Source organism: Pinus tabuliformis, chromosome X (assembly GCF_031772625.1).
Source record: "Pinus tabuliformis cultivar Carrire ecotype Pingquan chromosome X, CPIR1, whole genome shotgun sequence".
NCBI lineage: Eukaryota > Viridiplantae > Streptophyta > Pinopsida > Pinales > Pinaceae > Pinus > Pinus tabuliformis.
This window is the reverse complement of record NC_142308.1, coordinates 1,752,070,490-1,752,142,578: the sequence shown is the minus strand read 5'-3', so window position 1 is coordinate 1,752,142,578 and position 72,089 is coordinate 1,752,070,490. Positions and strand designations below refer to the sequence as shown.

At 40.5% G+C, this 72,089-nt stretch overlaps 1 protein-coding gene across 1 annotated transcript; it reads right to left on the bottom strand.

The window, feature by feature from the left end:
* Window positions 1-41,198: 41,198 nt before the first annotated feature.
* LOC149146802 (GDSL esterase/lipase At3g50400-like) lies at window positions 41,199-43,344 on the bottom strand. Its single transcript, XM_089452863.1, has 5 exons — window positions 43,077-43,344; window positions 42,849-42,979; window positions 41,889-42,128; window positions 41,511-41,766; window positions 41,199-41,425 (listed from the first exon to the last, which is right to left on the bottom strand). Exons 1-5 carry the CDS (start codon window positions 43,342-43,344, stop codon window positions 41,199-41,201), a joined length of 1,122 nt encoding a protein of 373 aa, XP_089308989.1.
* Window positions 43,345-72,089: the final 28,745 nt, after the last annotated feature.

The window sequence follows — 72,089 nt, the reverse complement described above, 5'->3', positions numbered from 1 at the left end:
CTCTAGATCAGCTTCCTGGATAATGAGCTGAAGTCGACAGGAAGTGACCTTGATCGAAGGTGGGCCATAATGTTTCCCACATCATCGACACGAGATAGTGAGATAATGTTGTGAATCAAAATCATGTGAACTATCAGATGGAGGTTGTTTCTTTTCAGAGGTCAACTTCTCTTGAACATATCGGCGGCACGATAGTGGAATTGGCAGTATTTGACATCGATGGATCAAAGGTCATGATGACGAGGCAATGAGTAGATGAGAGGTAAAATAGGGTACCCAAGTCCATGGAAGCAAGTGAAAAATATGAGATGAGATATCCCCACCCTGGACATGAAAGTAGAGAAGTTCCATGTTCAAGAGCGACATACTGTCGACACGACGGTAATTATGGTTCCTTTTTTCCCCCGCCATTTCTGGCGAGTACCCCAATTATTTTTAACAAGCTTGATGGGGATAGCATATGCTTGTGGTACGTCATTTCGACAAAATCCGATGTCATCAAGTTTTAACGAGTCTGACAAAGGAAGAACTCGACGTCTTTTCATGTTTAGAGAGTTTGAAAAGACAGCAGAAAAGGAAACTCCAGGGGTGTCCTTTTTCGTAAAGTTGTGTCTCTCGGGCCTGAAAAAGCATAAAATAATGCCCGAAAGAACCGCCCGACCATTACGATCGAGGAGTACTTTTCATAAATAGTGATTTCGACCTGAAAAAGTAAAAAAGTGATCAAAATCACGTCGTTTCATGACCATTAACGAGTTTGAAACGACAAAACCCGGTAATCTTTTTATGTTTTAACGGTAGACAAAAAGAACTTAAAACGACCGCCCCTTATTAACGTTTAACGAGTCAAGAGGAGCGACTCGGCAATCTTTTCTTCTTTAAATGGTCAGAAGAAGAGATAAAAGCGGACCTCCATTTTTATTCTCTTTAACGAGTCAAAAAGGAAAAAATACTCGGCAATCTTTTCATATTTTACGAGTCAGAAAAGAGCGTAAAGGCGACTCGTCCTGTGGGAACGAGTGGTATAAAAGGTAGCAACTGGTTCCGATAATGGTGGAACTACTCAAAACATGTAATGGTCAAGAGGTTGGCTAATAAAACCACTCATCGTTGCGGTTCCTCAGGAAAGGAAAAACAACCAAGTGAAAGCGTATGATCGGCCAAAGAGATGGTGGCGATGGAATGAAAACAACCAAGGCTCATCTAACAAAATTTAGCGGATAGGCGGCAATCACAAGATGTGAATCAGGTATGGGTTCATTTTTACACAAGCTTGAACCATGGAGAACTTTGCTTGGATTCGGTTTCATGTTTACACAAGCTTGAAACGAAAAACTATGCTTGCTATAAATTTGCATGCCCCCAGCATGATAATGCAAATCGAGGTACATGCCCCCCAAGCTTCATGGCATTCACGGGGTGGATGGAATGAAGGTTCACTCTCGAGATCTAGGAAAGACTCGACTTGTATTTTACGAGATCTTAATCAAAAGACTCGATTTGGAAAGGGAGTTGTTTCATTTTTTAATGAGGTTGACCTAGTAAAAGAACTATCCTCATAACCCTTGTTTCATTTTTTAACGAGCTTGACACAAGACAAGGAACTATGCTCCGTCGAGACTTCATCATAATGAATGGGAAGTGGAGGCTTCCAAGAGGGCCGCTCCAGAGGAAAGGCCAACCTCTTGGAAATCAGGGCCCAATTCCCCCAGGACACTATGCACGACGGCGACATCGCTGGTTACAGGCACGGGATAGGTGCCCACATAGTTGACCTGCGGTGAAGCAGATGCAACTGGTGGATGTAAACCAAGGGAGGATGACAATTGCACCGGGGGGACTCGTGGACGAACGAACAATAATTTATCGATAGTCACAATTCTTCCATCGTGTGGAAAGCAAACCACATGGGAAAGTGAAGAGACAAGGGCCCCCATGGCATAAACACAGTCGCGGCCAAGGAGGAAACTGAAATCTAAAGCACCTTGGGTAACCGATACATCTATATAACGGTTTTGCCTCCCAAAGTAATAGGGAACTTTGGAAGGATCCCTAATGGTTGACTAGTTCCTCCGTCAAAAGCCGTCAGATTCGATGCTACTGGCACAAGCTGTGGGGAACCCAAAGCTTGCCAAGTAGTGGCAGACATAAGACTAACAGATGCACCCTCATCTAAAACAGTGCCAGGTATTGCCTTATCATAGGCATGTACCGTGATCCAGAAAGGCACATGGGATGGGAGGCGGAAGGTAGTCAAACGTCTCCAGTCGAAGGAAATGACTGAACTACTTGGTGGGGGAATCGTATGATTTCCCCCCTGCTCTGAAGGAAACGAAGCACGACTCTCGGGAGCAGCTAGAATAGGAGAGTCATTTCCGGACTCAGGAGAATCTGAGGAGACGAGAAGAACATGATGCTCTTCTGAAACAGAGTGATCGGGTGGTGAACTCGAGTCGACACTCTTTACGACCAATGGTTGGTCTAGAACAGGCTTAGCAGAGCCAGGTTTCGGAAGAGGAGGCTAGACAAGAGAGGAATCTTGGTTGATTTCTTTGTCAGCAGGGGAACGTTCTGCAGTTGCAGAAAGACATTGATAACCAACGGGAAGTTGGGGTGAGGGAGCTGTAAGACTTTCCAAGACAACAGAGGCTTTATCCATGAGTGGACAAAGGTGAAGGGGATGATTGCCTTCACAAAGTCTACAGGGAATTCGAATCTTCCCTTTTCCCTTAACATTTCCAGCTGATAAGGTAACATCGCCATGATCTCTAGAGGACGATGAGGGGCGGGCCAGATCACGAGACCATACTTCTAAGACCTTGGGAATGCCAGGACAATCACGAAGAAGATGGTCCTCCTTGCACAACTTACAAGGAAATTTGACCTTCCGCGGAGGAGCACAAGGTGGCTCGACTTGAGTTGTACTTTTAACCTCTCGTTTAGGAGTCTTCTTCTTCTTCGTCTTCTTCTTCTTCTTCTTAGCCACCTGGTTACTTGAATCCAGACTTTCGCCAGGCGAAGTAGAAGATGAGGACGCAGAAATAGGTGAAGAAGAGGAGAGGTCCACCTTGGAATCAACATGATGTTGTTCGGGTGGAGGAGACGGTGGAACAGGAGTCATCACACTCGGACCACCGAGGTTGAAAACAACCATACGGGCAAACCGATGGTTAACCCAGGCAAAGACAAAGTTGCCATATATGGAGCACCGGCATTTCCAAAAGAAGGAAATGGACTAGGGTTTCCATCCGGGGGAACACCTTGGCCGGTAGACTCAGGGAAGGATGCCATTGAGCGAGAAAGAATCCTACTCAAGCTAACGCAAACAAAATCTAATTGGGTAAATGTTATCGTGGCCAATAAATTTTAAGACACTGAACTTGACCTTTTCATATTTTAAGAGTCGAGAAAAGGACAAAAGATGACTCTAGTCTCCTTTGAATGTTTAATGAGCACGAAGTGACAAGAAGCTCACAGGCACCTTTTCTTTTAAGGAGTCCGAAAAGGATCAAAAGTGACTACTCTGGAAAACTAGGCAAGAGGTTTACCAAACAATCCGTAAAACTGCTTATACACCTTGGCAATCAGATGAAAACCAAGGACTTCCCGTACTGCAGTCAATCTTCCCGAATGCTGTGTTCAGTGCATTACGGCTTGTAAGGCGGCAGACTCAGCTTCCTATGGATAAAAGGTTTTAATCCTATAGGGGTCCCCTTATATATACGCGACGGTACGTGGGAGCACAGTCCGTATTGGCACCTATCGTTTCACCGTGGAGGAATCACCCAACCACTCGACGATAATCTACCAGGTTTAAAGATGCCGGAACACGTCTCTAACCTAGACCTCTAGAATGTTTGCGTTAGATTCCAATGCGTTGTTATGTTCATTGAGTTTATTTTAAAGTTTATCTTCAATTATGTTTCAGTTTTTTGGTCCTACCGTATGTGATATCTCAAAAACTTCTTAAATGCGAAATACATTCCAAAACTATATCATTTCATTCAATGAATTCTATCTACAGGAAGGTTGAGATCTTTACACAAATGAAATGATCACTCAGCAAACAGCAAAGATCCTAATGCAGCTAATAACAAGAAATGAATTTTTTTTTCTTTTTCTTTTTAATAGCAACAAATAACAATAAACGCTAACTAATATGATGCAAAAGATCTTTGGTTTTTCTTTCCTTTAAGATGGCATGATGCATTTAAACAAATCTTAAGAGATATTCACAAGTATAAACAAACCAAGTTCACTCGATGAAATGGAACCAATTCTGAAACACCAAGATGAACTATCCAAGCAAGGAGAAACACAAAGACTTTCAATGAACCATGTAATCTAAGTTCAAATGAAGTCGAGCAAAATCCAGAGAAGCTAGAAGTGAATCACCCAAAGCATAGAAGACCAGGCTTTAACAAACCACTAGATAGGTGCGGAACACAACCAACAAGTTGACTGGAAAATCAAAAGACCGAAACTTCCCACAGAAGGCTAGACACGCGAAGCCACTAGATGTTCTAGGGCTAGGACGAAAATCGATAGAAATAAGCAAACAACTGAAGGATAAAGGCAAAACCAGTCAAACAGAGGTTCAACACACTTCCAGAGGCTGTAAAAGATATAAAAAGATAAAAATTTGAGTTGAAAGAGCTTCCAACCAACACACAGGCAAAACTCACAGGGTTGGCGCGACTGTCAGCCTGCAACTTGCGCTACCAAAAGATTGGCACGGGTTGCTGTTGGGCAACATGCGCCAACTAGCGCGACTGTCAGAATAAAAACCGCGCCAACAAAGCTTTCCGGCTTAAAAAATAAATAACACGACCCCAGGTCGGGCTGACAGTGTTCAGATGGATCAAACAGTAAAGAACAATCTCAAAACTGACCCAGAAAGCTCACTCACTCAAGCAAGCAAGAGAAAATGAACATGCAAGACAAGTTCCAAATAGCTTGTCCCTAGTGGAGTCGCCAAATTGTTGGATAGGTAAATCCCCTCTGCGGATAGAGGCGATCCCACTAGCCTAAAACAGAACTAGCCACAATCAATTCACGTTGCCACGCAAGTTCCTAGTTGTACATTAAAGGTGAATTAAGAAGACCAACCTGGAATCCAACGCTATAGTCGAGGCAGAGTTGGTATTCCCGCTCCCTCGCTCCGGCAGGTCACAATCCTTGCGATCCTTGCAAACGGACACCTGCACATGCAAAGGAAGAAACAAATACAAGCATAAAATCCACCAAGGCACAACTATATTTCAGTCAGAAAGGAAATAAATCAAACATCACCATAATAGACAATGAGATTGGAACTATAATAACAGTCGTTCATTAATGAATAATAGACAGGAAAAGTTACAACCAAGGTTCTGACGTTGAACCTCTCCTCTGGCTGGGCGAGCAACTATATGTGTCTTGCAATGTACCTCCTCTCCGGCAGCATAACCTCTCTATGCTTCACTATCACTCACGACAAGCGTAATCACAACTAGCATTCCTCCAAAAAAACTTTCCTTGTCTAATGCATGAGGACAGATATTTATAGATGGAGAAGGGAGAAAGATTCGATGAACCAGGACACCCATTGTGGATTGGCATTATCTCTGAAAGGATAGATGATGACTCTCGACCTCTATCCGATGGCTTTTACCCTCAAAAGACTTCGTGATCTGAAGGGAAAAAACAGACGGGCGTGCGTTTGTCAAAAATCATTACCAAACTGGGCTGGCGCGGGTGTTGTTCTGTGACAGAGCGCCAATGGTCGCGCCCTCTTTTGAGGATCTCAATGATTGGCGCGGGTAAGATACTGTGGACCTGCGCCAATGGAAAAAGAGTACTTTTCAGGGAGAATTTGCAGAAGGTGTCTTCAGGGAACATGAAGTACATACTCAGGGGAACATAATGCAAGTGTTTTTGGGTTATGTCACTGCTCACAGGTCCCGGAATGCGTCCTCCAATGTATGGAAACAGGGCGATAGGGACGGTGACCAATGGTGACAAATTACTGTGTAACAGTCATCAAAGGAGCCATGGTAATAGCAAAAGGCGAAAAGGTTGGTACATTGTATTTATGCAATGGTATTTCTAGCTCTGTTAATGCTTTAACTTCCAAAGGAGCAGATGAAACATTATGGCATCATAGGCTCGGACACAAGTGAAAAGGGGATGAAGATTCTTCACTCAAGGAATTTGTTGTCGGGTTTGAAGAATGTTGATTTGGACTTCTGTGAGAATTGCATTTATGGAAAACAGAAGAGAGTCAGATTTCTCAGAGTTGGCAAAGAAAAAAAGAATGAAAAATTAGAGCTTGTGCATACAGATGTATGGGGACCTGCTCAGGTATCATCTCTTGGTGGCTCTCGTTATTATGTTACTTTTATTGATGATGCAACTAGAAAAACTTGGATTTATTGTATTAAGAATAAATCTGATGTATTTGATACTTTCAAGAAATGGAAAGCTTTGGTTGAGATTGAGATAGGAAAGGAATTGAAGTGTCTTAGATCAGACAATGGAGGTGAATATTGCAGCAAAGAGTTTGATAGGTATTGTTCAGAACATGGAATTTGCAGAGAGAAGACAGTTCCAAGAACACCACAAGAAAATGGTGTGTCAGAAAGGATGAACAGAACAATCATGGAGCGTGCAAGATGCATGAGATTGCATGCAGGATTGCCTTTACAGTTTTGGGCAGATGCTGTAGATACTGCTGTTTATCTAATAAACAGAGGGCCTTCAAGTTCCTTGGATGGTGGTGTTCCGGAAGAAGCATGGACAGGTAAAAAGGTAAACTGCTCTTTTTTAAAGCCTTTTGGTTGCGAGGCCTTTGTCCATATTGATAAAGAAAATAGAACAAAGCTTGAGGCAAAGTCAAAGAAATGTACCTTTATTGGATATGGTGTTAATGATTTTGGTTATCGCTTATATGATTACGAAAATCACAAAATCATTAGGAGCAGAGATGTAATATTCAATGAAAAGGTCTTGTATAAGAATCAGTTGCAGGAAAAGAAACAGGAAAAAGAAAACAAGTGATACGCAGTTCTTGATGAAATCAATAAAAAGGTAAAGGTGCCTGAAAATAATAATAATCAACAAAAACAACCACCACAACAGCAACAGGCACCCCAAACACCTGAAAGTGGTGTTAGAAGATCTACCAGGATAAGTAGACCCCCTGAACGATACTCTCCTTCATTATATTATTTATTGTTGACTGATTCTGGTGAACCCGAATGTTATGAAGAAGCAATGCAGGTTGAAAGCAGGAAGAAGTGGGAGGTAGCCATGGAAGAAGAGATGGACTCCTTAATGCATAACCAGATTTGGGATTTAGTCAGGTTGCCTGCAGGAAAAACTACATTGAAGAATAAATGGGTTTACAGGCTGAAGGAAGAAGATGGAGGAAAACAGAGGTACAAAGCTAGACTTGTGGTGAAGGGGTTTGCACAGAAGAAAGGTATTGATTTTGATGAAATATTTTCTCCTGTTGTTAAAATGACTTCAATCAGAACTATTTTAAGTCTTGTAGCAGCTGAAGATTTGCATCTTGAGCAGTTAGATGTAAAGACAACATTTCTCCATGGGGATTTGGAGGAAGAGATATATATGCAGCAGCCACAAGGATATGAGGTGAAAGGGAAGGAGAAACTAGTGTGCAGGTTGAAAAAGAGCTTGTATGGCTTAAAACAGGCTCCAAGGCAGTGGTATCTAAAATTTGACAAGTTTATGTCTGAACAAGGTTATACTAGATGTCACTCTGATCATTGTGTTTATCTGAAAAAGAAAAATGATGGCAGCTATATTATATTTTTATTGTATGTGGATGACATTCTTGTTGCAGGATCTAACATGCAGGAAATAAATGTACTCAAAAGAAAATTGGCAAATTCATTTGCAATGAAAGATTTGGGAGCTGCAAAACAAATCCTTGGTATGAGAATCACTAGAGACAGGACAAATCGCAAATTAACATTGTCTCAGAATGAGTACATACAAAAGGTGTTGAAAATATTTAATATGCACAATGCAAAACCAGTTAGTACACCTTTTGCTAGCCATTTCAAACTTAGTAAGGAAATGTGCCCAAAGACCCAAGAAGACATGGATTATATGTCTAAAGTTCCATATGCATCAGCAGTTGGAAGATTAATGTATGCAATAGTCTGCACAAGGCCTGATATTGCACATGCAGTGGGAGTTGTAAGCAGGTACATGAACAATCCAGGAAAGGAACATTGGATGGCATTGAAATGGATTCTCAGATATTTGAAAGGTACCACAAATCAAGCATTATGCTTTGGTGGTGCAAACATTTCTCTACAGGGATATGTTGATGCAGATATGGTAGGTGACAGGGATAACAGGAGGAGCACTACAGGATATGTATTTACTGTTGGTGGAATAGCTGTCAGTTGGATTTCAAACATCCAAAGTGTTGTTGCACTTTCAACAACAGAAGCAGAGTATGTTGCTGCTACAGAGGCTAGTAAAGAAATGATTTGGTTACAAAGGTTTATGGGTGAATTGGGTAAGGAGCATGATATGGGCACGTTATATAGTGATAGCCAAAGTGCCATTCATCTTGCAAAGAACTCAGCATTTCATTCTAGGACTAAACACATACAGCTCAAGTACCATTTCATACGATCAGTGTTGGAAGATGGAGAGTTGAAGCTGGAAAAGATACACACTAGCCAGAATCCTGCAGATATGCTAACAAAAGTTGTAACCAGGGAGAAATTGAGAATATGCTCAGTTTCAATTGGTCTTCAGGGATGACGATGATGATGAGAAATAGCCAGTTCCAAAGAGGAGTCATTGTCCAGCAAATGAAGCAGCAGCAGTGGAGTTGCTACAATCATTCTCCAAGTGGGAGATTGTTGTGTGTGGAGCATGATTGTTCAAAGGTCTTTGTTTCAGCCGGATGTATACCCCAGGAAGTCTTGTACACCCCTCCACGCGGGGGGGACTTGTCCCCCCCGCGGGGGTTCGGGGGCCAGCGGTCCCTCGGCGGGGCTCGGGGGCAGCGCCCCCGAAGCTAAAAACAAATGTAAAATTGCCTTGTAAAAGTATAATAATTTCTAGTCAATCTGGGCCGTTCATTAGGCAGATGATCTGACGGTAGAACTTATGTTTAGTTTAGGGTTTTTTTCCCTAGAAGGCAACCCCTCTCTTTGTATGAGGGTATTGTATTTGAGGCTGTGAAGAAAATGTGTATTCAGTGAACGAGAAACAGAGAGGTGAGACTTTGAGAGAAAATAGAGGATATTACAGCGGATTTGTTGTAGGTTGTGTCTCTTCATTTTGCTGGATAATAGAAAGGAAGGACTGGCTGTTCGGGGTGGACGTAGCCCAAATTGGGTGAACCACATATATCTGTGTCTCTCTTGTTTTGTGCGTTTTTTGTGTTTATATTTCTGCAATATTTTATGTGTTCCATTGCTCCGTAATATATAATTTTCTAACATCAGCCTCAAGGAAAGACAGGCGCAAGGTATATTATCATTGCGATGAAATATTTGACTCGTTGGGCAAAAGCCAACCGGTGAAGGATTGCATGAGCGTGATTGCCGTGACGTTTCTATTTGAACCTATACTAACATGATTTGGATGTCTGAAGATCTTGATGAGCGATCATGGTACGCACTTCCTAAATGAGACGATCAATGCACTAACGCAGGAATTTTAGGTGTATCATCGAAAGAGCACACCTTATCACCCACAGGCTAACAGGATAATGGAGGTGTTCAACAAAGTTCTTGAAAACATGCTAACCAAGGTATGAAATGATTAGCGAAGTGATTGGGACTTACGCATACCTGCAGTGTTATGGGCTTATCGGACAACATGCAAGAAGCTGACGGGATAGACACCTTTTAGGCTTGTCTATGGAGTGGAAGCCGTAATGTCTATGGAATACATCATGCTTAGTCTACGCATAGCACTGCTCATAAGTATGAAGGATCGTGGAGCCCTAGAAGAGAGGCTCACGTAGCTGGATGAGCTCAAAGAAGAACGATTTTTGGTTGGATTTCATCAGTAGATCCAAAATCAGCATGAAAAGCATGGCACGACCGACACATCAAGTTGTGCACATTCAAGGTAAATGATCTGGTTCTGTTGTATGATAGTAATTTTGATAAATTCCCTCGAAAGTTCAGGATGCACTGGTTAGGGTCGTATGTTATTAAGGAGATTATCGACGGAGGCACGGTATAGCTAGTCAAGTTAAATGGAGAACCTTTCCTAGCAAAGGTGAATGGCAGTCGCTTGAAGCCATACACCGGCGATCCAACGATGTGACTGTATGAAAGTGGCACAGTCTTAGCGCTCTAGGCAGCTGAAAGGAGGTGTGGGACTATAAACTACATTATCCGGGAGCTTCGCGATGTCAAGACTACGTGCAGTAGCGAAGTATCACAAGGTCTGCGACAACACGAAGACAGTTGCGCTGGTGCGCAGGTCTATCAGAAAGTGACCGTTAAAGTCACTATTCACGATTTGATGGTTGGTTTGAGGCAAAATGGAGTGGGCGATGGGAAATTAAGGTGAAATTTATGGGTTAGATTCTTGGAAATCTGTTGCCAATCTAGCATTAATGGACCGAATGTGGGGGGAACGGTCGAATTCAAATTTAGAAGGCCCTATAAATTACAAGTGGCTATCCAACGAACAACACTTGGAATTTTGAGAACTGAGTTGTTGCGCACTCAAGTATACATGAATCAAGACTTCTTCGAGACTCTGAAAGCGAATTCGTTGTTTGAGCAACTACCAGACACACTGAAAGAATTATGGAATAACGTTATGTCGACACCCATGGAAGCTGCGTAGGAAATTACGGAAGTAGAAGCCCCAGAGAGCACCGAAGCAATAGTTCAGGTTCCTAAATCACCCCATACACCGCGACCTAAGAAGGATAAGCAGGTTATGATCCCGGTGCGCGTCTCACCCAGAAATCCATAGAGGACCAAGCTCACCATGCAGGAAAAGGGGAAGGCCATTAATCTGGATGCAGAAGAGGAAGAATTTGAAGAAATCCTCGTCGAAGAGTAGGACTTAGAGATGGAAGTTGAAATCCAAGGTGTAGATCCTATGACCCAGTTACTTGAATATGTTCCTCCACAAAAGAGAAAAACTAAAGTGCCAAAGGACATAGATGAGAGCAAGAGCTCTCTACAAACTCCACTGCTCCCAGACAATATTATTTTTGAGGGACCACACTTGGGACGGGTTCCTGTGTTGAAATTTGAAGATTGGGACCTCACAGACCACGAGAAGTTCCCACATTTAGTGAGTAAGAAGCTAATGCACCAAAGGATGGACGCGACAACTGGAATGATTGAATTGGAGCCGCACAAATGGCTCAAAGGTGTAGAGAAGGTTGGGTTGTTAAACCCACTCTGGGTGCAGCATTACCACCACGCCCCAGTGACTGTCTTCGTTATCAAGCAACTACTCTGCTTGGTTCATGATGGGTGTTTGTGGCTGGAGGAACCCATCCCCATCACAGACCATTTGATTCACTGGATTACATGGTTGCCTTACTTAGGAAAAAGGTGGCGAATTGGCCCTCGTGGAAGCAATGAAGAAAGCGTTTAAGTTGGAGAAGAAGAAGTGAGGGTATGCCATCTCCAGCATCAACAATCCTGCAGTCAAGGTTGCGACACAAATAATGGTAGGGAAGGTGATGCGTAAGTGCTGCGCCGATGAGGTGCCTATGCCAGTGGTTGCACTAGCGGCCCTATGTGCAGAAGGAGTCCAGTTCAACTAGGCGAACTATATATGATATGAGTTCCTTGCGAACTGTCACGAGGCACACAAGTAGGGCAAAACATTTCATTACACGTGGCTCCTGTTGTCGATAGTACTGGTGGCATGGGAGTTGCTCGAATATATCCAATTCCCTTTGGTCGCATTGGATATTCTAGAGGCAGCGAAGTACACTTCACTGTGGGAGACCAAGCACGCACAACGTATCAGAGAAAGCAAGATCTTTTGGGTCCTAATGGAGATGAATATCCAGATGGAGATCAATCGCAAGCCGCGGTTGTCGCCCACAGTCTAAAACAGTTTGCAAAGCTTTGCAAAGTTCAAAGCGGATTTCCACCATGTCTTCATTAGGGTGTGGAAGGACCCTACGAAGATGTGGCATGCTTTACCATACCTGGCGACCGACGATGTGATATTTGCAGTCCTTGAGTCTTGGCCACTGGAGTGGCGTGCTCTAGCTGGCTTCGCGGTGGATGGTGGGCTCCAGTATTGCAGCAATGATGCTGTAACTCCTGGGACTCCCTTCTTTGATTTTATCAACCCGGTAGTTCGTAACAAACTTGGAAGTGACGGTGCTGTATGCACAAGTATTAGCTCTTACTTCAGGCTGTCACTTGATCAGCTGGCACAAGTTCGCTAGGAGCTCAAGCCAACTTCTATGAGTTCTTAGAAGAAGATTTCAATTGTGATGGAAGAAAGCTAATCTCAAAAGGGCTATTCTACTTGCAGAAAGAAGATGAAAGCTGAAAGGAAACGCAAACCCTAGCAAATCCTAGTGTTACCCATTAACCCTACTGGTGCAAGAAAAGAGATGAAAGTTGTTGAAATGGATTCCATTGACTCTTGGAAAGGTAAAATTCATGTGACTAAGCTACTTCTGAAGGAAAATATGGAAAAAGAATCTTTTTGTATTTTTGAGTAATTTTGCAGAATTATTATGCATGTGCTTTAACTGTTTGTTTTACTGTGCAGAGGTTGATTGGAGAAAGGAAATGGAATGGGCACTTGCAGGAGGTTGGGAACATGAGAAGAGGGCCTAAGGGTCCCTAGCACCCTTCCAGAGAGTTTCACAGTGATCGGATCTCGAGAAAATGCTCACGTGATCTTCTACAGGAAGTCTGCAGGGGTTCTACAGAATGTTCTACAGGAAGATCCGAAAGAGGATTTTGGAGGGTTGATGGAGGAAAAACAGTGGGAAAGTGGAAATGGAGGTTGGATAATGATTTCAAGGGGTCTAGGACCTGGTAAATGAGGCTAGGGAGTGATGAAGATGGTTGGATTTGTTCAAGGATGGAGGGACCAATGTTGCACAAAAACGGAGAAATTAGGTCAAACTGGCAGAGTGTGGTGAATGAAGGGAAGGAATCTAGAATCTGGGGTTGGAGTAGGCAGTGTGAGGAAGGAAGGATAGGCAAGGATAGATTACAGGTGATCTGCACACTATTTCTCCAAACTAATCAAAGAAAGACTCAAAACATCAGAGACCTATCTACTTTGACCTATTCTGACCTAAAAACTAGAAATCATGGTGGACAGAAGTTTATTGGCAGAAAATCATGTAAGAAAACTATGAAAACCGAGCAAGAACAGATCTAAGCATGTCATCACAACTGGTATCAACTTTCCTAACTAAAAATCTAACACTAGCAATTGCATGAAGAGGCAAAAACAATGTTTTTGTGGCAGCAAGTATGCCTTGGTCTCAGCTCATGGTCCCAAGGAGGGAGAGATGAGATCAAGGATTGCTTGATGGCCTTTTTGCAGATCTTTTCCTTTACCAAACTTTCAAATCAACCTGAAGTATGAAAAGCTATTTTAATCATCAAAAACAACCTAAGTAACAAAACAAGATTTTAACCTAAATAGCATAAATTATTCTATGATTGCAGCAAAGACACATCAAAGTACACAAAGGAGGTACTGGAACTTGGGTGGCCCAACCCCAAGAGCTACAACCTCCTAAGAAATATTAGAGCTAGTGCAAAGCTGGATTCATCTTTATTGATAAGAAAAATAATAGTTACATCCCAAAAACTGTCTACAAGAAAAAGCTCGAAAATGTGTTGAAATGCAGAGCTAACCTACTGACTAAAATCTAACTAACATCTGACCAACTCCTGACTAAAAAATGACTAACTGAAATGAGGCCATAAGCCTTCTTTTTTGTACAAATTGAGGACCTCAACAGCCCTCCTAAACTTTAGGAACTCGGCTGCCAAAACTTGCAGTTAATAGCAGTCCTACTTGACTTGCTTGGCTGCCCCTTGTGCTCCAAGTTTTTGATGGAGAATTCGAGGTAAGGGCTCATAAATGAAGGGGAAACCTTCCTACAGGTCCTCTCCCTTGTTCTTCCACGAATTTGGCTGCCAAGTGCTCATTAAACCTTTGATTTTGTCTCAAAGTTGACCAAAAATCTGCATAAAGCACACATTAGACTTTTTTACATAATGACTAACCCAATTCACTCTATTAGCATAAATATAATAAAAAGCATACAATAAACTAATGAGAATGGTGGATTAAGTCAAATTAAGAGGCTAAATGAGCCCATATAATTACCCATTTCTAGGGCTCATCATCACCCCCTACTGAAAGTGTTGCTCATCCTCTGAGCAACTAATCTATCTCTCTATCTGTGATGGCCCTGGTGGCCTCCTTATCATCTCAAGCTTCTGATGTGGTCTACTCATGTGTGCCATAATATTCTGCCCTCTTGTCCATGTCCTTCTACGGTTCCTCCTATTCTGCTTGTTTGAATTCTTGCTTTCCCTGGCTTTGAAATACATGGAGGTTTGCCTTTTTCTTTTTCCTTTTTGTTTTGTAGGTGTGCTTAATGCAAAAAGCACAACCACTGACTCCCTTGCCAATGTCTCAGGTGATTTCTCCTATTGCTATTCTTTTTCCTTGCTTCCTATAGAAATCCCTGTGTCAAATGTTTCTGTGTGTGTTGCTGAGATCTCAGGGTGTGTCTTTTCCTTTTGTTTTTGTGTGCCTGCTTTGGCTGTGGCAGCCTTCACTTGGGATTTTTTGGCCTTCTCTGTCCTACTCTGCATCCTCTTTTCCCTTGGTGTTTTTGCTGCTGTTTCTTCCTCTGTTTTAGACTCAGCAATCTGGCCCATTTCCCCTTTTTCTTTTTGTTCTTTCTGTGCTTGAATTTCCTGTGTTCGTTCACTATTGGTTTTCTCACCTTCTTCAGTGTGTTCTCCCCTTATGAATCCTCCTGCCATGGTGAGAGTGCTATTTTTATGTTTTAACCAGAGAAGGAAATGCTCAGGCAACCAAACAGTCAATCTGAAACAGAGGATAGCTGAATTTGGTGTCCGCTCAACCCAAGAAGGAATTTCTCATGTGTCCAATATCAACTAGCAACAATTCCCTTGTTTTAAGACTGCTGTCACCCAAAACTCAACTGTTTGCTTATGAAAGGAATAATTTTGTTTTTATAGGCAGAGCACAAGGATCAGGTTCTCTTCTGAGCACACAGACAGATATGCAAATCCAAAAAAAAAAATTACACATGCACAGGCTGGCCTCCATGGCTGCATATATCTTCCCTATAGGAGAATTTAAAAAGAAAACGTGGAGGAGATTTTTGATGCAGGAAAACTGGGGAAACTCAGTGCAATATGCAGGAAAATGTTTTACTTCCACTACACAGGCAGACTTTTCCTCTGATTTTCCAATCTGATGCCGTTCAATTCACCACCTTGCATAAACATACCATGCATAGAGGAGTTTTTTAGAGCCTACCTCGTTTTGAGCTTGAAATTCGCTGAAAATCCTTGGTTTTCTTTCTGCATGGTTGTTTTCTGCCTTTCATGTAGAAGCCTTCTTGTAGAAGGCTCCCGTTTCCTGTAGAATGAAAATGTGCTTCCTGTAGAGCCCGATAGGCGGGAGATTTAAAAAAACAGGCGGAAATCTCAAAAAACAGGCAGAAATCTTGCGGAGGACCACTGGTTAGCTGCTTTGGAAGTGGTGGATGCGTACTCCAGTTGGGAACGTCGTGAAGGAACAGTGAACAAAGAGTGGTGAATGCGTTAACTGAGTTGTCTTTTAACTGCTGGCGTGATTCGTGGTGAGGAGATGAGGTGGCTGGGTGTACATTGGCCCCATGCAGACTGCAGTGCTGTCACGAAACTTCATGTTTTCTACCTGTTAATCACTTGACATCATGTGCACTGGAGTTCAGAACATCTGCCACTACCTGTTTTTTTAAATTTCTCGTGAGTTGACTAGACACGTGCACTGGGTGATCTCCAGATGAGTGCAATCGAACCAGTTGAGGGTGTCGGGTTAACTGGCCAGCTTTCTGGCTTAATCCAACCATTTCATTCGTTCATGAAGTTCTTAAATTACATTCATGCAACAGAGGAACAGGTTTAGTCACTTACCTGGAAGTCGAATGCGTTTGCTGTGAGGTGTTGTGGCCTTTCCTTCTGCTGCATGCCTTTGTTTCTGTGGATGAACGCTGGTCTGGTTGCTGATACATGCCTATTTTTCTTATGCAAGTATCCTTTGGCTGAATCTAAGTTGCAGGAGTCTGTTTCAATGTTCAGATTTGCACCCTCATGCTGCTGATGCTAGATTTTTGCAGGACAACGACTTGTTTTCTCCATAGCTCCCAAACGATAGATCGGATTGACTTGAAAATTTCTAAGCATGTTTCTATCATCATTATGCATCACCCATAGAAAAATTTTGGTCAATGGATGCATAGATTTCGAGAAAATCTGAAAATGGCTGAAGGTGACATAGGTCAATTTCTCGGAAACCGTTCACTGGAATTGGCTGAAATTGCTTGGGCAGGTTACTATCACATATATGCATCTCCCCATGAAATAGGTTTTGAAATGGATGCACGGATATGGAGAAAATGCAAAAATGGCTGAAGGTGATGGAGGATGATTTCTTGGAAACCATGCATTGGAATTGGCTGAAATTGCTTGGGCATGTTGCCATCATCCCTATACAACTCCCCATAAAACAATTTTTTAAATGGATGCACGGTTTTCAAGTTAGGGGAAAAAAATTTCTGCTCTATGTATTTTTGTATGAGAGCATTCTGCAGTTTTTGCACAGTAAGGAAAAAATGAGCTTAGGCTGCAATGCAGACTTGGGTCTTGGCTGATGAGGAATCTAGACAGAGGGTAACAGGTATGGTGAGTGAAAAATTGCTGCTTGATTTGTCATTAAGGAGTTTTTGCTGGCAGTATGAAGAAAACAAGATTTCTGTGTGTCATTGTGCAGGAACATAAAAAAATGAGTGCAATGGAGGTGTATGGAGATGGAAAAAGGTGACATATGGCGATGGATGGAAGCAGGGATGTTTACAGGCCTCATGGACAGATTCCCAACCTTCGGGTCCTCTTCGGAGATCAATCTTGGCTTGTTTGTAGGCTCTACAGGATCTTCCTGTAGAAGACACAGAACTTCCTGTAGAAGGTGAAATCTCAGTCCGAATGAGACCAAATCTTGGGAAAGGGTAGTGGTCATGGAGGAATGGATTGTGAGGGATGCTTGCAGCCTGGTGCTGACCTCTATCTTTGGTTTGTGCAATCATCCTAACCAGCAATGTCCTTCCTGTAACCTGCAATTATTCAACATAAATTAGGTTTATTTTTTTTTCTATTTTCTTCTTTCTTTTTCTCTTTTTTGAAAACAACTAGGGCGCCTCAAGGAGGTTTTCACCCTAATTACCTGCCCTGGGCGCCTCCAAGGGAGGTTTTCACCCAGGGATCTTATTCTCTGTTTATTTTCTCTTCTTTCCAACCCATTGACCGCCTCATGGAGGTTTTCAATTGATGAGCCAATCTGAGGCGCCTCCAAGGAGGTTTTAACCTTAGATTTTTATTTTTTTCTCTTATTTTTCATTTTTTTCTTTTTTCCCTACCATACCCTACTTGAAAAACAAAATCATTTCCAAGTATAGGAATACTTCCAATGGAGCCATGTGCACATCGAGATTAGAGACAAAATGATGTGGAGGCTTGAAATGCATGCTTTGACAGGTATCCGGATTTCAGAGACCAAATGATTTGACTTTGAAGGGATCAAGCATCGCTGAGGAAGAGAGTACTGCTGCAACTTAGTGACCATCTGGAACCATATCTCAATATAGCTCTGATATCCTTGGTCCTTTTGCTGCTCTAGATCATTCTTCATGTCACCTTCTACCATGACCTTCTCATCTTCCTCTTTTTGCTGATTTTTCTCTTGAATACATGGAGGATTTAAAGGTAACTATGAGGGAGCTCTCTCGATCTCTGATTCTATTGTCTTCTCTTTACCAAGTGCAGCCCATGGTTTTTTTCTCTTCTCTTTTGCATCTTCTTTTGCTGGATGAGGTCCTTCAATGATGTCAATATAATCTCCGTTTTGAAATACTCTTCCTGAGCTATGGTGAATATCATTGAGCTTAAAAGGAGTTGTTTGGAAATGTTGTGCCTCAGCATTGTAATGGGGTTGAGCTACTCCAATGTGCGGGTTTGGAAATGGTGGGAAGGGAAGTTGAGTGGGGGTGTATAATTGAGATGGATGTGGATGGGGTTGTGGTTGGGCAGGTGGTTTCCCACTATATACTTGCTGAGCCTGCTTGTTACTTGGGTTCGGGTTTGGTTGAGCAGGCATTTGGGGCTGCCTTGGTGGAGCAAAAGGTGATGGTTGCGGTTGAGCAGGTGGTGGAGGAAAAGGAGCGGGAGGAGTGTTGTACTGGGGCCTCCACCCCTGATGAGGTGCATTCCACTGAGGCTGTGGCTGAGCATAAGAGTGAAATGAATGAGAAGCTGGTTGGGCATAATATTGAGGAGGATATGACCAAGGAGGAGGTGTGGACCAGGAAGGATGAGCAGGGGGACCCTAAGAAGGCATGGAAGTGGCTTGATAGGGCTTGTAATAGGTCTGGGATGTCCCTTGCATTCCCTGCTGGTAAGGTATGGGTCCATGTGGCCTCCTTTGGTTCATATAATAGAGTGGTTCAGTGGCTCCTTTGGCCCTCTGATATGCAGCTTTGAGTCCAGGTAAGGAAGGGCACTGGTTCGTAGGATGATCTCTTTCACAGAAAAAACACACTTCTATGGAGTGCAATGGATATTCGTTCCTAGGATGCTTTTTAGTGCACGTGGGACAAAAGATGGCCAAAGCCCTCTCGGCTTCCTCTTGTCTTCTTTTGATATGCAATGCAACCATCTGCCTTATCTCGCTCTTGCAATCTTCCCACATGTTTCCAATTTCACCTTCAATGGATGAGTTGGAAGGAAAGGTACTGCCCCCAACATTTCTATTTTCAGCCATTTGCTCTAAAGGAATGTTTTCTTCTTCTTCTCCCCTAGAGATCCTTCAAATATGTCTTGTTGTCCGCCTAAGGGTTCTTCTTAATCACAACCATTGAAGAAGAGAGAAGGTTGGCTGTGTGAAGCAGTGGGGTTGTTGTGCAAACATTTTTCTGATTTATCTCTACTCCTACAAGGCATGAAATGAAATCTTTTTGGTTGATTTTTATTTTTTTCTGCTTGTACCTTCAAAATTGCAATAGATCGAACTACAACTAACTAAAATCTATCTTGTTGAAATGAAAATGCGGAATTGAAATGAAAGCTAGAAAGGACTAATATATTTTGCTGAAATGAAATTGCAGGAATGAAATGCTAAGCTACACTTGCAGAATTGAAATGCTAATCTACGCTTGCAGAATTGAAATTGCAGAATTGAAATGCTAATCTACGCTTGCAGAATTGAAATTGCGGAATTGAAATGCTAATCTACGCTTGCAGAATTGAAATTTCGGAATTGAAATGCTAATCTATGCTTGCAGAATTGAAATGCTAGTCTAGGAAAGCAGGAAATGTCTAATCTACTTTTGTAGAAATGAAATTGCAGAATGGAAATGAAACAAGTACTCTACTCTTACTGAAATAAACTACTTAGCAGAAGGTTGCAGTAGAAAATAGAAGAAAAGCAGCAATCACAAATACTTTGATGCTTCCCCGGCAATGGCACCAAAAAGATGGTGGGCTCCAGTATTGCAGCAATGATGCTGCAACTCCTAGGATTCCATTCTTTAATTTTATCAACCTGGTAGTTCGTAACAAACTTGGAAGCGACGGTGCTGTATGCACAAGTACTAGCTCTTACTGAAGGCTGTCACTTGATTAGCTGGCACAAGTTCGCTAGGAGCTCAAGCCAACTTCTATGAGTTCTTAGAAGAATATTTTAATCGTTATGGAAGAAAGTTAATCTCAAAAGGGCTATTCTACTTGCAGAAAGAATATGAAAGCTGAAAGGAAACACAAACCTTAGCAAACCCTAGTTTTACCCATTAACCCTACTGGTGCAAGAAAAGAGATGAAAGCTATTGAAATGGATGCCATTGACTCTTGAAAAGGTAAAATGCATGTGACTAAGCTACTTCTGAAGGAAAATATGGAAAAAGCATCTTTTTGTATTTTTGAGTAATTTTGCAGAATTATTATGCATGTGCTTTAACTGTTTGTTTTACTGTGGAGAGGTTGATTGGCGAAAGGAAATGGAATGGGCACTTGCAAGAGGTTGGGAAGCTGAGAAGAGGGCCTAAGGGGTCCCTAACACCCTTCCAGAGAGTTTCACAGTGATCAGATCTTGAGAAATTGCTCACGTGATCTTCTACAGGAAGTTTGCAGGGGTTCTACAAGATGTTCTACAAGAAGATCTAAAAGAGGATTTTGGAGGGTTGATGGAGAAAAAACGGTGGGAAAGTGGAAATGGAGGTTGGATAAGGATGTTAAGGGGTCTAGGACTTGGTAAATGAGGCTAGGGAGTGATGAAGATGGTTGGATTTGTTCAAGGATGCAGGGACCAATGTTGCACAAAAACGGAGAAATTAGGTCAAACTGGCAGAGTGTGGTGAATGAAGGGAAGGAATCCGAAATCTGGGGTTGGAGCATGCGATGTGAGGAGGGAAGGATAGGCAGGGATAGATTACAGGTGATCTGCACACTATTTCTCCAAACTAATCAAAGAAAGACTCAAAACATCATAGACCTATCTACTTTGACCTAAAAACCAGAAATCATGGTGGATAGAAGTTTATTGGCAGAAAATCATGTAAGACAACTATGAAAACCGAGCAAGAACAGATCTAAGCATGTCATCACAACTGGTATCAACTTACCTAACTAAAAATCTAACACTAGCAATTGCATGAAGAGGCAAAAACAATGTTTTTGTGGCAGCAAGTACGCCTTTGTCTCAGCTCATGGTCCCAAGGAGAGAGAGATGAGATCAAGGATTGCTTGATGGAATTTTTGCAGATTTTTTCCTTGACCAAACTGTCAAATCAATTTGAAGTATGAAAAGATATTTTAATCATCAAAAACAACCTAAGTAACAAAACAAGATTTTAACCTAAATAGCTGAAATTATTCTATGATTGCAGCAAAGACACATCAAAGTACACAAAGGAGGTACTGGCACTTGGGTTGGGCCCAACCCCAAGAGCTACAACCTCCTAAGAAAGATTAGAGCTGGTGCAAAGCTGGATTCATCTTTATTGATCAAAAAAATAATAGTTACATCCCAAAAACTGTCTACAAGAAAAAGCTCGAAAATGTGTTGAAATGAAGAGCTAACCTACTGACTAAAATCTAACTAACATCTGACCAACTTCTGACTAAAAACTGACTAACTAAAATGAGGCCCTAAGCCTTATTTTTTATACAAATTGAGGACCCCAACAACCCTCCTAAACTTTAGGAACTCAGCTGCCAAAACTTGCAATTAACAGCAGTCCTACTTGACTTGCTTGGCTGCCCCTTGTGCTCCAAGTTTTTGATGGAGAATTTGAGGTAAGGGCTCATAAATGAAGGGGACACCTTCCTACAAATCCTCTCCCTTGTTTTTCCACGAATTTGGCTGCCAAGTGCTCATTAAACCTTTGATTTTTTCTCAAAATTGACCAAAAATCTGCATAAAGCACACATTAGACTTTTTTGCATAATGACTAATCCAATTCACTCTATTAGCATAAATATAATAAAAAATATGCAATAAAATAATGAGAATGGTGGATTAAGTCAAATTAGGAGGCTAAATGAGCCCATATAATTACCCATTTCTGGGGCTCATAAGTGGACACGAACAAGTCTACTGCATAGCGCAAAAAGGAGAAGATAAAGCTTTGAATGGCGCAGCTGGCTGAGAAGCGCAGGAAAGAGGAAGCAACGGCTAAGGCCCAAGCAGCGCGCGACGCTGCGAAGTTGACGGAACAACAGAAAACAACAGAGGAAGAGCGTGAAGGACAAAATTCACCTTCACCTGAACCAAAGATAGACACAGAACAATGTGGTGAGGACCCACAGACGACGTCCACCCAGCTCAAGCGTCCGCGACCATGAGAGAAGACAGTGCCATGAAAGAAAACAAAGGCATCAAAGACTTCTTTCGACCCAATCACACTCACTGAGGGGGATTTGCATGATATCGGCAAAACAGTGAGGGATGTCACCGCGGAGGCCCTCCAACAATTTCAAGAACAACAACAGCTGGTATTGAGGGCTCTTCAGACAGAAATACAGGAGTTATAGGTTGGCACTCCACAGGCTGACATAGTGTCCACCAGCGTCGCAGTCGGCAGTTCAGCTGCTGAAGAGATGTTGCACATAAGGGTGACCAGCATGATAGTGCTACCAGATGGGGCACTTATTACAGAGTAGGAGGCCGACAGACCCATGGTGAGTAGTTTGAAAGGGGTAGGGTTGAACATGGCTGCGCTCCCTCGGGAGACGCTCTACCTCTTACAGGATGGAGTCACCGCAGAACTTCGGGCCAGGGAGAGTCATGCTCTATAGGTAATGAGTAAGCAGTGCATCAACATTGAGCAGTTGGTCCTGCAGTGCAACGAGGCAATGGAGCAGAACAAATAGATAATGCAAGTTGTGGAGGAAGCCTGTCGAATGGTCCTGGAGTTGGCCATTCAGGCAGAGGAACCAGTGGAAGCGCGCATCTGTAAGTTAGCCACAGGGGTGTGCGATGCAAGAGAAGAGATGGCCAGGGTTCAGTTGGAGCTGAGAATTCAAATCGCAGAATTACAATTGAGGGCTTAGCCTTCAACTCTGCCGGAGGTCAGAGAACAACGTACCACCATGGTCACAACAACAATAGCGGCGGTTGATAGTGCAGTGGAAAACTACATGCAGTTCTTCGAACAGTCATTCGAGGTCTTAACCACCCTACAAGAGGACCCGAATGTAGAGCGCCTAGAGATAGAGGCGTGCAAGCTTCAACAGAGGTATGACAAGGTAAAAGGGACCGTGTAGATGGTTTTCCTTACACAAAGGCTTGCACGGATGCAGGAGGCAAAGGTGCTCAAAGAACAGGTGGATGCCGCTCAGCACCAAGAAGTGGTCTTATAAGCGCGCCTACAACCATGGATCGACGAGGCTTATACAATTACAACCTCCATTGAAGCAAATCTTGTGCAACTACAAGAAACTCATTAGAGGATTCAGGGCAGCAATTCAGAATCAACTGTCACTGAACAATGTGTGGAAGAAGTCTGGCAAGCAGTCACTCAAAGCGCTGTCGAAGTTGCAGCAATTCAAACAGAGCTAGGAGGTCTTCGCTCTAAGATCTCCTGTTAAGTTATGGTATGTTCTATGCTTATAACAGTTTACTTCCTTTTCTTATTATATTCCACAGATTAGCAATCACATGTACATAAAGTAAAGTGCAGATAGAACATTAAACGATCGACAGAAAACAAGCCAAGACAAGAGACACAAGATGTGGCGGCTAGCCAGGGACAAACCCCACAATGTGTGGGGAAACCCTTTGATCAAATCTGATTTTATCTTCAATAATTCAGCAGAGAGAAATAGTACAATAAATCTGATTCATATCAGCAGTAGCAAACCCTAGATCAGCAGCATCAGCATTAGCGGCTTCATTATCAAACTAGGGCAGACCATATCTCACAAACCGACCGTCGGATTGACTTCATTCCACCACCATAAGTTTCGGCTTCTAGAGGAGGTTCAGATGAACCTACAGCACAGTTCAGATGAGGAGATCTTCTAGGCCACGCAAGTCAATCTTTACTTATGCAGTTCGCATCACGAAAGGACTTCAGCCCTTGGTTAGGGTTGCGCTGTAATCGATTATAACATTTCGCAAAGGTACTGAAGGATAGAGCAGAGGGATAAGAAACCTTCATGAAGGCAGGTATAGTTGGAATAAACTGACATCACAACCATCTCAAGGGTGCAGAAACTTGGTTCCAGCATCCCCCCATATTGCTTTGGGTGAGAGTTCAGTCCGCACTCCGCGGGCTGATGCTGAAAGGGCCAGTAGTGTAGGGATTTGTTTGGCTAACTAACGTTGAACCTGGGTCAGGCCCCCTCAAGCCAACACCCACCATCGTGCAGGCATAGCGCGCAGTGGTAAATCTAATGCTTGGAAGCGGTGATCCTCGGGGACTTCGTGCTCAAATGAATCCAAAAACTTATCTACGTTAGTCAAACCATCATAATAGGGTAAGTTTCTTACCTCTGAGACACAGCGCATCAATTTTGTCATCATATTGCACCACAGCGTGGATACTCCATGCAACTGATTTTGCCAATGTTCCAACCCATCATCTGAATCAGAGGTGTAGGAACTCTCTCAATCCCATGCAATCCTCCCATCTGTTGTCAGATTGATCCATTCTTGATCTCGCGTTGTTATTTTGTAGATCTGATCCAGATCATCTTCACTTTCTTCATAATCACATACTAGTTTAGTGTAATGTGTACCTTCTGTAGGGTCCAACGGTACTACAACTCGAAGCGATTTCCTTTCAAACGACATTGTCCTCTTTTTCAAGTTGATGACCCCATTCATGAAAAATGGTTATTACTATGAAACGTTGATGAAAAATGGTTATTACTGTGGGTTCTACGGCTTCTAAATAAAAGACCCCATTCATGTCAATGGCCCAATCAATTCCCAGGAGAGTAGGGTATGTATTACTATCATCAACGATCTCTATCACTTCAAAGTCAGCCATTGTGCTCGCACCTTCAATATCAACAATTACTGCATATAGTCGTCCCATAGGTATGATCTTCTGCTGGTTTTCCATTCTAAGCTAAATCAGAGACCACTGCAGCACAGGTCTCCCATTATTTCCTACGTTTGTTTTGGCAAAATGTTCACATTAGACCCCAGATCCAAGATTACCTGGTCCATCTCATAATCTCCTATTTGCGCGGTGAGCCTCATCTCATGCCCCGTTCTTGCTTTATGTTTGCCAATTTTTCTAACTACACAATGTCCATAAAGGATGTTTTCTTTGCTGGCGCATTTGTTTATTAACTCCTGCAGGCCTTTCACAACTTTGCTATCATGCAACAGTTTCATGCAAGTCTCCAAGAACGTGGTAAGGACAGAGGGATCAACCTCTGTAGGTGCGTTGGTTTCTTTCACTTTGTTCTGGCTTCCTGAGGTGGAGGCCTCAGTGAAGCTCTTCTTGGCTTCCATAAAAGTTTCCTTAACACGCTCCAGATCAAAACCAACTTCCTTTTCTGGGCCTTGCAGACCCATCCATCCTCTTCATCCTCTTTTGCTTTATCATTGCCAATAGTTATTCGCTTCTCAACACTATATTCACGCTCTGATCTTCCTCGCGGGGCTTAGCTCTCATCATTTGTAAGTTCTATGTAGGTTGTTGAGGTTGCGACTTCTTCTCCTGCATCTTAGCTATCAGCACTGGGCATTCTTCTATAGTGTGGTCAAACTAGCTGCAGTATTGACATGATGGGCATGTCTGATTCTGACACTCCTATGTGTAATTCCCAAGCATTCTATAGTTGTAACAGATAACCTGTCCCCGACCTCTACTAGGCCCTCCTCCTCCTCGGACTCGTCCTTGTCGCTGATAGCCTTCGTGCGCTCCTCTAACGCCCTTCTCTGGAGGCCAAGTTTCTTCTTGCATCCAATAGGTAGGTTTTATTTCCATCATCAGCTCATAGCTGTGACAGTGGCGCTCAGCGTGGCCCACTGATTTGCAGAAGTTATAGAACAACTGTTGCGGTGTCTGGACGAACCTTTGAAGCAAATGACAGTTATCCATTGCATGTTTTCCATCAACCTGACAAATAGCACACCATAGCATAGCCCCCGCGCTCAGACCTGCTAGATCTTCTAACCTCAGGGGAATTTGTCCCCCCCTGTAATATAATTTGTGAATACAGGGCAGTGGTAATTTTTGTGTCCCCGGCTCTTACACTTCAGACACCAGACATCCGCGCATACCTCTGGTTTAGTCTCCTTGTCTTTCTTCAAACTCTACAATTCTAAGCAGAGGCTTTGTAACTGAGAGTGAATCTGTTGTACCCCCAAGGTTGCATCCTGAATGGGCGTTGCATGCAACCTCATTGCGATTTCCAAGGTCTCCGCCTGAGTTCCTATCTTCTGTTGTGATAGAGAAATCCTTAAATGAGGCAGAAGTGAAGCTATAAACCATTTGCGATGCTAACCATCTATGAGCTACATGTTAGCTTCTCGAATCACACATTTCAACCTTTGATCTAATTCCCAAGGCATCTCATCAACCCTCATTGTGATTTCCTTAAATCCAACTACTAACTGTGAGTCAGACTTAGGCTTACTAAACTCTTTGTTTAAAGCAACCTTAGTCTCTGCTAGCGATGCCAGAGGATTATCAGAACAATACTTAATATACCAAGTCATTGTGCGATCTTGTAGAGTGGTGACCAATTGTGCCTTCTTTATATTGTCATCAGTAATTTGTTGCGATGTCCACACAAAATTCGCAACAAACCAAAACTTCTCTGTATCTTCACTCCCTATGCCCTTGAAAATTGGCAGCTTCATTGTGTTCGACATGTTGATTGGTGGTCATGGTGGTGGAGGTGTAGGCGAAGGTGTATGCAGTGGAGGTGGAGTGGATGGATGATGTGTCTGCGAAAAACCCTGTGTTATCAGTTGGACAACACTTCACGGTGAGGCTTGTACCTCTCCCTTGTCATCACTCAAAGGAGGTCTGATCAGTGGGCTATATTCTGGACCTCACCTCTCTTGATCTCTAAAGAGTTTTCCACTTCGCGTAGCTCTGAACATCAAGGCAATGGCATAACCTGTTTTTCACATAACAACATTTTAATCCAAGCATTCAAAGATCTTAAATACTTACCTCACAGTCCCTTGAAAAATCACCATTCTGCTTCGTTGTAGCTTACTGAGGTATCAACTACGAATTCTGTAACAAATCCTCCTATAATTTGATCAAGCCAGTGATCGAAAGCCCGTGTGATCTTGTATTCAGAGGCCTCTAATCGTCACAATAATTCAGGAGTCCACACTATAGGATTATCAAGCTTCCACCTTCCTTGACTGTCTTCCAGCTTAGCTAATCACTCATATAATTCGATCGGGAAGGTACAGAAGAAAATTTTGTGTATCTTCATATAAAAATACCTATCCAACCACTGCTCCTTTGACAAGCGTGAATTCTTGTTTTCCAGCGCCGTGAATTTGTGAATTTTTCTATCCAACCACTTTTCAATTTCTTTCTTCGTCGGGTTCTAGTGATGCAACATCACACATCTCTTTCAAGAAGATCTTGGTCCCGGCAACAGAACCATTTTTTGTCTTAGGGGGTCCTGACCCAGGTTCAAAGTTAGTCGCGCCTATCAACAAATCCCTACACTACTGGCCCTTTCGGAAAAAACCTGCATAGCACAGGCTGCAGTCTCACCCGAAGCAGTGTGGGGGGATGCAAGCACTAAGTTTCTACATCTAGAGATGAGTGTGATGCCTTTTAGTGCCTCATTTCTGCCTTCGCGCAGATCGATAAGCCCTTAGGTCTTAGTACTGCAACTCTATTCAAACAGTCTCTAGGCCTTCGCGAAGGTCTATGATCAGCCTTTGAGGACCCTTAACAGTCGATTTATCCACTTACGCGCATCAGAGAAAAACCCTAAATTAGTGTTCACGCAGATCTACTTAAGTTATCTAGTAAACATATTAGAATTTATCACAATCTTCGCGAAATTACTTAAGATACATTGCGTACATCTATTAATACTTATTCAAGAGAATCGCGCATCATTAGATCAATATTTTATAAACACATTATTCATCCACATCATATATCATAAACAAAAGTAAACCGAGATAAACAGATATATGCAGATTTTCTTCAGTAACTTTCTTTATTTATCTTCAATTCAACTTTACAGGCTCAAAACTACCCTGCACACTTAGCTGCAAGGGTCCGCGCACTCAGCTGCAGAGCCTTTCTCTCACATCTGACCCAATTCTCTGTGCTAATACTTCTCTTCTATTGACCCATTACATGCAATATTATCTCTAACCTGTCTTAGACTCTCTAAGACACACCTATTTATAGCCTTTTACATACAATCCCATGGTCTGTGGACCATGGGTGGGTTTCAAATCTGACTCAAAATTTACATAAACAAGGGGCTAAAACCCGTTTGACTCCTAATCATCTACGCGCTCCGCATACACAAATCGCAGAGACTTTACATTACTTACAAAAAATACATCAAAAGTTGGGTTATCTTAACCACAAAACTGACCGAAGGGACCTCATCCCAACAATCTATCATAGTTCTGGCTATTCGTGGATAGAGGGATACCTTTTTTATACAGGACCTGATCAACAAATCGAGCACTACATAGGTGAATATGACATCTATGATGTCCTGAAAGCTGCTCATGATGGCCCTTGTGGAGGGAATTTTGTAGATTGTAGATAATTCATAAGGTATTACATATGGGGTACTATTGGCCCTCTATTTTTCGTGATGCAAGGAAATATGTTCGAGAGTGTGACAAGTGCCAGTCGATAGGACAACCTGGTCAGGCAGATGAGATGATGTTACAACCTCAACTAGCTCTTGAGCCCTTTGAGAAATGGGCTATCAATTTCGTTGGGTCATTCAATTCGCCTTCACATAAGACAATCCACATTCTGGTCTACACTGATTATGTGACAAAGTGGGTAGAGCCTAAGGCTGTTGCAAAAGTAACATAACAGGTTGTCTCAAATTTCTGATTCGAAGAAATTTTGCGCTCAGTACCGAGCTCCTAGAGATATAGTTTCAGATGGAGGGACGCAGTTCACATCACATCCGATAGCAGGACTTATGAAGAAGTATGGAATCAAGCATAGGGTGACATCTCCATATCATCCTCAGGTGAATGGTCAATTCGAGAGTACAAATAAAGTGTTGGAGAATATCCTTATGAAGACTATAGAAAACCATCATCGAAATTGGGCCGAAAATCTTCTTGAGGCACTTTGGGTGTATAGAACAACATGGCGGACACAACCAGATTTTCACCATACAATCTTGTCTATGGGAAATACCCTTTTTTTCCACTGGTTTTCGACATTAAGACACTTAGGATAGCCCTTAAAGTAGGTTTGGATCATTTAGAAGCCTAGAAACATCGACTGGAACATTTAAACGAGTTGGATGAAATTCGTTTGATAGCTTTCCAGAACACTGCTGCGATTCAACAACAACGAACTAAATGGCATGATAAATTCATCAAGAGAAAGGTGTTTCAAAGAGTAGATTGGGTGTTGATCTACAACTCTCGATTCAAATATTTTAGGGGAAATCTATGCTCTAGATGGATGGGACTGTATGAAGTTGGCACGGTGTTTGATAACGGCACTGTTAGACTTGTAACAATCGATGAGGCACATACTCCCCTGATTGTAAATGGAAATCACCTCAGATTGTATCACCGTCCAGCTTCTAAAGACTCATTTATTAAACATCTCTTTGATAATTCTATTTTTCAAATTGTTAGTGCAAAGAACTCTTCCTCTACACCTCTTGTTTAATTCAAAAAACACACACACACACACATATATATATAATATAATATAATAAAATGTTTTTACTACTCTATCATTATTTTTCTTGCAGGTACTTCACTGGTGTTGTTACTCCTTCAGTGTTGTTACTTCGTTTGTCGTGATTTCGTCTAATTACTTCACTGGTGTTGTTACTCCTCCGGTGTTGTTACTCCTCTGGTATTGTTACTTCGTTCGTAGAGATTGAGTTTAAGTACTCATTTGGTGCTATTACTCCTCTAGTGTTGTTACTCCTCCAATGTTGTTACTCCTCCGGTGTCGTTACTCTGTCAAGGTAAGTTTCCACGTACGTCCCTAACCGACTTCATGGATTTGATTGATATTTCACTTATGACATGACTAGACATGACCGTGGACGGTCATCCCTTAGTTGGGAGGAGGTATCATATTTAATGTTAAAGATGTCGTGTTTAATAGTAATGATAATCCGTAATTATCATTGTTGAACCTCACGCCAACTCGTACATCTCATAATCATTTTTTTGATCCCCACCATACCTTGCACATTTATCCATACGCATTGGAACTTGAACCACGTACGATTGCATTGAATTACGGTCCTTTCCAATGCATTGTAATAATTTCCATTATTACCACGATCTACCATGGATTTTCCCCATAACATTTTCCCAAATTTCCCTATCACAACATTCTTTGCCACCACAATCCTTGTCATCGCAACTTTACTCGCTAACACTCTCCTCAATGTTTTTAATTCTGCTTTGGGTGCTGCTACAGAGAAACTAGAAGAATGGGTGGGAAAGATATTAGGCACAAACCGGAAGATACAACGAAGGTTCGGTGCCATTTGGATGTATGGCAGGTTTTTCAAGATGCAGGATGGCATACTTATTTTGAGAGGTTGCAGGGATTCAATGAAGCTGTTATAGTCGAATTTTCATTGAATTTGGACGAGAATTATTCTAGAGTCCGTGGGTTGGAAATTTCCGTCACTGAAGAAATTATCTCGACTGTTAATGGATTGTTGCAAGGAGGGTAGAAATGATTTGCCCGGAAATTTCCCTTACCATAATTTCTGGAATTATTCTTGCAGGTAGGAGAAACCATGGTTCAAAAGGGAAGGGGATACGACTAGAAATCCTTGCCGTATCGATGGGTCGAGGTTGCATACTTCATCGTGCGACACATTATTTGCGAAGGTTGCCTATCTACCTTGTTCAAATACCATTTTAAAATTCTTGCATGCCTTCGGTTCCGTCATGTGAATTCTCTAGATATGCCATATTTCTTATGGAATAACCTTCAGTTAATGGCACGAGCTACATGTCGGTCGTGCAAAGCGTTGGCAATCCTCACAAACCACAAAATTGTTAGGTTGTTGGTGGTGCATGCCGTATCATAGACTTTTATGGCTGGGCCACAATTCACTGAATTAGCATAAGAGGAACTTGCGGCCATGATGTCGGCAAGAGAGGAAGAATAATTAGTTGTAGAGGAAGAAGCCACATACAATGTTGCTACACAAGAACTAGCGTCGACTACTAAATAATTAGAGGAATTGGTGATGGAACATGCTACAACATAATTTCTAGCAGAGGAAGAGACCGCAAACGATGTTGTTATACAAGAACCAACATTGACTGTCGACCTGGAATAAAAAATAATGGAGGTAGAAGGGAGTGTAAGCGACATTGTTACACAAGAACCAACATCGACTGCTGACTTGGAAGCAGGAGAAATGGAAGTGGAAGGAAGTGCAGATGATGTTATTCCACAAGAACCAATGTTGACTGCTAAATTGATGGAATAATTGGCGACAATGGAAGAAACTGCAAGCGATGTTATTACACAAGAACCAGTGTCGCCTGCCAAAGCGGTGGAGGAACCTATGGAAGAAACAGGAGTCATAGTCAATGATGTTACACAGGAACCAATGTTGACTGCCGAGAAAGCGGCCGAAATAGAAGAATATGTGGCACAGGAAGACAAGGAGAAGGAGAGTGTAGAACAACTAGTAGATAAAGGGGAAGGAGAAAGAATTGAAGGACTTGAAGCAACAGGCGTTGAAAGGATGGAGATTTAGGAGGATATCCCTTGTTCTCCACTTTCCACTTCCCTACCAAGAGGGGCAAGAAAATGTTTCTCCCCTAAATGCTCGGTGAAATAGAATATCTCTCTCCCGATACTAAGATTTGCAGGCACCCGTACAGGCACCATCGTTGACACTGTCACACAAGAACCAGTGTCGACTGGTGGAAAAATTGAGAAAATTGAACTGGTGGTCGACATTGTTACACAAGAACCAGTGTCGATAGAAGGGCAAGTTGAAGAAATTGTGGCTGATGTTGTTTCCATAGAGCCATTAGAAGAAAATGTTGTTGTTGGTTCCAACCCACATGGGCCAGAACCAATTTCTAAGAAAATAGAAGAATATGATCGGGAAACATAGTAGCCACAGGAAAAGGTGTTGAAAATGCTACTCCACAAGGGCCTGCAGTGGCTTCGAAACCATTCAAGGAAGATATGGAGGTTCCAAGACCTACGGAAGAAGATGTTGGGGCTACCCTCTGAGTTGTAGAGCAGACAGAAGAAATAAGGGTGAAATAGGAGTCGGTTGATGAGTTTGCTGACATCAATATGCCAAATCCAACACCACCCATGAGACCAATGGAGGCGGTCGTTATCAAATAAGAATTCATTGAACAATGTGCAAAGAGAAGGGCCCCCATCCAGGAAAGGTACCAGTAGTAGTTTAAGGATAATATGCAATTAAAAATTGAAATGATTAAACTAAGGAAGCAAGTGTTACGCTTAAGGAGACGGGTGAGGAAGCATAAGAGGAATGTCGGTCAGACTGCCGTAAATCCTGGATATGAAACCACTTCAGCAGCAACAGACCGAAGACAGGCCTACAACTTCAATAGTCGCACAGATTGAGTCAATTTTTCATCTATTTGAGTCACGAGAATTCTTTTTAATTGCAGAAATTCATAAATGATAGGCTACTACATCTCGCCTTCAACGGGGGTCTATCCCTTTGGAAGCCCATTGGGAAGGAGTGAGAGGAATTCAAGAACAAGCTACAAAATTGGTAACTGATTATATGCCCTAGATAGAGAAATCAAAGCAGAAACAGGAGAAGCAGGATAAAATGATTGAGGAATTAGAAGAGCAAGTGCAGCTAGTAAAGGTTGACAAAGATGAAATGTTTGCTCTAGCACAACAGGTGATGGCGTGCTAACCTCCTGCTCATAGTTATTCTCTATTCCTCCATGAATAATACCTATTCTTCTATTTGGAGAGCATCCTTGAAGAGATAAGCCATGAAATCCAAGATCCGATACAGTTTCTATGGATCCTGAGGGGTCACAATATCTTGAACCAAAACTTAATGTGCGAACTCTACATGCACGATTATTTTCTAGGGAATGGTCAATCGTTCAATCTAGTGCCATATGTGGGGGATATTCAACTGAGAGACTTCACGATTAACCAGGTTAAATAGAAGAAAGCCTTCGACACATTCGAAGAGATCCAAGTGAACATGCCACTTGTAATTCAAATGGAGCATTTTTAGGCTGTGAATTTTTAACAAATATCGTACCTTCCTAGAAATAGAAGGGAGGAATGGTCAAATGCTATAAACACAGAAGTGGTGCATTGACATGTGTATAAAGAATATTCTTACTTGTCAGAAGGAGGCCCGGGGCAACTGTCAGAAACGATGGATTTTGTCGTCATCAGCAATAAGGACAACCCTTAAAGTAGGTTTGGATCATTCAGAAGCCTAGAAACATCGACTGGAACATTTAAACGAGTTGGAAGAAATTTGTTTGATAGCTTTCCAGAACACTGCTGCGATTCAACAACAACGAACTAAATGGCATGATAAATTCATCAAGAGAAAGGTGTTTCAAAGAGTAGATTGGGTGTTGATCTATAACTCTCGATTCAAATATTTTAGGGGAAATCTATGCTCTAGATGGATGGGACTATATGAAGTTGGCACGGTGTTTGATAACGGCACTGTTAGACTTGTAACAATCGATGAGGCACATACTCCCCTGATTGTAAATGGAAATCGCCTCAGATTGTATCACCGTCCAGCTTCTAAAGACTCATTTATTAAACATCTCTTTGATAATTCTATTTTTCAAATTGTTAGTGCAAAGAACTCTTCCTCTACACCTCTTGTTTAATTCAAAATACACACACACACACACACACACATATATAATATAATATAATATAATAAAATGTCTTTACTACTCTATCATTATTTTTCTTACAGGTACTTCATTGGTGTTGTTACTCCTTCAGTGTTGTTACTTCGTTTGTCGTGATTCCATCTAATTACTTCACTAGTGTTGTTACTCCTCCAATGTTGTTACTCCTCCGGTGTTGTTACTCCTCTGGTATTGTTACTTCGTTCGTAGAGATTGAGTTTAAGTACTCATTTGGTGCTATTACTCCTCTAGTGTTGTTACTCCTCCAATGTTGTTACTCCTCCGATGTTGTTACTCTGTCAAGGTAAGTTTCCACGTACGTCCCTAACTGACTTCATGGATTTGATTGATATTTCACTTATGACATGACTAGACATGACCGTGGACGGTCATCCCTTAGTTGGGAGGAGGTATCATATTTAATGTTAAAGATGTCGTGTTTAATAGTAATGATGATCCGTAATTATCATTGTTGAACCTCACGCCAACTCGTACATCTCATAATCATTTTTTTGATCCCCACCATACCTTGCACATTTATCCATACGTATTGGAACTTGAACCACGTACGATTGCATTGAATTACGGTCCTTTCCAATGCATTGTAATAATTTCCATTATTACCACAATCTACCATGGATTTTCCCCATAAAATTTTCCCAAATTTCCCTATCACAACATTCTTTGCCACCGCAATCCTTGTCATCGCAACTTTACTCGCTAACACTCTCCTCAATGTTTTTACTTCTGCTTTGGGTGCTGCTACAGAGAAACTAGAAGAATGGGTGGGAAAGCTATTAGGCACAAACCGGAAGATACAACGAAGGTTCGGTGCCATTTGTATGTATGGCAGGTTTTTCAAGATGCAGGATGACACACTTATTTTGAGAGGTTGCAGGGATTCAATGAAGCTGTTACAGTCGAATTTTCATTGAATTTGGACGAGAATTATTCTAGATTCCGTGGGTTGGAAATTTCCGTCACTGAAGAAATTATCTCGACTGTTAATGGATTGTTGCAAGGAGGGTAGAAATGATTTTCCCGGAAATTTCCCTTACCATAATTTCTGGAATTATTCTTGCAGGTAGGAGAAACCATGGTTCAAAAGGGAAGGGGATACGACTAGAAATCCTTGCCGTATCGATGGGTCGAGGTTGCATACTTCATCGTGCGACACATTATTTGCGAAGGTTGCCTATCTACCTTGTTCAAATACCGTTTTAAAATTCTTGCATGCCTTCAGTTCCGTCATGTGAATTCTCTAGATATGCCATATTTCTTATGGAATAACCTTCAGTTAATGGCACGAGCTACATGTCGGTCGTGCAAAGCGTTGGCAATCCTCACAAACCACAAAATTGTTAGGTTGTTGGTGGTGCATGCCGTATCATAGACTTTTATGGCTTGGCCACAATTCACTGAATTAGCATAAGAGGAACTTGCGGCCATGATGTCGGCAAGAGAGGAAGAATAATTAGTTGTAGAGGAAGAAGCCACATACAATGTTGCTACACAAGAACTAGCGTCGACTACTAAATAATTATAGGAATTGGTGATGGAACATGCTACAACATAATTTCTAGCAGAGGAAGAGACCGCAAACGATGTTGTTATACAAGAACCAACATTGACTGTCGACCTGGAATAAAAAATAATGGAGGTAGAAGGGAGTGTAAGCGACATTGTTACACAAGAACCAACATCGACTGCTGACTTGGAAGCAGGAGAAATGGAAGTGGAAGGAAGTGCAGATGATGTTATTCCACAAGAACCAATGTTGACTGCTAAATTGATGGAATAATTGGCGACAATGGAAGAAACTGCAAGCGATGTTATTACACAAGAACCAGTGTCGCCTGCCAAAGCGGTGGAGGAACCTATGGAAGAAACAGGAGTCGTAGTCAATGATGTTACACAGGAACCAATGTTGACTGCCAAGAAAGCGACCGAAATAGAAGAATATGTGGCACAGGAAGACAAGGAGAAGGAGAGTGTAGAACAACTAGTAGATAAAGGGGAAGGAGAAAGAATTGAAGGACTTGAAGCAACAGGCGCTGAAAGGATGGAGATTTAGGAGGATATTCCTTGTTCTCCACTTTCCACTTCCCTACCAAGAGGGGCAAGAAAACGTTTCTCCCCTAAATGCTCAGTGAAAGAGAATATCTCTCTCCCGATACTAAGATTTGCAGGCACCCATATAGGCACCATCGTTGACACTATCGCACAAGAACCAGTGTCGACTGGTGGAAAAATTGGGAAAATTGAACTGGTGGTCGACATTGTTACACAAGAACCAGTGTCGATAGAAGGGCAAGTTGAAGAAATTGTGGCTGATGTTGTTTCCATAGAGCCATTAGAAGAAAATGTTGTTGTTGGTTCCAACCCACAAGGGCCAGAACCAATTTCTAAGAAAATGGAAGAATATGATCGGGAAACATAGTAGCCACAGGAAAAGGTGTTGAAAATGCTACTCCACAAGGGCCTGCAGTGGCTTTGAAACCATTCAGGGAAGATATGGAGGTTCCAAGACCTACGGAAGAAGATGTTGGGGCTACCCCCTGAGTTGTAGAGCAGACAGAAGAAATAAGGGTGAAATAAGAGTTGGTTGATGAGTTCGCTGACATCAATATGCCAAATCCAACACCACCCATGAGACCAATGGAGGCGGTCGTTATCAAATAAGAATTCATTGAACAATGTGCAAAGAGAAGGGCCCCCATCCAGGAAAGGTACCAATAGTAGTTTAAGGATAATATGCAATTAAAAATTGAAACGATTAAACTAAGGAAGCAAGTGTTACGCTTAAGGAGACGGGTGAGGAAGCATAAGAGGAATGTCGGTCGGACTGCCGTAAATCCTGGATATGAAACCACTTCAGCAGCAACAGACCGAAGACAGGCCTACAACTTCAATAGTCGCACAGATTGAGTCAATTTTTCATCTATTTGAGTCACGGGAATTCTTGTTAATTGTAGAAATTCATAAATGATAGGCTACTACATCTCACCTTCAACGGGGGTCTATCCCTTTGGAAGCCCATTGGGAAGGAGTGAGAGGAATTCAAGAACAAGCTGCAAAATTGGTAACTGATTATATGCCCTAGATAGAGAAATCAAAGCAGAAACAGGAGAAGCAGGATAAAATGATTGAGGAATTAGAAGAGCAAGTGCAGCTAGTAAAGGCTGACAAAGATGAAATGTTTGCTCTGGCACAGCAGGTGATGGCCTGCTAACCTCCTGCTCATAGTTATTCTCTATTCCTCCATGAATAATACCTATTCTTCTATTTGGAGAGCATCCTTGAAGAGATAAGCCATGAAATCCAAGATCTGATACAGTTTCTACGGATTCTAAGGGGTCACAATATCTTGAATCAAAACTTAATGTGCGAAATCTACATGCACGATTATTTTCTAGGGAATGGTCAATCGTTCAATCTAGTGCCATATGTGGGGGATATTCAACTGAGAGACTTCACGATTAACCAGGTTAAATAGAAGAAAGCCTTCGACACATTCGAAGAGATCCAAGCGAACATGCCACTTGTAATTCAAATGGAGCATTTTTAGGCTGTGAATTTTTAACAAATATCGTACCTTCCTGGAAATAGAAGGGAGGAATGGTCAAATGCTATAAACATAGAAGTGGTGCATTGACATGTGTATAAAGAATATTCTTACTTGTCAGAAGGAGGCCCGGGGCAACTGTCAGAAACGATGGATGTTGTCGTCATCAGCAATAAGGACACACGAACCTTTTGGGGCCCCTAATTTTGTTTGGGCTTTGAAAAGAATACCACGATATATCACATGTATTCAACATTGTGGGACCCGATGGATGGCTCTGAGATATCAGTTTCCCATTGTTTAGCTACCAACTGAGCAGTACACACTAGCTTATGTGGTAGACAAGGATTGGTGGAAGGAAGTCCTTCACACAGATGATATGAATTCGTTTTACGGTCAGGGTGGAACAAGAAATCATGTTGTGGAGGGATTGGAGGAATAACATGTTATATAAAAAAACAATGTTTCTCCTCACATAGCTTCATAAGATAGACCCTCTCAATAAATATATTTGGATCAGAATCATTAATTCTAAGAGGATTTATATCAAAATCTTCTATTTCATACATATTACCATTACCTTTTACAAGAAAAACAATCCAGATAAAAATTGTCCTTAAAATACATTGGAACAAGATATTCATAGTATGAGGAATGAAGGTAATATATTCTTGTTAGGAGACTTTAATATTATAATGACAACTAATCAAGTTATTCTTTTGAGCCATGTTTCCAACCTTAATGCTCTTTGGCTAGATGAGGACCTTGGTTTAGCTAGTATATATTAAAGAAACTTTGAAGACACGACTAAGAATTTATTTGGTGTCAAGTTAGTCAAGCTCAGTAGTAGGACCTTATAATTTGCATCAAAATCCAACCAAATCAAGTGGGAAAACTCCAACCAAATTACATGTTTTCATGGGTTCAAGTTGTGGTGTCATGGATTATGTGATATTTAATATCTCTATTTCTAACCAAATGGTAAATTTTATCTCTTAAATGACCATGAGCCTAAATATGATCACAGACCTTTAACCTTGACTCTAAAATTTTCCATACACAAAAACCACATAAAAGAGAATTTTGAGAATCAAAAGAACCTCTTTTCAACAAAAGTAAATTGGATTTCTTCTTAAAGGATTTATATAGGAGTTTACACCTATTGAATTATAACATAAAAAAATCTCTAATATAATTTTACTATAACCCTCTCTGCTTCCATTAGCAAGTTCTTTATTGTGGTGTCATATAAAAAGAACTACCAACCCTTGGTATGATAATGATTGTAAAATTGATAGAAAGGTGATTAATAAATCTCATAACCAATCTTTAAAGGTTGATAAGATAAATAAGTATAAAACTCTTATTAAAGAAAGATTAGTCTTTGGGTGTATCTAAATTTGATCCTAGAATGTCTTGGAGGAAATATCTACTTATTCTCAAAACTAAAGAAAATAATCTAATTCCATTGAAGAACTAGAATGCTTATCTTCAAAGCCTTTATGAATTTGCTAATGCCATGGACACCATTTTAAATTCATTTATAGAGGATGATATATTTTCTATGAAGAAGTTGAGTTTGGGGTTAAGTGATTCACGAACAAAAAGCTAAGGATATCGAAGGCTCTATCTTATTCCATCACATACACAAGATCTTCAATTTGGTAGTGAAGCAATGCTTCCCTATGCCTTGAACAAAGGGCCTCATTGTGCCTATCATTAATAGTGGGGATAAAAGCATTCCCTCTAATTATAAGAGAATTATGATTAGCCACATTTTTATCAACTTGCACAAAATTATCATGGAAAAGAAGATTAGCCTATGGCTAGAAAGCCATGGTAAAAGTGTTAAAGGAAAAAATGGGTTTTGGAGATATCATTCAACTATGGAGTATCTTGTTAGTATCAATATCATTGCAAAAGAATTCCACAATATTAAGACTGATGACTTTAAAAAATCTTTGAACATTGTTCATAGGACAAATCTATGGAAGAGGTTGGAAGAGATAATAGTTCTTGTCAAGTTGAAGGTTGCCATGGAAATGTTGCACAAGAATGTTATTGCCAAGTTTAGGACTAGTAAGGATTGGTTTGAAGAAATTAAATGCAAAATTAGAGCCAAGCAAGGTTGCCTCTTTTCCTCTACCGTTTTAGGCATATACATTGATAAGCTAGAAGAGTGTTTAGAAGATGAGGTTGTGTTGGCCCCATGCTAACTGGTATAGTAATAAATCTTCTCCTTTATGTTGATGTTATTGATATCTTGGAGGGGAGTCATTAAAATCTTGACAAGAAACTAAGGATTTTCCAACATTTATGCTCCAAGATGGGTATGACTATTAATACTGACAAAACGAAAGTTTTGATAATTAAATCGAGAAAGATCACATATGATACTTTCATATATGACAACAACTACCTAGATGGAATTTCTTCATACACATATCATGGAATCAATATCCATCACAAGATCAATTAGAATTATAGCATTGAGAAAATGATAAATGGATGATGAAAATCTTATTATGGGTTTGAAAACATTCATAAGTGAGAAGATTTTTGGATATGCTATTGGAAAAACTCATCTTTGATACTCTCATCACTCTTGTTATTTTATATGGATGTGAGGTTTGGGAGAGTCATGGAGGAAGATAGAATAGGTATAAAAACAGTTTATAACCTACAGTGTCAAGATTAAGATAAATACTCCCTATCGTATCCTCCTAATTGAAGCAAGCATTTACCTCAATGAAAGCATGAATATGACTAGATATCTTATGTATAAAAAGAAGTTAAAAATATGGAATGTTGGAAACCAAGAAGTTTCATAAAATTGCTTCTAACTCTTCCCAAAACCCCCACCTTGAGATCTAGTGGGGTGGCATAAGGATGCATAGCCTTGGCTAAACCATTGGAGATAAAGGAGGAGGAGATCATTTTGTAGAATAATGATAATATTAAAAATATTATTAGTTCAAAATTTAAGCGAAATTGTGGGGTGGTAATGAGTTAGAGGGAAAAATAAAACTAAGATATCATAAGGAGGTGATCAACTCCAATCTCAAAAATAAAAAAACTAATGTTAAGAAGAAAATGAACATTACTAAAATAAGAAGAAATCCAAATGAGCTTAATAGTGAATTTGGGCATTGGTCAATTCCCAAAATGCTCTGGATGAAAGAGAGTGTAACCTTTGAGAGAATAAATAAGTTGAGAATGAAAAGTACTTTCTCTCAAATTCTCCATCTTATAGTTACATTAGATCTATTTTTCAAAATATTTGTCACACTATCAACTTTCTGAATCTAAAACTACAATAATCTTAAGAAATTCAGCATTAAACCACCTAGTATAACTACTTCAGCATCATACATATACCTATTAAAAAATAAATAAATATAACATATTTGTGTAAGTTAAAAAATGGTAAATGTTTTTAGATTTAACTAGTCACTCTATCCTTAATTGGAATTTAATGAAAACATTTTTTCGCCAAATGGATCTCTCCGAACCAACCAATGATTTATTAAGTGAAGTCAACTCGATTGAGGGCCCATCTAAATTATCTAATCAGGTCTCCTCCATTCACCAGGGTATTTCTAAACTATCCAGACAGATTCTCGACTACGCCAATTCTGAACACATTCTGCACGCTAATCTGGGTCCTTCTCGCAGGCTCACAAACATTATAATTTTAATCGCGAACCATCCTTGTAGTTATCATATTTTAGTTGACACAATCCGAGAGAAGCAAGACAATTGAAAAGTACGGGATGTGTCAAATTGCAGCCAAACTACGAATGTTTATAGGGAATGCGTAGTGAGGCCCCCCGTTGAGAAACTTGTCCGCAAATATAAGATTTGCAGCTTCTGTGGGATGATATGCGTCGAAGAATAGATACTTGTGTCTATCTTCCCCGCAATAAGGTGCATGCGGTATGCATGTAATTCGTCCCTTGAATCTTCCGCCAATTCCACAGCAAGCAGTGTTAACATTAATCATGCCTGCAAGATAAGCAATTCTTTCGTCACTGATACATTTCAAATTTCCACTCACGAAAATGAAAATAATTTTGAATGAGATGCCCACCGAATCGCTCGTAGTTTTGTACGACTTCGTGACCCGCATCATAACAATTTATATAAACATAAGTAGCGTCAGGAGTATTTGAATTTAAATTAATGATGAGATCTTTCAGGCTCTTGTTATAATTAACGAGAAGCTGATTTGTTGCAGCAATGCATTCGCCATTAACACTCCCACTGTTGGACAGCTGATAAGGGATGCAACCAAGAGGACCTATTCCTGCAACAACAAACTTTCTACCACCAAGTTGATATAATCTCTGCACCAAAATCAACCAATCCCGTTCAGATGGTGCTTTGCAACTTCAAAATATCTCATTTAGAAATATTTATATGATAAAACTTCAGATAAACCAAGAAGATATAGAACTAGGGATCTCACATTAAGTTGGTGGCCAAAGTGGGAGATAAGAAGCTCCTTGTAATCCTGTGGTGAATATTGGGCTTTGGTGTCCGAAAAAGGAAGCAAATAGTTGTCCAGATAATCGTTTGAGCCAAACACAACCACAAACAGTGATCTATTCAAAAACTGGATCGTCCTGTCTTCGCCCAGCATACTGACCAGCTCCATCTTAGTATTGATGAAATATTTGATCTGAGTGTCAAAACTCAAATGGGCAAGCTGCATGGTTTGAAATAAGATTGGTTGGAAAGTCAGGAGTCAAAATATAAATTTAACACAGAAAATACATGAGCTGTGATTTTTTTAATCGATGACACAAAAATTTGAGCTGTGATTTTTTTAATTGATGACACAAAAATTTGATTCCTTACAATATTTAATTTTTTATTATATTGGTCTAAAATAATTTGACATGCAACCACACACTAAATTTGACTATAGATTAACTTGACTGGACTGAATTTTCAATTAACTAACCCTCTAATTTTAACCAACCCCTAGTAATGAAATAATTAACTTATTTTAAATAAATCACAAATTTGAGCGAAAAGCAAAATCAAAATCGGACCCCGAAGCCATTTTCAACTCATATGTCTTAAATGTTTAGTGTATCTTCTTCAACGTTATCAATAAGATAATTTCTTTCAAAATCTTGTTGAATTTTAATAACCTAAAATGAACATATGAAGGTGAAGGCTGCATATCAAATTATTGAAAAAAAAATCACACTAAACTGAAATATTCATATTAAATTATCGAGATAAATTACAGTTCAAACTTCAAACAATTTGTCATGCTGAGTAGTCAATACTAACAAAACCAGTCTAGAGTTAAAGGTGGTTTATAAAAGTGAAATATTCTTTCGTATGGAACAATAGAGCAAAATTACAGTTAAAACAATTTGCAATCACAAAATTGTGGCATGGGTTGGATACTAACAAAGACGGTCCCGCTGTCCTCGAGAATTCCTCCTGCGCCCGAGGCATAATTGACGCCGTTAAGCAAAGTATCCCCATGCGTCGTAGGAGCTAAATAAGGCAGAGGCAATTCTTCCTGTCCAAGCTCTTGCACTGCCAAAGAAGCAGGACCATATAATAACGTAATGATATTTTAAAATTTACTATGCATAACCATTATTATAAAAGAAAATAGAGAAGGAACACTTACCTATTATGTCAGCAAGAGTTCGACCATTTGTAAAGCGACCAGTAGGAAGGAAGCCAGAGGGTGCAAAATCGACGCCGTAAGGACTCCAATCTGCTCTAGATGTAGAGGCAATGTATCTGTTGTTTCCTGGATCCACCAGAGAATCTCCAAATATGAAGGCAGAAAACTTGGGCATACCTTCTGCTCGACCAGCGATCCATAATGATATTAGAAGAACAGTAATAACATTATTCAGTATTACAAGGACTATTGCCCGTCTTTTCACCATGCTTTCCCAGATCTAGCCTGTATCTGGTTTGAAACTATGGCGACTGAATGTATCCAGAGACTAGATTCCAGCAGTGCCGTCTTTTGGACACGCCAAATATAACACAGCGGATCTTCCCGAAATTGAGAGCCATCTTTAATTGGAGCAATATGCATTGCCTTCATCTGCTGCGCTATAATTTTCATCACCTAAAACTGACATCTACACCCAAAATTGTTAAAATTACTTACTGGACTGCGTCTAGAACAATGCGCTTCCAAATCCCAATGCATCTACTCCGCTTTTTTTACGTTATGGTGGGAAATCCCAATGTATGTCACCTTTTTCCACGCAAATGGATGATGGTGTAATATATTAGTATTATTATTTTTTCCTAATTATGTTTAAGTCTAGTTGTTTAATTCCTTTAAAAAGTGGTTTCTCTAATGGATATTTCTCGAATTAAATCCATATAAATTAGGCAAATAAACTGATTTACGCTTTTATAAATAATATATTTTGTATTTATGTGTATAAGATATGATTTTGCATTTATTTAACTAATTATATAATAGTGATGATTAGAATTTTTTAACGTTTAATTTTTATATTCACAAATAATATATTTTGTATTTGTGTATGAGATATGATCTCGCACTTATTTAACTAATTATATAATAGTGATGGTTATAATTTTTTAAAGTTTAATTTCTATATATAAAAAGAAGTGAGAAGCACTCTCATGTCACCATAACTTTGCTAAATTGTTGAAAAGTCAAGAAGATTGATAATGTAATTGTGAAATTAAATTAAACATAAATATAATATGGGTATGATTATTATAAATATGATATAATACAAAATTAAAATTATGATTATCAAATCCAAGAAATCAATCATGGTACTTTAGTCTATAATAACAATTGCTTAAACATGTTTTTTATTATAAATATTTGGGTATTGACATTGCTCATGGAATTACAGTATTGAGAAAAACATTATTGGAGGCTCGAGGTTGAAAATAATTGTAAGTCCACCAATCTTTGTATTTGGAGTAAAAAAAGGTTCCTTTTTGAGATCCTCGTCACGCCGGTTGTCTTATACAGATGTGAAGTTTGGGGTTGCAATATATCTAGAGAGTCGTGGAGAAGGATTGAGATTATTCAAAAGAAATTCATTACCTACAACCTCAAGATCAAGGGAAATACCCCCTATCTTATCCTCCTTATCAAAGTTGACCTTTCCCCCATTGAATGTAGGGCTATGTTTAAGTATTTGATGTATAGGAAGAAGCTTTACAACATGGAAGTCAAGAGGCTTCCCAAACTTGCTTCTAACTTTAGTCAAAACCCCTGTCTCCGCCTCAAACATGGGTGGTATAAGGATGCCTCGTCTTGGCTCAACCATTGGGGGATAAAGGAGGAGATCATCCTCGGAAACAAGGATAGTGTCAAAGATAGTATCACCTCCAAATTTAAGGATAAATTGTGGGATGATAAGGAGACAAAGGGTAAACAGAAGCTAAGATATTATAAGGTGTTGATCAATCCCACCCTTGATAACCAAAATTTTCTCTTTGTTTTAACCAGCATTAAGAAAAAAATGAATATGGTTAGGATTGGAACTAATTCTCATGAGCTTCAAAGTGAAATCGAGAGGAGGTCTACTCCCAAGACTCCCTAGGATGATAGAATTTGATAGCTTTACAATACAAAGAGAGTGGAAGATGAAAAACATTTTCTTTTAGATTGGTTGGCTCTTACTCACATCCGCTCTCATTTCCCTAACATCTATCACACTTCCAATCTTCTTGACTTGTTAAGTCAACCCAACTACAGTGATCTTGGAGCGCTTCTTTCCCTTCTTTTTGATCATAGAAATAAGATCTTGAATAATATCAATTAGATTTGTTTTCTTCTTAAGGCCCAATAGACCGCATTGGTCTTAGTGGATGTTAATCATCAACATCATCAATATTAATATTAATTTATTTTTAAAAATAATTTTATTAATTTTTTTTTTTTTTTTTTTTCTAAGTAAGGCTAAACTATTATATTACATCAAGAGCAAAATTACATCATCAAAATTACAATAGGGCCGCGGCCCTGTAAGACTTGTCCTGGGACAGACAATAGACTCAGGAGTATTCATTCCAGGATTACATAGGATGGAAACTTAGAGCAACACTCATGTAGCTGACACATGGACAAAAACAACATAAACACTTGAAGAACACCAACACAGAACAGAGATAACAGATAACCGACACAATTACATAGTGACAGAGTGACAGACACATATATGACCGCGAAGGGAGCTGACAGAGAAAAATTCTTGCTGTAAAACCTGGAGCGCGAGCTGGGCATGCTAGTCTTCATCAGTTGTCTGCGGTCCATCCTCTGTCTTGCAGCAGGGAGGCTGGAGGATAGCCTTACCAGGATTGCGCGTTCCACGGTCACTTGGGCCAGCACCATAGTCACGAACAGGTTCACTCGGGCCTGCTCCCGGGTCATGTATGGGCCTCAGCATCTCAACAACAGGGAATTCCATTTCCAAAGTGGGAACAAACCCAGGAACACGCGGAGGGTTGGCACGGGGATTGCCTTCATCATCTTCCCAAGGATTGCTGCAGTGCTCCACTGAAACAGTCACGAAAAAAGTGGAATTGGCCAAGGTACAAGGAAGGCGGTATCTAACCATTGGGTGCTCCGTGTGCCCACAATCCATTCTCGCTGGAGGTTCCACCATTCTGCCTCTGCCCGGGGGCCTTCCTCTCGGTCTTCTGCGCTCAGAGGTTTCTTCAATTGAGGAAGAAGTCGAAGGGGCTCTTCCACTGTAGCCGCCCCTTCCACTGTTACCCCTTCCATGATTACGCTGCATACTGTTCCTCTGTACAGGACGTTCAATTCCCCAACGAAACTGCGGATGACTGGTTTGCAACACCACTATTTGCACAGGTTCACTGCCTGACCGAATTCTAGCCCTCCAATTGCCCAATTCTGTAGCTGCAGAACCTTGACTGTCACTCTCAAGGCCTGAATGAGAGCCGAGACAATGAACCTCCACCACTTCCTTCGAAACAAGAATAGGAGCCGACGAGAGTTGCGGGTTTGTAACACCACCAGTCTCCCAAGTACGCAGCACCACCAAACTCTCGGGTTCGCAACTAGCTTGCTCGTAAGCCCGCCAATTGCCTAACTCTGTGGCTGCTAAACTGGCACAATCGCTCTCAGAGCCTGAGTGGGAGCCGAAGCGATGAACCTCCGTCACCTCCTTCAGGACCAGAACAGGAGCAGACGGGAAATGCGGGAGAATGTCCGAGAGTTTACAGCTATGATGCGCCATGTTTCGCTTCTCAAGACGCGCAATGAATGTCGACGGGATGCCACTGCCATCAACCTTAACTGCCCTCCTTAAATGCTGCGTGCTGGTGTAGTTAGGGTGTGTCCTCCTGGCATGCGTGGCTTGTCCGAGCGGACACCTGCCCTGCGGACGAGCCTTAGTCTCTATGTGTCTAGCAACCACCCGCATCCGGGGGTTAATTTATTATTAAAAGTGGTGGTAATATATTATTTGTTTATATGTAGATTAATTTAGCCATGTAAGTCAAATGATTGAAAAATGTCAATAAGCCCATCAATTTCATATATCAACACCTAACCAAAGATAAAAACACATAACTAAATCAAAATTTTAATAATCCACTAAAATCTTGTTTAAAATTCCACATAATTACCAAAAATCCCTATTCCCATTGTTATTTAATCAAAATTTATATTACACAATTATAATATTGCAATTACAATAATATTAATTACAATTTTTTAATTCAAATAAATTAACTTATAAATTATTCATTTTTACCAATTTTATATTAGAAAGTTTGAAAAAATAAATATATACAAAGCACTTACCAAAAGGAAGAAAAAATCATATATAAATAGGAGGCAAGAGCATTTTTTTCACCTTTCTAAAGTTAAGCCTAGACGATTTTGGAGGAAAATTCTTGTTCGTAAAGCAAAAGAAAATAATTCAATTCCTTTAAAGAAATGGGACACCTATCTTAAAAACCTTTATGATTCCCCTAACACCATGGACGCCACCTTGAAAACTTCCATAGAGGAGGATATCTTTTCTTTGGAAGATGTGGAGTTCGGGACTAAACAACTCACTACTGGGAAAAATAGGGATATTGAAGGCTACCAAGCTGAAATTTTTAAAATGGGAATATTTGTCCTCATTCCTCATATACACAAACTGAATCCTCATATTCACAAACTCCTCAATCTAGTAGTGAAACAAGGTTTCCTTAAGCCTTGGACACAAAGCCTTATTGTGCCTATCTTTAAAAATGGGGATAAAAAATATTCCCTCTAACTATAGGACCATTATGATTAGCCACATTTTAGCTAAACTATATGGACTCATTTTGGAAATGAAGATTAGCCTTCAACTTGAAAGACATGATAAAGGAAATAAAGGGCAGGATAGATTTAAGAGACATCACTCAACTATAAACCATCTTGTTACTCTTAGGATCATTACTGAGGAATGCCACAATAATTAAATTGGTCTCTTTTGTTGTTTTATCGACATTAATAAAGATTTCGACAGAGTTCCACAGGATAAGTTATGGAGGATACTGTTAGGTCCCTATACTACTATTGTAACCCCTTATTCTTATTAGTACAACCCCCTTATTATATTGTTGTGCCCATGTAGTCCCCATATTGTTATTATTGTGCCCCATAGAAGCCCACTATTGTTATTATTGTGCCCTTACATTATTATTGTTATGTCGGCTCTAATTATATTATGACCCCTTAGACTCCTATATATAGAAAGGAGGTATTGTCATTTGTACCATCCAAGAATTGTTCATTTGTGTAATGTAAAGGAGGTTTCCCCCTCGAAGAGGCTTATTTCTAAGGCGTTGATCTATCTTTTCTATCTTTTTGTGAGCTAGTTTCATAACATTTGGTATCAAAGCTTTGGATTCTAGAGTTTCACTGCTCAAAACAGGTCATCGTGGTATTTTTGCTATAACCTTTTTTTCTGCACTATTTCAGATGCGCAAAAAAAAACCCATTTGAGACAAAATCGTGCCGAACCTTGGGTCCGAATTTCAGATCTTGCCTCGCTATATTTTCGAAGATATAATCTGAAGAAGTTAGGGTTTTTGTAGATCCCTAAATTACATTCCAAACAGGTGACCTTGGGAAAATCAACATAACTTTGGCTTTGAGCATTTGATGGAATTTTCGTAAGAAGTTACAGAAAAAGGACAGATTGTAGTTTTGTTGGGTATCATTTTCAGAACCTAAGGTTGAAACAGTGACCTGCAGCACGTCGTACAAGTTCACTGTACTGAACCAGTCTATAATTAGGTCATCGCAGGAGATTGGGAATAGATATTGCTTCAGGAATCCAATTGCGCTCAGAGTTGCGGAGTTAGAAAGAGGACTTAGAGGGATATTATAGATCGAAATTTTAGAACTTAAAGATCTAAAAGTACAGAGTTACATTCGCTTCAAGATCGAGCTCCTAAAATCAAGAAAAAGTGAGATGAGGAAGTTTGATGGCAAGGATCTGGTAAATTGGATACTATAGATGGAGAAATATTTTGATCTACATGGTGTACCATTGTTACAAAAGGTATGTATTGCATCTAATTATTTAAACCGAATCAAGTTTTATGGTATAAAGGGCTTTGTTCTCGTAAACCACTTGTCACGTGGTCAATTTTCACGGAGGAAATGATAGCACATTATGAGGATACAAAGAGAAACACCTTATTTAGCCAATTGATAAATCTCAAACAAAAGGGTTCAATGGCAGAGCACGTGGAGGACTTTCAAAAATTGAATATAAGGGTAAATGATATTCCAAAGAAGCAAAGGATTGATGTCTTCATAGGTACTTTAGAGGATAACATTGAACATGAGGTTCGTCTTCGGGAACCTAATTCGTTGGAGAAGGCATTTAGGTGGGCAAGAAAAATTGAAAGCGAAATTATGGAAACAAGGAATCCCACCACTCATGACTATAATTATGGAAGTGTTTTTTCTCCTAGCCTTCCACAACCTACAAGGTTTACACCACAACAATTGGAAGAAAAAAGAGAAAAAGGGCTTTGTTACAATTGTGATAGCAAATGCACTAAAGGTCATAAGTGTGCTGAGAAGAAATTATTTTACATAGATTATGAAGAGGAGAAAGAAAAGGATCAAGAAACATCAAAAGAGGAGGATATACACCAAGAACCAAACCCAGAGAAAGAAGAAATGAATTCGACCATATCTTGTAAAGCATTGGCAAGAATTACCACTTCTCAAACTCTCAAGATAGAAGGACATATCAAGAAGAAAAAGGTTCAAGAAGTGAAAGATCACATCAAGAAAGAAGAAATGAATTCGACCATATCCTGCAATGCATTGGCCGAAATTACCACTCCTCAAACTATCAAGATAGAAGAACATATCAAGAAGAAAAATGTTCAAGAAGTGAAAGATCACATCGACCATCAAGAAATGAATCCGACCATATCTTCTAATGCATTGAAAGAAATTACCACTCCTCAAACTCTCAAGATAGAAGGACATATCAAGAAGAAAAAGATTCAAGTATTGAAATATCACATCGAGCATCAACAAGAAGTTCTCCAACATTTAAAGGATAACGCCACTTTGGTGTAGAATCGAATGAAACAACAGGCAGATCAACATCACAGTGAAAGAAGTTTTGATGTAGGCGATTAGGTATTTTTACGGCTACATCTCAAGCAAGCTATTTATGAGAAGGAAATGTTGGCAATACTACATGCATTTAAGAAATGATGACCTTACCTAATGGGAAGAAACTTCAAGGTAAAAATGGATCATGATATTCTTAAATACTTGTTAGAACAAAGATTATCTTTAGAAGAACAGGAAAAATGGGTCACAAATATGTTGGGTTATGACTTTGAAATCATCTACAAAAAGGAAAGAAAAATGTTGCTGCAGATGCACTCTCAAGAAAGGATGAGGATTTGGAAGCATTGCTTTGTGTTATTTCTATTATCCAACCAAATTGGATAAATGAAGCAAGGGATGAATGTGTTGTGGTCACCAACAACCCCCCTTCTTCACTTGACATTAGCAATAACGTCAAGCAAAGAGGGGACCCTGAACAAAAAATCCCAAAAAATATTTTTCTAAAGTTTTTATATTTCTCTCCCTAAGGCTTAAATCGCATCGCAAAGAAAGGCCGAAGCATTGCTCGAGCGCGAAAAGCAAGACCGCGAATGAGCGATGCGAAGTTCATCGCGTCGCATACATCACACGTGCCCCTTTAAAAGAAGACCTTCGAAAAACGCCGACCGCCGATATGCGAAATCGCAAATCACAAGCATCGCGCTATACGGCATAACCATTAAACAAAATTTGCGATATCTGCGATTTGCGATGGCAGCGATTTGCAATCTGCGATCTGAAAAGACTTATCACACGATAAGCCCAGGATTAAGTGCGCGCCTTGAAGGAATTTAATGACCCCATGCTTGAGTATCAAGGAATGATTACATCGCATTTATCGAAGAGTCAAGTCATGATGCATGTCAGGATTACGCATTCATTAGAGTTTAATGCTTTCATGTCAATATTTTCATTTCCCTTCTTCTTTGCGTAGACTGCAAGACACGCAACTGATATAAATCTATATGCAGGAAACATCTGAGAGAAAGGGGAAAGCGCCAATCAAACAGCAGAGAGAAGATGCCTCCGCAAACGAATGCCGCATGCAGCAGGACCGCGGATTCCAGACTATCAGACAACCGGCACTGATGAAATTAGACTATCCAGGACTCAGAGTCAAAGGCGCACAAAAGCAGCGTGTCCAGAAAAGATCCTGAAGCTCAGACTTGGTAAAGCAGAGAAAGAAGCGCATGAGAAGGAAGACGCTTCAGGAAAACCTGGAACAAAGAACGGAAACAATTCTTAAAACAGGGGGATGTCCATACAGCACGACTCCTAACCCACTCAGTCATTCGCACGACCGGAAACCGAAAACAACAACAGCAAAATCAGTTCGAGAAGAACCTGGGTTATGCTAAGTATACACGTGGCAAATACACCCAGCTAGAGAAAGGTTTTCGAAAATATCTTCTGTTCTGCCGGAAGGAAGTGCCAGCTCCTGTTATTTCCACTTTTATCTCCAGAGCGAAAGAAGAAAGCGGCCAGCCGACTCTTCCCAGGAAAACGTTGCACTGTTGACAGCACTAAAGAGAATATACAGAAACGGTCAGAAATTAGATTTAAAGTTTTAGAAATAAATTTGCTTTTAGTAAAGGGCGGTCATTTGAAGCTGATTCCCTAGATTCGTGTAATTAATATCAATTAGCTAGTAGTATTTAACCCTTCTCATGGCATTTGGAGAAGGGTCCGGAAATCTGTCAAAAAACTTATCCTCAGAACATGCACTTCTGCACCCTCAGAGGAGGTTTTTGATGAATAGATGGATCAAGATTTATTTATGTTTGCATTTTAATATCTGTTACTGATGTTGCACTTCTGTACTCTTAGCAGATGTTAGAACAAGTAGAAATAAATCATTATTACTTGAAGTTTATTGGTGAAATTAGTCATAAATGGTACTTTTATCTCTTGACTAAATTCTGCTAGTATCCCTAAAGTGATATGTAGCTGAGTTCTTTATATGTTATTGTATGAATGTCTGCATTACCATTTGGCACTTCTGTACGGTGGGATCATTTAATCATGCTTAACATATAGAAAACTGATTATGCGATATGCTTTTCACAACTACTCTGCCTAACTTCTTATGCAGAACGGTTTATCTTTATTGGTTTATATTCTGATATCAGTTGAATGATCTTTATTACCAGCTGCTGTTAGAAATCTTTCTAGATCGCATAAACAAAAAAGAAAAAACACCCCGGGTTAGCATAGATCAGATGTATTTCTCTTCATTAGATTACATTAACATAGAGTTAGTTTAGCAGTTCAAAATCAAGACTAGTTTAGAAAAACCTCTAGATTAATATCATCAGACTCTATGCACACACACACACCCATCACATTGGGAAACTGGTCCCATTACCCCCAGTCGGACCCGCTACTCCAAACGGGCAAGGAGCCGCCAACCAGGTTCCGGACCGGGTGGGTATCCCCCTTGTTGTTGACCCGATTTCGGGGCCCTCAACATTTCTGGCGCTAGAAGGAGGGCCGAGCTATGAATGGCGCATAATTCAAAATTCAAATACCATTCTAAGAGCAAGTCACCCTCACCAACTTCCCCGACTTCCCCGGTACGACTAAACTCGGAACTAGAAGTCGCTCGGACATCCACCGCTGCTATACATCCCGATACATCAGAACAACTTATTGTCGATCCCCCTGAAGTTCAAACCTTGATCCGTAAACTCCAGGGATTCTCTATTTTTAACCAGAAATCTGATAAATCTAAAGGCAGCTTGACTTCGCAATACAACCCTGCTCATCCCCTGACCCGATTGAAGAGTGAAAAGTTCGGCATTCAGCCAACTGAAATCCCTCTCCCCACTAGGAAAAGAGCAAGGAAAGCACTTCAAGAGTCTGACAGAGAGACTCTTTCATCCACCTCGTCCATTTCAACTCCCTCTCCGCGAAGTCAACCACCCACATCTCCACCTCAAATCACTCATCCATCTTCCGCAACCCTTCCTCCACAATCGTCAAAGATCGTAACATCTCTATCTTCTCAACCTCGAAGATCATCTTCTACACTCTTATTAACCAGCAACTCAGCGATGGCACAATCTCCATGGAACAACCCTGGGGCGGTTTTAATGCCTCCACCCCTGAGTCCAATACCTGCCCATCCTGAGAAGTGGTTACCAAAGTTCAATCCAGAAACTGGAATGCTAGCTGAAGAACATATCAATAATTTCATGCTTTCTGTTAATCTCAACGGGGTCACCAACGAAGATGCCGTGGTCCGACTCTTCCCCTATACGATGCAAGGGACAGCCGGGTCCTGGTACTTTTCGCTACCCTCCGGATCTATCACCAGCTAGGATATTTTTCAAAATCAATTTCTCACCAAATTCAGCGATGATAGATCGACAGCGACACTGATCAACGATCTGTCCAATCTTAAAGCTGAGGCTAGGGAACCCATTAAAGATTTTAACTTACGGTTCAACAAGATCCTCAATAAAATCCCCGCTGCTTCCCAGCCCAGCGAGGAAGTAAGATGCGAATGGTACATCACGGCCTTACCTTCAAACTTGGCCATCTTCGTAGATAGGGCAAGCAAGACAACCTTAGTCGAAAACTTGGCTGAGGCATTGGCAGTCGAAAGACGCGTAGTAGCCCTAGAAAAGAGATCTACAATCGAAGAGCGTAAATCTAAGAAAATCTCTTTCAAAGAAGAAACCAAGAAGAAGTAAACGAAGGATCCTTTCGACATGGAAGGATTACAAAAAGTCTTGAAAGCCATGTCTAATGAGATGATTGACATAAGAAAGCAAGTAGCAGAATCGTCCCCAAGAAAGCCTTTTAGGAATTTCAAAAGAAATCCCCCTATGGAGACGAAGCCACCCAACGTGGTCTCAAATGTGGAATCTGAAGAAGAAGAAGAAGAGAGCACCATCGAAACGCAGACCGACGACGAAGAAGTGGTGGAACTGCAAGGAATGTGGGATTTCATCCTCCCACAAGAGGAAGATCAAGAAGCACTTCCGGTTAGCACACGAAGCAGAAATCAACTTGATCCTCCCCAGACTACCCCAAAACAGAAGGGCGCAAGCCCTCCAGCGAAAGAAAAGGTCGCAACAAAGAAGACAACCCCTAAAGCGACCTCATTTAGTCCAGTCCAATCAGAGCAATCGCCTCCATCAAAGACACTAATAGTGTCGGATGAAATGGAGTATAATATCATCGACGACATGAAGAAGACTAGGGCTAATATCACCCTGTACGAGTTGAGCAAATTGAAACACCAACAGAAGATCATGATGAAAGAGTTACACGCCGTACCTACTGCACCTCTACCCACAGCTATAGCTTCCCATAATATAGGAATACCCCCAATCAACGCGATCAATAAAATCGATCCAAATGACATCGCTTTGATTGGAGGGAGGTCTAGATCTCACACTCCTCCTTTCCTCCTCACTTATGAGATCTTTAACAGAAACGTGCATAACTGCTTGGTTGATTCTGGTGCTTCAACCAATATTTTACCCAAGTCAATATGTGCCAAACTTAATGTTCAACCGCAAAAATCCGCAGTGCGCATAGTTCAACTTGATCGATCACAAGTCGAAGTGATAGGCGAACTTAATCAAGTGAACATAAGACTGTCGTCCAACCCCAAGGTATGCCAGGTCATCGATATTCTAGTTGCTGACATCCCTGAATTTTATGGTCTAATTCTTAGCAGGGATTGGTCCGAGAAGCTCCACGGATACTTTTCGACTGACTGGTCACACATGTGGTTACCCTTCAACGGGAAGCCAAATCAAATAAAGGTTGAACGAGAGCTGCACCAAAAGTACATAGTGACGGATTTGGAGGGAGAGAACGAAGCCATAGCATACAACAACAGCATCATAGGCAACTACTCGGTAGACTCTTTCCTTGGAAATTTCAATGCTCACATATCACCGTATTTAGAAAATTCAGTCATATCCCAAGTAGAAAAATTTTCCCAGACTGATGATTCAAAATGTGTTAGTTTCTTAGATAACCCTGTAAATACTTCTTTATTTTGGAAATTATATTTTGATGGCTCTAAGTCCAATGAGGGAGCGGGAGCAGGATGCGTCTTGATTAGCCCCGACCGAAATAAGACTATGCTCACATGCAAGTTGGAGTTCGATTGCACGAACAACACAGCGGGATACGAAGCCTTGGTGCAAGGCCTATACAAAGCAATCGGCTGCAACGTCAAATATCTTCAAGTCTTTGGAGATTCCGAGATCGTCGTCAAACAGGTACGTAACACCATACACTGCCTGTCTAGTCATTTAAAGCACTATCAGTCTTTAGTGCAAGATCTCACTGCGCATTTTACAGCATTCAATATTTCATCAATCCCAAGACTTCACAATGCAAGCGCAGACCTGCTAGCAAACGTAGCCTCCAGACTCATCCCCTCCGAAGACTTTAGTCCAGATAGGTTTTCCATAGAGTTAATTTTTAAGCCGTCTATCCCTGACAATATCACCAACTGGAGAGTATTCAACGACGACCCAGACATCGTAAGTTTCCTTACCTCTGAAGGATCCTACTCAAACCAGATAATCGACGAGGACTGTCATGACCACCAAATACAACAAAATGGCACGGATAATGCTATACCCAAATCAGTGGTCAAATTAGAAGATTTGTATGACTTAAAAAGTCGATTCAAAAGATCAGCTAACGCCAAACTTTACAGTTCAACTCTGAACTACGAATCAGTGAACTTAGGAACCAAAGAGAAACCCCAAAACGTTAATCTAGGCCAAGGCCTAGCTCCTGAAGAAAAGTCAGCATACATCCGTCTTCTACGACAGTACAAAAACGTCTTTGCCTGGAACTACGATGAGCTGAAAACTTATAACACTTCTATCATTAAGCACACTATCCCTATGATTGACAACGAGAAACCCGTCCAACAGAAGCTCAGGAAAATCCACCCCAACCTGGAAAATCAGATAAAAACTGAGCTGAATAAGTTGTTGAGAGCCAGAATAATTTTCCCGGTCAGACATTCCAAATGGGTATCCAATATGGTACCTGTTAGGAAGAAAAACGGAGATATTAGAATCTGCATCGACTTCCGGAATCTCAACAAAGCCTGTCAGAAAGACAATTTTCCCCTCCCACCTATGGAGCAAATACTACAGGTTGTAGCAGGCTCAGAATTGATGTCTTTCCTGGATGGATTTTCAGGATATAATCAAGTGCTGGTACACCCAGACGATCAGCTAAAAACCACCTTCCGAACTAAATGGGGTACCTACGCGTATCGGAAGATGCCGTTCGGTCTGATCAACGCCGGCGCTACTTTTCAAAGGGCTATGGACATTGCGTTCAAAGGGTTAGTCAATAAATCAGTAGTGATTTACCTGGATGATATAACTGTGTACTCCAAGAACCGAAGCGACCATCTCAAAGATTTGAAGCAAATCTTTCAAAGATGTTTAAGGTATGGAATCTCGCTTAACCCGAAGAAATCTTTTTTCGCGTTGAGTGAAGGAAAATTGCTAGGGTTCATAGTGTCCAAATCGGGCATTCACATTGAACCTGACAGAATCAAAGAAATTTCTGAGATATCCATGCCCCATAACAAAAAGACCATGCAATCTTTCCTAGGACAGATCAATTTTGTGAAAAGATTTGTCCCAGATTTTTCACGTATTATTTCTCCTTTACAAAAAATGATAAAAAAGAATTCAAACTTTAAATGGGGTCTAGACGAGCACGAAGCGTTTAACTTAATCAAACAAGCCATCATCAACGCTCCATCCCTAGCAACCCCAAATTTTTCAGAGCCATTCATCTTATACACGTTTGCCTCAGAAAATTCTTATGCTGCGATCTTGACCCAGGCAAACCAAGAAAAGGCAGAAGCCCCAATCGCATTCTTTAGCTCAAACTTACAAGGTGCTGAGCTGAAATATTCGGACGTAGAGAAACAGGCGTATGCCGTTTTCAAAGCGGTCAAATATTTCAGACCCTTCTTGCTAAAGGCCCATACCAAGGTCATAGTACCATTCCCAGCGGTAAGAAACCTCCTGATTCAGAAAGACGTAGGCGAAAAGAGAGCGAATTGGATCACCGCCTTGCAAGAATACGACCTGGAAATCAAGCCGGCACACATCGTAAGAGGCCAAGGCTTCTGCAAGATGTTAGCTGGAGCATCGCAAATCCCCGAAGAATCGCCTGAAGAGGTACACATGTATGAGGTAAGCCTAAACGACGCAGAATCATTTTATGCTGACATCATTTATTTCCTGAAAAACGGATATGCTCCATTTCACCTGGATCACATCAAAAAGAGAGCCCTGAGGTTAAAATACAAACAATATCAGCTCGTAGATGATGTCTTATTTAAAAGAAACTATGATTCTGTGCTTCTTAGATGTCTTGAGAAAACTGAAGCCGAAAAGGTTTTGCAGGAACTCCACGATGGACCAGCAGGTGGACACTATGCTGGAGAAGCCACCGCACACAAAATCTTACGTGCAGGATACTACTGGCCCACGCTGTTCAAAGACTCGTACAATCACGTAAGAAAATGCCAAGTCTGCCAAACGGCTGCAGGGAAACAAAAGAAGTCATCCATGCCACTGCAGCTGGTTAACATCGAACATCCGTTCAGCCAATGGGGCCTGGACATAATAGGTGAGATCGTTCCTCACTCCTCTAAACAGCATAGGTATATCCTCACTGCAACTGACTATTTTACTAAATGGGTAGAGGCAATTCCTCTCAAGACAGCTAATTCTGAAAATATTATTGAATTCATAGATCAGTTTATCATTACTAGGTTTGGATTGCCAACGGCCTTAATATTCGATAACGCTTCATATTTTTCTGGAAATACCATGACTGAGTTCGCACTCAAAAGAGGGTTCAAACTAAAGTATTCTGCCAACTACTATCCGCAAGGTAATGGGTTGGCTGAATCAACGAACAAGAACCTAATTAGGATTATCAAAAAGACAGTCGACCAAAGCCAAAAGAATTGGCATAAAGCGCTAGTAAACGCCCTATGGGCAGACAGAATTACAAAGAAAGCCTCTATCGGCACTTCTCCCTTTAATTTAGTTTACGGGAGAGAAGCAGTTCTTCCTACTCACTTAGTCATTCCCTCCTTGTCCTTAGTACAACACATTGATGAAGTATCCACTTCTCCCTTACAACTAAGGCAAACGGAAATAATCAAGCTAGAAGAACAACGAGAACAGGCCAAGAAAACCCACGCTCACCACCAAGCGCTGATAAAATCCTCTTTTGATTCGAACATAATGACCAGAAAAAAATTTCAGATGGGAGATTTAGTTTTGAAGTGGGATAAGGCTCACGAAGAGAAGGGCAAACATACGAAATTCCAGAAGCTATGGCTTGGTCCTTTTCAAATCGTAGAAGTCATAGGCCCATCGACTTTTGTGTTGCAGGACTTGACAGGCAGGAGAGATTCTCTGTCTGTAAACGGACAAATCCTCAAAATGTATTTTCCATAGAAGGTTATCCTTCTAATTTTTGTAGGATAATTTTAGTTTTATTTTTTAAATATAAATAAGGTTGGTTGTGAGTGATCATAAATTGTATTTATGAAGTATATACCATTTCTCTATCAGATTTTGATTTCACTTGTATAAATAGTAAAACTTTTCGAAAAATCTGACTTTTATTATTGACAGGTAGAGTTAAATTTAGCCTGAATGTGATGTTAGTTTCAACTTTACAAAGAAATCTGGGATGAAGGTAACTTTTGGCAAAAATTGTTCTATGCCAACGCAATGAAAAGTATCATCAATAGCAAAATAAGTATTCTCTGCAAAACTGCTGTTCTTAAACTCTATTATTGTCGTCCAGAGCTTTCTTAAGGAAAAACAATGACTTCCTCCCTGTTAAGGAAAATCGCAGCATCCAGAGAAACAATCCAAGAAAACACTATATCTCAAAGAATAAGAGGTCTCATCACGAGCCGGCTTATCATGATCACAGATATTATAACTTGCTGACTTTGCCACTACTGTCTATCAAAACAGGGCAACGACTCAAGATTGTTGCAATCAAAAGACAAGGGGTCTCATCGCGAGCCAGCTTGTTCAGCAAAAGTGTAAATCAAGTGAATGACTGTGTCATAATTTGGCCACCAAACCAAGACATTGTTCTTTAGAGAATAAAAAATTAAAAAAGAAAGAAAAAGTGTCAAAAGGGTTTTTCTCTGGAATGTTGTAAATAACCTCAAGCAGGAAAAAGGATCATTGCTGGATAATATGGTAACCCTGTCGAGGCTATGGACGCTTGCGGGCAGCAGAGGCTCTACCTACGACAAATGAGCATACTTTACAAAGCCAGTACGCAGAGAAGACCTTATTTTGTCTTTGAAAAGACTGAGTAATGTCTAGGTGTAAATACAAGAAATAACCCAGAGGAAGCAAACAATCGGAATGAAATAAAAAGTTGTGACGAAACATCATTGACAGGATAAGGGGTAATACTCTATCTGTCCATAACAAAATTTAGGCATAAGAAAACTTTTCTGTTTTGGAAGTGAAAATGCAATAGAACAAGCAGAGATAACTGGTTCTTCACAGTGAATCGCCATTGTTGTGGTCACCAACAACCCCCCTTCTTCACTTGACATTAGCAATAACGTCAAGCAAAGAGGGGACCCTGAACAAAAAATCCCAAAAAATATTTTTCTAAAGTTTTTATATTTCTCTCCCTAAGGCTTAAATCGCATCGCAAAGAAAGGCCGAAGCATTGCTCGAGCGCGAAAAGCAAGACCGCGAATGAGCGATGCGAAGTTCATCGCGTCGCATACATCACACGCGCCCCTTTAAACGCGCCCCTTTAAAAGAAGACCTTCGAAAAACGCCGACCGCCGATATGCGAAATCGCAAATCACAAGCATCGCGCTATACGGCATAACCATTAAACAAAATTTGCGATATCTGCGATTTGCGATCTGCGATGGCAGCGATTTGCAATCTGCGATCTGAAAAGACTTATCACACGATAAGCCCAGGATTAAGTGCGCGCCTTGAAGGAATTTAATGACCCCATGCTTGAGTATCAAGGAATGATTACATCGCATTTATCGAAGAGTCAAGTCATGATGCATGTCAGGATTACGCATTCATTAGAGTTTAATGCTTTCATGTCAATCTTTTCATTTCCCTTCTTCTTTGCGTAGACTGCAAGACACGCAACTGATATAAATCTATATGCAGGAAACATCTGAGAGAAAGGGGAAAGCGCCAATCAAACAGCAGAGAGAAGATGCCTCCGCAAACGAATGCCGCATGCAGCAGGACCGCGGATTCCAGACTATCAGACAACCGGCACTGATGAAATTAGACTATCCAGGACTCAGAGTCAAAGGCGCACAAAAGCAGCGTGTCCAGAAAAGATCCTGAAGCTCAGACTTGGTAAAGCAGAGAAAGAAGCGCATGAGAAGGAAGACGCTTCAGGAAAACCTGGAACAAAGAACAGAAACAATTCTTAAAACAGGGGGATGTCCATACAGCACGACTCCTAACCCACTCAGTCATTTGCACGACCGGAAACCGAAAACAGCAACAGCAAAATCAGTTCGAGAAGAACCTGGGTTATGCTAAGTATACACGTGGCAAATACACCCAGCTAGAGAAAGGTTTTCGAAAATATCTTCTGGTCTGCCGGAAGGAAGTGCCAGCTCCTGTTATTTCCACTTTTATCTCCAGAGCGAAAGAAGAAAGCGGCCAGCCGACTCTTCCCAGGAAAACGTTGCACTATTGACAGCACTAAAGAGAATATACAGAAACGGTCAGAAATTAGATTTAAAGTTTTAGAAATAAATTTGCTTTTAGTAAAGGGCGGTCATTTGAAGCCGATTCCCTAGATTCGTGTAATTAATATCAATTAGCTAGTAGTATTTAACCCTTCTCATGGCATTTGGAGAAGGGTCCGGAAATCTGTCAAAAAACTTATCCTCAGAACATGCACTTCTGCACCCTCAGAGGAGGTTTTTGATGAATATATGGATCAAGATTTGTTTATGTTTGCATTTTAATATCTGTTACTGATGTTGCACTTCTGTACTCTTAGCAGATGTTAGAACAAGTAGAAATAAATCATTATTACTTGAAGTTTATTGGTGAAATTAGTCATAAATAGTACTTTTATCTCTTGACTAGATTCTGCTAGTATCCCTAAAGTGATATGTAGCTGAGTTCTTTATATGTTATTGTATGAATGTCTGCATTACCATTTGGCACTTCTATACGGTGGGATCATTTAATCATGCTTAACATATAGAAAACTGATTATGCGATATGCTTTTCACAACTACTCTGCCTAACTTCTTATGCACAATGGTTTATCTTTATTGGTTTATATTCTGATATCAGTTGAATGATCTTTATTACCAGCTGCTGTTAGAAATCTTTCTAGATCGCATAAACAAAAAAGAAAAAACACCCCGGGTTAGCATAGATCAGATGTATTTCTCTTCATTAGATTACATTAGCATAGAGTTAGTTTAGCAGTTCAAAATCAAGACTAGTTTAGAAAAACCTCTAGATTAATATCATCAGACTCTACGCACACACACACACCCATCACATTGGGAAACTGGTCCCATTACCCCCAGTCGGACCCGCTACTCCAAACGGGCAAGGAGCCGCCAACCAGGTTCCGGACCGGGTGGGTATCCCCCTTGTTGTTGACCCGATTTCGGGGCCCTCAACAAAATGGAAGAAGGATGAAGAAGTGTGGTCACTCATTCAAAATTTGCAAAAGATTCCAGTTCAAACAATATTTCCAGAACTTGCCGAGGAAGGAAAAATCATATTGGAACCTGGAGCAGTCATAGAAACAAGAACCGGACAACTATGAAATCGATCAATTTCAAAGTATATCATCAAGTGGAAGAACTTACCCACTGAAGATTCCACATGGGAGGACAAGACTTTTATACAGAAGCATCAAGAACTTCTCAAGCGTTGAGGACAACACTTTTTGAAGGAGAGGGGCATGATAGGTCCCTATACTACTAGTGTAACCCCTTAGTGTTATTAGTACAACCCCCTTATTATATTGTTGTGCCCATGTATTCCCCATATTGTGATTATTGTGCCCCATAGAAGCCCACTATTGTGATTATTATGCCCTTACATTATTATTGTCATGTCGGCTCTAATTATATTGTGACCCCTAAGACTCGTATATATAGAAAGGAGGTCTTGTCATTTGTATCATCCAAGAATTGTTCATTTGTATAATGTAAAGGAGGTTGCCCCCTCGAAGAGGCTGAATTCTAAGGCATTGATCTATCTTTTCTATCTTTTTGTGAGCTGGTTTCATAATAGATACTATAAGAGATAATTATTTTGCTATGCAACCAACTCAAAAAATAGAAGAAAAGATTGATCAATGACTTAAAAGTTAGCCTCTTCAAGGGGGAAACCTCCTTTACATTACATAAATGAATAATTATTGGATGATTCAAATGATAATGCCTCATTGGTATATATAGGAGTCTAAGGGGTCACAATATAATCAAAGCCTACATAACGATAATAATGTAAGCACACAATAGTAATAATATTGGGCTTCTATAAGGCACAACAATAGCAATATGGGGGATACATGGGAACAACACTGACAATAGGGGGCTACACTAACAGTAAAAATAAGGGAAATACTCTAGTATTATAGGGACCTAACATGTCCCTCTCCTTCAAAAAAGTGTTGTCCTCAATGCTTGAGTAGTTCTAGATGCTTTTGTATAAAATTCAAATCCTCCTGTGTGGAATCTCTAGTGGGTAAGTTCTTCCACTTGATGAGATACTCTTAAATTAATTGATTCCGTAGTTGTCAAGTTCTTGTTTCCATGACTGCTTCAGGCTCAAATATGGTTTTTCCTTCTTCGTCAAGTTCTAGAAACACTGTTTAAACTGGGAGCTTGTCGCCGATAACCTTCTTTGAGAATGAATCATGGAAAACCGGGTGTACTTTGGAAGATGCAAGTAGCTCCAATTTGTATGCCATAGTATTAATCTTTTTCAATTCCTTGTAAGGACCATAGTACTTGGGTGATCATTTATTATCCTTCTTAGCTTGATTGAGAGACATTCATTTATATGTTTGTAGCAGTAAAAATACCCAATCACCTGCATCAAAACTTCTTTCATTGTGATGTTGATATGCCTGTTGTTTCATTCGATTTTATGCTAGAGTGAGGTTATACTTTAAGATTTGTAGAAATTATTGTTGATGTTTGATGTGACTTCCACTACTTGAACCTTCAAATTTTCTCTTAAATATGATGTGATGGATGGTGGATGATATCCATAAAGTACCATAAATGGGGTCATTTTTGCTATAGTATGGAAGGAAGTGTTATACCACCATTCAGCTAGAGGTAACCACTTGATCCATTGCCTTTGTTTATCAGATAGAAAGTAACGAAGATATCCTTCCAAACATTTGTTCACTATCTTAGTTTTCTCGTCATTTTGAGGATGATAATGAGCTATGAGCTAATTTAGTCCCAAGATAAGTAAATAAATTCTTCCAAAATTTTCCAGTGAAAATGGGATCTGTCACTTACAATAATCTTTGGGTTTCCATGTAGCTTTTGAATTGTTTCCATAAATTCTGTAGAAACTATACTAGATTTAAAAGGATGAGATAATGCACAAAAGTTTGCATAATTGGTAAGTCTACAACTACCACAGAAGCACTCAAAGCTAAATTGGACCCTCTCCATTGCATAGTGCTCGGAATGGTCTTTCCAACGGTATATGGAAGTCTGAAAATGGAATTTTGGATCAAAAGATATGGTCTATTGAGGTTAAGGGGTTCTATTGCCTCTAAAATGAAGGGGAAAGAGCTTATCGAAGGTCTGGGAGTAGATCGAAAATCACAATCACAGTTTCTTAGTAGCAACAGTGGGGAGGGAAAATGAAACCTATGATAGAGCAATTGCCGATATCAGCGATCGCAAAATTCAAAGATCTAAGGCACAGAATATCAACATATTGATGATTGACGAGATTTCGAAGTGCGTAAAAAGGAGTAGACCTCTGATATCAGAAAATCGACGATCAATGGGTCCAACTAAACATCCTTAAGGAATTGTAGGGAAATACGCTAATAGTGTTAAAGCATCAGGGGAGGGCTGATGCTGATTTACAAAGGAAATCAGTTGCAAAACTTGAGGCAAGTGTGCCTTTTCTCTCTCCTCTAGGGGGGCCATGTGGCAAAATCCTATTGGTCCTAAGAATCCATGGGGTAGCTGATGTCAGCATGACATGGCAGTATGGAGGACACATGGTACGTAGATTCGACATTTTCTGGGGTCCCTCCTCTTCCATCAAATAAATGACCCCCATCTCCAGATGACTCATACTAACTCCACCAAATCAATGACTCCCAAGTCATTTCACACCCCCCTGCCATGTTTCCCTTTATCAGTGGGGTGGGGGGGTATGAAAAAATGGTTTCCCTGCCAGTCCCCACCCCTACATGTCCCTCTCATATTCTTTCGCACCCCCCCCCTTACTTACCACTTACTGCTCATACCCCCCTCTAAAAACCACTCACCCTCACACTCTCTCATGTATTGCGATTGCGATATCCCTAGTGGGCCCAATACCATAGATCGACGATTGGAAGGGTCAAGAGGAGATATCAAAGGCAAAGCATGTTAAACCACGGTGTGCAGGATTCTATGTAACAAAGGAAGAAGACCCGCGGAGGGGGGTCCAAAAGCCTTAACGCCCAATGGACTAAGAACTTCATCATAGCCCCTGGTCACATAAGGAAAAAGGGGCTAAAGTGGATCTAGAGGCCCCGTCCTATAAAAGATTTTCAGTGAGAAATCTCGATATGCGAAATCAGCGACCCAACAGTATAGAACTTTAAAGGTGCTGTGGGTCAACAGTTGTGGCATTTAATAAGGAAGAGGGAGCATTCAAACTCGGAATGGGCTGATCCAGAAAGGACCTTTGTGCCACAGAACGAGGGTCAATGTTGACAGAAGTAAACCAGAATTTGGTAGCTTGGGAAGACTTGATTATCGAGTATGGTGCCCCCATACAGATGGAAGACGAAGTACCACCCAAGGGTCCTTTGCTTTAGTACTGCAACATGAAACTAATAGTGCCCAATCCCAACTTTGAAGGATGAATGGTTCAAGCAGTAAAGGCAAAAATGACGAGAGTCGGCTGAGCAACATAAGAGGTCATACCGCGAACAAACTACAACCTGAAGCAGAAGCGATCATAGGGATGGGCATGAAGATATTTTGTTAATATTGTTCATCAGATTGACTGATTTGTTATCTTGTAATGTGTCACCCTTTAATGAGGCAATTAATATTTTGTAATGCTTTTGGGCCACAAAGCCATCCCTAGCTGAGACAACTAGTCACCCTCACAGTTAAGACTCGGCCAAAGATATTTTTACGTAATGAATGTTCAACGCTGCCCCTCTTTAGATAAATAGGGGGGAGAAACACTTCACAAAGCTTTAGAAATCCTAAATAAAATGCTATATGTTATTTTCAGATTGTGTGTCTTTATAATACAAATATTTCAAAATATCAAGAAAATGGTGGTGATTCCCCCTTTGAGTATTACATTATGTTATCCCTCTGTTTAAAACCCATTATGTTCATGTTTTTTCTCTGAATTCATGCAATCATAGCTACTAGAAATACTTCATACTTCCTCACAGATTCATTTGTATTGATTTATTAATGCATGTGCTTGTATGGATTATGGAAATTATATCTTTAAATTTGCGCTACATGAATCATAACATTCAATTCCTCTTTTGTCCATTATTTCTACCCATAACTCAAACAAGTGTAGAAATCCTTAATGCTTCAAGCTATAAGTGTTAAAGGTAGAATTATTGATGCTTTAAGCTCTATATAATGAGTTACTCCTTCTTCTTATCCTCTCTCATTACTATGCAAAAGCTTATTAAATTGTAAGTCCTTGAACTACCCGGCCTCCATTGTTTATGCATATATTTCTTCGATTTGTATATGTGAAGAAATACCATAAATCCATGGCTTACACCTTTAGATGAATGACCAACCCATTCTACTTAAATATATACATATAGAATACATGTGATGTCTCCATTTTACTTAGGATCATTTGAGACATACAAAATATAGATGTGCGCAGGCACTAGTCTTGTAAGCAATTTGAGGTTATCTATGGGAGTGACAACATCTTCTGGTGCTGTTTCCAGGGAAATTATCGAAGGATTTTTCCCTTGGGATATGACAAATTGAGCACTCTTTGTGTAGGTGAGAAAAGACATTTTGATTGCATCCACATCACCTTGGAGACTCCACACACACCACATCATCATTTATCATCCTGGCTTTTAAAAAGCCTCACACTCACTCAAATACTTCTCAGAAGAAAGTCCCATTTGTATTTGACCTAGATAAAATAATTTTTAGGAAATTCTACAAGGAGAAAACTCCTACTGCCTACACTATTGTCTCATCAGTCTTTGAAGCCTCCTCTTCCAGCTCTCAATCTTCAATTATGCACTACTCAAGAATTACTTCTAAAACCCTTACATACCCTGCTTTCAATCTAGCCACTCCTACCACTGTGTTTTTGGCCCAAGTTCCTCAGGTGATTCTAAATCCCCCTCCATTAATCCAGATGGCTCTTCCAAGTTTTTTGCTAAATAAATATGCCCCTCTTAATTTACCAAAGCCCCTAAGTTCTATGCCCCAGGACTACCTAAAGCTTCTACCTAGGTTCAATGGGGAAGATGATAACATGGCACAAAGACACATTGAAACCTTTTGTGACTTTGCTAAGAATCTAAATGTGGAACAACTGGATGTGGTCATGAGACTTTTTGTACAATTCCTTGATGTAGAAGCCAAAAAATGGTTTAAAGCCCTACCTAATGCCTCCATCACTACCTGGGAGGAACTCGAAAATTATCTCACACAAAAATGGGGTGAAAAGATAAATCATGAGTACCTCCTCACGGAGTTTAACGCTATAAGGAAGACAACAAAAGAGGATATCTCATAATTTATCAAAAGGTTCAATAAGTAGTACAATAACCCGATAAAACCTCCTCCATCTGCTGCTCGAATAGCTTTTTTGGAGCCTTTGAACCCAACTTTAGTTTTATTCTAAGGGAAAGGAAGTCCCTCACTTTAGATGAACTCCAAATTGATGCTCTTGAGGTGGAAGAAAATCTCACCGCAGCTTGGAAGTCAAGAGGAAAGCAAGAACCTACTGAGAATAAAAGAGGGAAAGAAGAGGCATCATCCTCTGTTCAAACTAGAGAATCACCAAACCTGAAATGTGATGAAATGGATACACTCATTAGGAGTTCATCTCATAAGGTTGGAAAGCTTGAACTTGAGAACAAGAGTCTCTCCAAATAGAATGTTCAAAACAACAACCGGGGTTCTAACCCGCAATATAGAAGGCCTCTATTGCAGATACTTCCAAGGGAAAGAAAGGAACAACTTGATCAGATCCCTCATCCCCTATATTTAGAATATCGTCCCGATCAACAATCGTCAGATACACATGAGATGTATGGAAACTTGTATTCTGCATTCCCTGAAGAAGAAATTGAAAACATGGCTCACTAGAAGACCAGTCATGATAGGGAAGCAACAACTAATGAGGAGGATATGGATTATTATTGTAAACAGTTTGCGGATTTCATGCAATCCTAGCCCCACCGAAAGTATGATCTAATATCTTCAAGAAAGAGATCAAGGAGATAGGAACAACAAGAGGGAACTTCTCCCCAAGTTATTCCCCCAGTACTAGATAAAGAGAAAGGTAAGCAGAATCCTGAATCTTCCAAGATAAAAGTCCCCTCAAATAAGGAAAGCAATAGTTCTAAGGGACACTCAGAAAAGGAGGCACCAGTTCTGAAAAAAAATGCCAGTGGTAAGGAAGGAGAAGTAGAGCTAGGAGGTATAGAAAAATTCCAACCTACATTCATTCTTCAGAAGGAGCTTGAAAGGGTAAAGATTCTTGTTCCTCTGATTGAGCTTCAAAAGTAGCCTGCTTGCAAAGCTCAAGTCTCTCAATTCATGCATCCATCTACCTCAATACCAACCCATGATATTTTAAATATTCAAGAGGAGAGGCCAATGGTTGTTTTTGGGTTGCATGAGGAAGAACTTGATCCTTCTACTACACCCTTCTATGTGGCCCTATTAATCCATGACCTCTTGTTGCATAATTGCATGTTGGATTCTAGAACCTTGCACAACCTCATGCCCCTAGCAGTGATGGAACAGCTAGGCTTGCAGATCATCAGGCCCTACAAGGACATATAATCCTTTGAATCTAATAGGACCAAATGTTTAGGAATGATAAAGGATCCGTTGGTAAACCTAGCTCACATCCCTTTGAAGAGCGTGGTAATGGACATAGTGGTGGTAGATATTCCCCCTCAGTTTGACATGCTTCTATCTAGATCCTAGGGTTCCAAGGTGGGGGGATCTATCAAGTTAGATCTGACTTATGCCACTATTCCCACTTTTGGATGCAAGCAAAGGAAGTTGTACAAAGAGTCTAGGTTTGTAAAAACTGTCACCCCAGCTAAAGGTTCAGAAAACTCCCCAGTGCATGGGAAATAAAGTGACCTCTCCTGCCTATTCCTAGAAGAATATGAGACCATCTTAGAGGAAACATTAGTACACCTAACAAGGTAGTTAGAACACCAGCACACAAATGAAACCAAATTATGGAAATTATACTTTGAGGGAGCAAAATTAAAAGAAGGAAATGGATCTGGAGTATTGTTGGTATCTCCGGAGGGCAGCCTGATACCCCTCTCATTCAAGCTAGATTTTGAGGCAACCAAAAATGTGGTGGAGTATGAAGCATTGCTCCTTGGGTTACAAATGGAAAAAAATATGAATATTGAATGCCTAATGGTCTATGGAGACTCTGAGCTGGTTGTAAGGCAAATCAGAAATCAGTGCCAGGCCAAACACCCCAGACTGAGGACTTACCGGAATGAAGTGTGGGATCTAATTGATAACTTATTCTTACCCTTTAATATTAAATTTTTGCCCAGAGAAGGAAAAAAAATGGCTAACTCCCTTGTTGTAGCTACAAGCAGTTTCAGACCCCCTCAAAATCTACTCCTCAAGTATGAGGTAGAAGTCAGATACAGACCCTTAATACCTGATAATGTCAAGCAATGGCAGGTATTCGAGGATGACGATCAAGTGAAACAATTCATAGAAGTCATTGGGGAGTTCGCTAACTCCACCATCGATCAATAAGAATAAGAAGAAACAAGAAGCCACTTCATGGAAAGACATAGTAGCTAGGCACAAAATTCTGCAACTGAAAGAGAATACCATCCCTCGCGGACTATTCCCACTGGAAAGGATCTTTAATAAGGATGACATAACCTCCAAACCAATGGCTCTGGAGATAGACGATCAAGTAGAAGACTGCAATATCGACTCAGAGGAGGAACCTCAGATGATCAGGCTATTAAAAGGAATCTTCTTGCAGTACAGACAAAGGTATTTAAATCTATTCAAAATCTACAAGGATATTTTTCCTTGGTCTTATGAGGATTTGAAAGCATTTTATACTAACATCATTCAGCATAAGATTCCTTTGAAGAGTGGAATAAAGCCATGCAAGCAGAAACTCAGGCAGATAAATCCTCTCTTACTCTCCTCCATTGAAAAAGAAGTGAGAAAGCTACTAAAGGCAATGATCTTAGTGCCCTTAAGGTACTCTGAGTGTGTGGCCAACTTAGTCCCTGTCCGGAAAAAGAACGGAGAAATAAAGCTATGTGTAGACTTTCAAATTCTAAACAGGGCATCGATAAAAGATAACTATTCACTGCCTAAGATGGATCATATATTGTATAAGGTGGTTGGCACAGTTAGACTGTCCATGATGGATGGGTTCTATGGCTACAAACAAGTGGAAGTCCACCCTAATGATCAGAAGAAGACTGCTTTCACCACCCCGTGGGGAACATTTATGTACGCTCGCATGCCTTTCAGTATTATTAATGCAGGGGCCACATTTCAAAGAGCTATGGACATATATTTCGTAGGGGAGCAAGACAAATTCATGGTGGTTTATTTAGACGATATCACAATCTTTTCTAAGACTGATGAAGAGCACATCCTCCACTTAAAGCTCACCTTTGAAAAATGCAGGAGATATGGTCTTTCTTTGAATCGTAATAAATCTCAATTTGCCCTAAGTGAGGGGAACCTACTAGGACATGTAGCGCAGGAAGGTGTGAAGATTGATCCTAAACAAGTCGAAGCCATCAGCCATATTCCTCTACACAAGAATAAGAAAGAGGTCCAAGCCTTTTTGGGGAGATTAAATTTCTTGAGGAGGTTCATAGCCAACTATGCAGAAATATTCAAGGGTATTACAAGCATGCTTAAGAAGGAAAATGAATTCAAGTGGAGCCCTACCCCCCAATATTATTTCATTAGAATTAAAGAAGCTTTGGTTGAATCCCCAGTACTAGTCAACCTCGACTATTCAGCGCCCTTCTATATCTTCTCTTTTTCTTCCCAACATACTATTTCCACAATGCTACTACAGAAAAACAAAGATGGTTATGAACAACCCATCGCCTTCTTCAGCTAAGTCTTTAGGGATGCTAAGCTGAAATATAAAATATTGGAGAAGCAAGCCTATGCACTAGTCAAGGCTTTGAAGGCATTTCATATGTATGTGCTATAATCAGAAATCACAACATTTGTCCCAATGAAAGCAATCAAGGACATCCTAGTGAAAGGAGACAGAAGGAAAGAGGGGTAGGTGGATAGAAAAAATACAAGAATATGATCTAGACATAAAGCATACTAATCTCATAAAAGGCTAGGGGTTGGCCAGGGTTTTATCTAAATCAAATTGCCAAGCTTTAGGAATAAACTTGGTAACAGAGGAAGGCAAACTAGAGGATCATCAGTGTGGGATTAAAACATCTGAGCAAAAGATTTATGGTAAATATAAGGGATCACCCTGGTATAAGAACATTGTTCATTATCTCTTATTCCTGAGGTGCCTGCTAGGGCAGGATAAATCCAAATACCGAACTCTGAGATTGCAAGTGAAAAAATATTTCATATCCAATGGCCTATTTCACGGAGGAGTTTGTGGAGGTGACTACATATGGAAGACTACAACACATAAAATCCTCAAGGTAGGATTCTACTAACCTACACTATTTGGGAATGTTCATTCCCAGGTTAGGTCGTGCCAGAAGTGCCAAGTGTTTGCTAAGAGGCAAAAGCTTTCTCCTCTCCCCCTGATTCCAGTACATGTGAAAAAATCATTTAAACAACGAGGACTAGATTTCATAGGAGAAATAAACCCACCATCTAGTGGCCAACACAAGTGGATATTGATGGCCATAGATTATTTCACCCAGTGGGTAGAGGCCATCCCAACCAGAAATTCTACAGACTTAGTGGTAATCAAATTTATGGAGGAGAACATACTATCTCGCTTTGGTTGTCCCTTCAAAATTATCACTAATAATGCTCAGGTCTTCAAATCTGCCAAGTTCATCAACTACTGCCATAAATTCAATATCATCATCGGGAACTCCACTACCTACTACCCTTAAGGTAATGGATTAGATGAGCCCTCAAAAAAATTGTGGTGAGGGTGCTAAAGAAGACCATTGCCAAGAATCAGAGGAACTAGGACTCCCAACTGAAGTTTTCCCTATGGGCCAACTGGGTAACTCCTAAACGATCCATGGGGAAATTGACTTTTGAGCTAGTGTATGGTAAGGCTACAGTCTTCTAGATCCAATTACCGATGCCGATGTTGAAGTTATTGCAAGAAGTTGAGGAAGATCCAAGTGCCTTGACACGAAGGATAAATCATCTGGTCAAGATTCATGAAAACAGAGAACAAGTGGGGGCCAAATTGTCAAATTACTAACAAAAGATGAAATCCCTATTTCAAAAGAAGGCCAAGGATCGACCTCTTCAACCAGGAGAATTAGTTCTCTGATGGGACATTTGACGGGAAGACAAACGAAAAC

Coding starts and splice junctions, on each gene's coding strand:
- LOC149146802 (XM_089452863.1), bottom strand. CDS start 43,344: ATGGTGAAAAGACGGGCAATAGTCCTTGTAATACTGAATAATGTTATT. Junction 42,980..43,076: donor AACTCTTGCTGACATAATAG/GTAAGTGTTCCT, acceptor CTTCTTTGGCAG/TGCAAGAGCTTGGACAGGAA. Junction 41,426..41,510: donor ACAAAACTACGAGCGATTCG/GTGGGCATCTCA, acceptor CTTATCTTGCAG/GCATGATTAATGTTAACACT.